Here is a 70,859-nt window from a genome sequence, read left to right on the forward strand (position 1 = left end):
CGTTGTTGGTCTCTTCGGCATTTCCTTTGAGTGTGTCAACTTGCTCCAAGACATGGTCCTCCAACGTCTTGAAGTCGTGCTGGACCCTCTCCAGCTTCTCGCCAAACTCTGCCACCATCGGTTCTATGGAAGTGCTCTCGCGGGCCTTACTTTGGTCCCTCTTCTTATTCTTGTTGTTGGGTGCAGCTTCTCTTCCACGTTCCTCAGCAACAGTTGACTCGTTCGAATTTCCGGCCATTCCTACAATACACGTGCACGATATTGACGCCTTTACTGGCTCTGATACCAACTGTCACGGACTTAATCGCTCAATAAGCCTCGTGCGGCCTTAGCTCCTTTTCGCCCCTTGCGATAGCTAAGTCAGCCTCACTCGAACTCGTGCTAGAGAAAGGATTGGCAAGGAAACAAAGAAGAAAGGAAAGAACTTAGAGAGAAAGCTTGTTGAATGCTTGAATGCTTACAACTCTTGGATGATTTACAAATGAGGATTCTACACCTATTTATAGCATCCCACCTCCTCAATGGATGGTGGAGATTGATTTGATCCTACGGTAGGGAGAGATTCTCTAGAATTCTCCATTATTTCCTACCTAACATGGAAGACTCTAGAATGCTTCTAGAATATATACAAGTCTTGAGTGTTCTAGAATAATCTACACTATTCTATCAACCTCCAAGACCAAATGTGGCCCAACATAGCCAAAATAGCCCAAAGTGTGGGGGAAAGGGCCCAATTTCGTGACAGATGGCTCTTTGCATTCCCATTAATTATCACTTTCTACAATCCTCCAACTTTAAAAAAGAAAAAACCTGAATTCTACAAGTTCGCTTCACTCTCTGCATTTTTTTCCTTCCAGGCTTTGAGGCAAATCCCAAGAAGGTTTGGGGTTTTAATATTCTAAAAGGTATGTCATCTCTGGGCTGATCACTTGAAAATGATTGGTTTTCTGGCTTGATTTTCTGGGTTAAAGAAGGGTTTAGACTTGATTTTCTTTTCCCTGGAAAATTTTGAAGGAAAATGACAAAGAAAAACACGATAAAGAAGGAAGATATAGCTGAAGATTACTGCTTTTTCTGCAAAGATGGTGGCTCGCTCAGGATTTGTGACTATAAGTGAGTTTGTTCACAAATCCCAACCCTTTTATCCAGCAGTTTACAAGTTTATCTGTGCAAAGAAACAAGATGAAAACCAATGGGTCATGGTTTATTCATTTATAAAGGTGGGTTGGGGAACTGGTACTGTGAGGAGTTAGGACCATTGTTGTCTCCTCACACTGCCCTAGACCATGCATGGCTATATATTAATGCTAGTATTTTGTTACATAATGTATAATGTAAAAGAGAAGTTGTAACTTTACTTTGATTTAGGATCGTAATAGGAATGAAAATAAACTGTTGAAATTATATATTTTTTTATCGGTGAATTTATTCTCATTTATTATTGTTATTCTTAACCTTCTATTTTCATAATTTTTTAGTTTTATGTTATGTAATTTGATTATGTCTCTCTCCGTATATATATGCATGGAATTACACACAATTTTATGTTAGGAGGTGGACTTATAAAATTTTAGGAGTGAACTAAAATTATCAATAGAAAATACAAATAGAAATTTTATGGAGGAATTACCCCATTCGCTCCCCTCGGTCCATCCCTGTTGCCACTGTGGTTGAATATTGTCGACATTAATGCTTTGTATTAGCTAAATATTATTCGGATTAGAGCAACCTTAATCTGTGTAAAACCAGGTAAGTGAACTTCTTTCATAAGAAAATTTTGTATAACGAAATGTATGGTGGCAGCATTTCTTTGAACAAACTAATTGTTGCAGCTTGGTTGTTTCAGGAATTGTCTCAAAAGTTTTCATCCTCAATGCGTCGGAAAGGACGATTCTCTGTTGGAATCCGATGACCGGTGGCATTGTTGTAAGTAACAAATTCCTTGTTCACTGGTGGTGGCCGAACATTACTTTGATCTGTGGCTGTTTGCACCTTTCTTCTTTTGTTGTTCATGCAAAATGCTAATGCCGAAATGTCTGAATCGAACCGAGGCTCAAAGTTGACCACATGTTTTTGTAATGGCGTTCTTCCTCTTATGTTACATTTAACAGTTTATGTAACTTGCCTTGATATGATAATTGGATATTGTATTCTAACATGGTTCACAATGTTTAATTTGTATGCATCCCTGCTAAATTTCGTCTGTCATTTCTTACTTTGACAAAATTTTCTCGTACTCAATGATGCATAATATGCATCTATGTTTCAGGTTGGCACTTTTGCATTCTTTGTGGTAAACCGGCAAAATTCCGTTGCTTTTGTTGTCCATCCGCCGTATGCGGGCGCTGTCTCTGTGATACCGAGTTTGCAGTAATCAAAGGGACAAAGGGTTTATGCAGTATGTGTTTAGAGCTTGCACTACTTATTGAAGACAGGAAGGATGTCAACTCCAATGGGGTACGGAGTCGTGTTAAATTTATTTAGAGCTTGCTCTTGAGATTCTGTTTCTTTCAGAATATATTTCTCATTAGGAGCGAATGCAGTGTTAAACGGACTTTCTCGACGAATTAACACTATGTTCTTTTCAGCCAATGATCGTTGGCATGTGTTCGTAAATGCTACTATATAATTCTTTCACTTTGACTATGTTCTGGTTGATTTGCAGGTGAAGGTAGACTTCAATGATACGGCAACATACGAGTACCTTTACAAATGCTATTGGGAGGTGTTGAAAGAAAAGGAAGGATTGACTTCACAGCAATTGCATTCCTCGGATCGAATGTTGAAGAACGGGAAAAATTATGATGCTCAAGCAAACTACAAATACAGGGAAGAATGCGCCAGGGACTTTGATGATGATAGTATATCCGAGGGTGATGATTGGATAGAAAATCAATTGCGATGTAGGAAAAAAAAGAGAGGAAAGCCCTCTCCGACTAAAAGAAAGGGAAAGCCAAAGACAAGGGAATACCTTGGATGGGCATCGAAACAACTTGTTGAGTTCCTGAAGTCCATCGGTAAAGATGCGACACAAGAATTGTCTCAGTACGATGTCGTAACCATAGTCACAGCATACTGCGTCGAGCACAGCTGTTTCACAATGGAAAAAAGAAAAAAATTATTTGTGATGAAAGGTTGCAGTCTCTTTTGGGAAGGAAATCAGTACACAAAAACGGTATCCATAAGCTACTGACAGTTCATTTTTCCGAGAACTTGGAGAAATCAGAAGATTCAGTCGGATTTAGTTCGGAGGAAGATGATAATGTCTTCGTGCCTTGTAAAAAGCAGCGGAAGTCTAGCCCCGACCGGAAGTTTGAGGAAAAGGAAATAGCTACCATTCCACGCCAAGGCTATTTGGCAGCAATAGTTTCTGGAAACATAAAACTTGTCTATCTGAAGAGGAGTTTGGTTCTGGAGCTAGCAAAACAACTCGATAAATTTAATGATAAAATCGTTGGAAGTTTCGTTAGAGTAAAATCAGACCCTAATGACTACTTTCAGAAGAATTCTCACATGCTAGTGCAAGTTAAAGGTAATTGTTTAATTTGTTTGCACTTTTACAACAGAGAAGTATCGAGAAAATCGTTTCGATCATGCATACAACTTGTGCCCATTGCTTGTCCAGCTCAATTTCATTATGTCTCAAATGTCCTTTTAAATGATACGGTTTAACCTCAGTGCTTCAACGGCTGATGTTCTTAAGGTGGGATGTGACTATCATGTATTTATATCTTGAATATATTCGAACTTAACCGATTTGGCCTCTGCTTCATATTACTTCTTTGTAGGTATAAAGGAAACTTCAATGAAGGAAGAGACGGCTTCTATGATTCTCCTGCAAGTTTCTAACAGGCTAAAAGAAATTCGTGTTTGCGAGCTATCAGATGACGACTTCACCAGGGTATTTTTGTGGTTGCCTTCTTCCATCTTACACCATTACGTATTGCCAAATTGACTTAACTGTTTAGTCCTGTTTACAGGAAGAAATCGAGGATTTAAATCGGAGGATGGGAACTCGCATGTTCGAAAGGCCAACTGTTGTAAGTTCTTAATTAAGTTATTTCAGGAACATTCAGCTGGTTTACAAGATCGCCTCTTGGAAATATGCTTTAATACAAGTATATTTTCTTTACATTTTTTTTATATACTATATGGTATACAATTATGTTACTCGGACTCGGCTGTGAGTATCTGATACGAGTATGTATCGGGCACGGGTATAGGCTAGATGTATCTATGTTTTTCCATGTATTTGGAGGATCCTTGGAGGCCATAGACTCGAGTGTTAGACACACAAATACTTGAAGAACAAAGAGAAAAATAGGACCACATACTTTGTATGGAGAAATCAATTATTGATCGGAACTAAAAATAAAAGAAAATGTTAACCTGAATGTGTTGTCGGACAGCTGCAGCTTGAGCAGAAAGCCAGAAGCCTGCACGAGGATATAACAAATCATGTACGTATTATGAACTCGGTATAAGAATTAGGACTCTTTTGAAATTTAGTTTATTTTCACTCTAATTTTGCTGTATCGTCTTGAACAAGATGCCAGTGGATTAAGAACGAGTTGGTTTTGTTGCAAAGCCAGATCGACAGGGCAAATGAGAAAGGATGGAGGAGAGAATATCCTTTGATATAGTTTCACGAGTTTATCGTACCGAGATCTATAGAAAACTGTTGATAATTAATCACTATTTCTGTATGTAACAATGCTGATGTATATCGAAAGTAGTATACATATCTTGAGAAAAAGGCAGTGAACCTTAACCTGTTTATACACTCTCGGAGTACATGCATAAACTGCAACTACTTCAGACACCTTCGGAAAAATCACGCCTACTTCATGAGGTTCCGGAAGTGGTTGCAGAGGCTGCAGTGCCTGAACCTGCCTTGAAGGACTCTTGGAAAGAACATAGAGAAGACCATAAAGCCTCGTTGGCATTGGCCCTGGGATCGATTTCTAGAATTCAAAATTGCATTTTGGAGCACAATGTGGTCTCTAGTTGCCTGAATGACGGAATGGATGCTGCAGGTATGATGGGCTTACAATTTGCGGTTGCTTATGGAACAAGCAAAGGTGAAATCTAATTTCTATTAGAATAAGAGCATTAATGAGGCTAGAAGTTTGATCTGATTTGTTATTTAGTTCTATCATTAGTGTCTCTAATCACGGTATTAATCGATTCCACCAGTGCAACCAAAACCTATCAGTCGGTTTAACCGTTTTGGAGTCTCGAAGAGATAGAACGATCCTGCTTTGCATGAAATAGATAGGAAAGACCCGAATTCCGAATTCTCATTTCTGGAGGCGAAACACTAATGAAATGTATTTGGTGCAGTCATTCCAGAAAGAAAGCAGCAAGACTTGAAGAAGGTATCTATTTCTACCGGAGTCGAAGGCAATGAAACGTCGAGGAATCAAAATCCTCAAGAAGTAACTCGACACTGTAACGAGACACCTGTTCCTCAGTTACAGGCACCAAAAGAAGAATCCGCAGACAGCAAAACTGGAAGTGTTTGTCCCGGAAAGCAACATAAACATGGCGATGCTGCTGGTGTTGGTGTTGGGGAAAAGCTACCTTGGCTTGTCGACATCAGAGAGCACTTAAAGTCGGAAAATCACCGATCTGAGGTGGTTAAATTAAGCATTGATGAAATACAAGTTGCAAGGACGCCTGTTCTTCCGTTACTTCCTCGAGAAGAATCTGCAGACAGACAAACGAAAACTTCTCATCAGATGAAGCAAAGTAAACACGGTGATGCTACTAGTGGTGGGGAAAAGCTAACCCGGCCTATCGACCCCGGTGTGCATGTAAAAGTGGAAAACCACCAGGTCGAGGTGATTGATTTAAGCGACGATGAAATAGACGATGCAGCTATTGCAACAAGCAACCAAACATCGGCGGATCATGATTCCTCCATATGGTATTGCATTAGTCCACAAGGTAACACAAAGGGCCCTTATTCGATGAAATTGCTTAAACAATGGAGCGCGTCGAGCTCGAGCCATTGTGAATTACACTTCAAAGTTTACAAGAGTGGCCAGAGACCGGAAGACGCACTCCTTCTCGTCGATGCTTTCCGGCAGAATTTCAACAGAAAGTGAAAGGAGGAATCACCATTTTTCAGTGTCAGTCACAGCAATTGCAGAAACTGTAGTGAAGATCTTTAACCTCCAAGTTTTTTTCTCCTTTTTGAATGCTTGATACTACAGCTTGGAAAAGGTCAAAATTTATGAATAGTTTAGGGTAAACTACATGTTTAGTACCTAAAGTATCACTTTTGTTCTGTTTTAGTACCTAAACTTTTAATTTTTCAGAATCATACCTAACGTTTACCTTTTGTTTTATTTTAGTACCCGGAGTTTACTTTTGTTTCATTTTAATACCCCATTGTTAACTTTTTGTTTCATTTTAGTACCTAAATTTTTAACAGCGAGTACTAAAATGAAACAAAAAGTAAACTTTAGGTATAATTTTGAAAAACTAAAAATTAGGTGCTAAAACGGAATACAAATGATACTTTAGGTACTATACATATAGTTTACCCATAGCTTTTTTCACCTTACTTGACTTATGAATTAGTCCCTCTACTTTCATTTCAGTAATTTCAATCCCACAAATTATTCGATATAGATTCAAATCCCACCAAACATAAAGCCCTTTTAACGCATTCGTACCATGTAATATCATATTATAATAGTGGATTGTTACATAAATACAAATACTTGTTACGTTAATGTTATAACTTGTTACATTAATACTATAACTTGTTACATTAATACTATAACGATCAACAACCATTTGTATCATCAATTGAAAATAGATAAAAATATTCTTTTAAGTTTAATAATAATGTAATATCCTTGTGCAAGTCTTGTTATTGGGAGATTCGATTCTTTCTTCTTAAAGTATATAATATAGGATAAATTATAAGTTTAGTACTTAAATTATCAATTTTGACTGTTTTAATACATAAACTTTTAATTTTTTTCAAAACCATACCTAAAGTTCAATTTTTGTTTCATTTTAATACCTGTCGTTGAAAACTTTAGTTTTTGTTTTATTTCTGTACATCGTTCAAAATTTAACTTTAAGTTTAAAAAAAATGAAAGTTTAGGTACTAAAATGTATCAAATCTGATAGTTTAGGTACTAAACGCATTAAATTTTTAACGATGGGTACTAAAATAAAATGAAAATTAAATATTATATATTATATATGATTTTGAAAAAATTAAAAGTTTAAGTAACGGATCAAAACTGATAATTTAGATACTAAATACATAATTTACCCTATAATATATAATAAGATAACAATATTTCTCATATTATAAGCTTAGCTGTTTAGGAGTATGATTGCAAATTTAAGGGATATCTAGTTGAGTTGAGGATCATGCTCTCCATGATTTTTTTTAATATTAATAAATAACATTAATAAATTTTTATATAATATTATTTTTTTAAAATCGTGAGATCAAATGTCACGGAAGGCATTTCATAATTCGAAGGTCTCTTATAAAAATTACTCTCAATCTGTATTGAGACAATCTACAATCTTACTCCCCTTATCCCATACATATAGGAAAAAGGAAGAGTCATTTGTGTGTTCCCTATACTCGAACTTACTCTATCGCACGTTCTTTATAGCAAACCCCGTGGAAAGCGGCGCGTGTCCGGAAAGTGGCGCGTGTCCCTATACACTCGCATTAATTTAAAAAACAAAACAACAACGGCCTGCTTCCGCCTCTCTCTGTTCTTCTACTACTCCAAAAACTTCGAGGAGTTCGACCTCTGCTTTGTCTCTACGACATCGTTTCCTTGTATTGCGGAAGTCGACTGCTTTAAGACTTCTTCTTTTTACCAAAGATTCTCCCTTTTTGTAGCAAAAAAGAAGACCTTTTTGTTTGTTTTTCTAGCTTGGGAGTCTCTCTATCGATCTGGGTTTTGAATTTTTCATGCAAAGATGAAGCCTTTCGATTGTGTAAGTTCTCTTCAAAACTCCCACTTTCATTCGTCTATGGGTTTGCAAAAGGTTCTTCCTTTCCTTTTTCCTTATTCTTCTGTTTAAATTTTGCTTTTCTTTCCTCTTCTTTTTTGTTATCAAGGTCCATTAGTACTTCATAGGGTCTTGTGGTTTCTGAAAATGGCAGTAATTTTGATGTATGTATGTATGTATGTATGTATGCATGCATGTATTTGGCTTTGCTTGTGATTATAGTTTAAGAGATTATAACTTTGTAAAGTGGGAAGGATTGGTTAATTGGTAGTTCCTGGATGGTGTCTACTATGAGAAGAAAGAGCTAGTAGAATTCACCACATGTTTTAATTGCATTGTTTTGAAAATGTATGGATGGATGGATGGAAGGATGGACCTGGCTGGTGTTTACTATAAGAAGACAGAGCTAGTAGAATTCACTTGTTTGAATTCCATTGTTTTGAAAATGTATGTATGGATGGATGGATGGATGGATGGATGGCTTAAGAGATTATAACTTAGTAAAGTGGGAAGGATTGGTTAATTCGTATTAAGTAATTTGTAGTTCCTGGTTGGTGTTTACTATGAGAAGAAAGAGCTAGTAGAATAGAATTCACATGTTTGAATTCAATTGTTTTGAAAATGGAAGTAATTTTGATATATATATATATTTGTGTATATATATACACACATACACACATACATACACGCATACATAGTTTTGGATGGCATTGTTTTGTTTTACAGCAATGATGCTCGATTGATTCGAACTTTTCAACTTGCCTGATTCTCAGTTGGTGTTCCCCTTGTCCCTTGTTTTATGTTTTTCATGTTTTGAACAATGGTGATCGATCGATGATTTCTTAGACAAATTTAGTTGATGCATAAACACTTTGGAGTGTATAATAAAACTCAGAAGCTACTCTTCTTAGGACCATCTTTCCGATTCTCCTCCGTAAGATTTGAAGTGTATCATGAAATGCAATTCTAAATTCTTCTGCTTGAATGTTCCACTACCTTGCAGGCTTATGTAGTTTCAGAACCAAAGAATAAGAGGTCATGGCTCTGCAATCTCTTCATCGTCGTGTCTTTCATTTGCAGTGCTTACTTCATTAGTAGTGCGTTTATCACTAAGGAATACAAAGATGTATGTATTTCTTCTTTTCGAATTTCTCGTTGAAGTTTGATCTTTTGTTATTCATGGATGCCTTTCATTCGAACATCTTTAAATCTGTGTACAGAGATTATCAAGTTGGGATGTGATAAATCTTCTTCAGAATTCAAAATCCGATACGTGCCAGGTCGGTTGTCTTTAGGGGAAAGAACTTTGCTTTTAGAAGAGCTCGTAAATCTTTTGAAATGTTCTCCGTCCCGAAATAGTTTCATTTCCCTTGTAGATTCAATGCAGGCCTCCGGGGAGTGAGGCGTTACCTCAAGGCATTGTGGTCAAAACAACAAACTTGCAAATGCAACCATTATGGCATGACAGTGTAAACAACGTACTATCGATATATAAAAAAATTCTAGAATTAGACGTGGTGTCGGCTGATCTTATTTGGTTGTCTTCTGTGCATTATACTGCGATTTCAGGCCATTCCCGAGCCATCTTCAAACTTGTTGGCCATTGCTGTCGGAATTAAGCAAAAGGAAATTGTGGATCAAATTGTTAAAAAGGTGCCTTGAGTTCCCCTATGCTTTTCTTTAGGCTCACAAATATCTTATTATATTTAAGCTTAATAAATATCATTCCCATGCAGTTTCCCGCGAGAGATTTTGTCGTGATGCTGTTTCACTACGACGGTATTGTGGATGAATGGCGAGATTTCAAATGGAGTGATCGGGCCATACATGTGTCTGCAGTGAATCAAACAAAATGGTAACATTGTTTTTACCGAGATGTTTATCTTTGCCAAATGCTTCTTATTAATGCTAATCGGCTTCTATCGTATTTTGCTGTAGGTGGTTTGCCAAACGTTTCTTGCATCCAGACATAGTCGCTCAATACAATTATATATTCCTCTGGGATGAGGACCTGGGAGTAGATAACTTCGATCCAATCCAGTACGTGTACATGTCACTGTAACAATGTCTGAATTCACAATCATGCAAACACATGTACCGCTGTTTCCGTTGATGATTCGTTTCAAACGGTGCTTCAATCATATTAAAAACCTTGTGTAGATATTTGTCTATCGTTAGAGATGAGGGACTTGAGATATCACAACCAGCACTTGATCCCGAGTTCATCATCAGATCACCGCACTCAAAAGGAATTCGAGAGTGCACAGGTGAGCGGGAAATTCAGAGCTAAAACTTCGTTATGACATGATGTAATTTTAATCTTGCTCGTTACAACACTTACGATCCATGTTTGAACAGAAGGATATACAAGTTTAAAGGCAGCGGAAGGTGTGATGGTCGCAGCACTGCTCCTCCGTGCATAGGGTAAACTACTACCAACTTCATGGCTCCTTTCATATAGCGACAACCTATTGCATCGGTTATTCTTAAGCGGTTAATTCGTTATGCTTTGCAGTTGGGTGGAAATGATGGCCCCCGTATTCTCTAGAGCCGCCTGGCGCTGTGTGTGGTATATGATCCAGGTGTGAAGTACTTTTCGTATTGCCTATTTGAATATCATTGCTTCATGTACACTACTTGTGTAGTTGTGTACCGAACTGCACCATTTTCGTTTTTACACGAACCATTTACTGATCTTCCATTGCCCTACAGAATGATTTGATCCATGCTTGGGGTCTCGATGTGCAGCTCGGTTATTGTGCGCAGGTAAAATTTCCAAACCAGATAGCATCCTTTTCCGATTCTTGTTGGCATTCCACTGATATTTGACCCTCATTCAGGGCGATCGTATGAAAAATGTCGGTGTCGTTGATGCTCAGTACGTAGTTCATTTCGGTCTTCCTACCCTCGGCGTCAAGGATGAAAACGAGGCAAGTATTTCATCGGAACCATTTGATTGGAAGGGTCTTATCTTAGGTCTAGCTGATATTACCCGACATATGCAAATCGGATTTCATTACTAATCTCCGTTCGTCTGTTATCTTCTTGACGATGCAGTTGAATTCCACGGAACTTAATATTACTCGGAGGGAGCACTTAACTAAATCGGAATCACCAGTCTGTTTACCAAACTTGAATTTGCTTGTCGTAAAAGTCTAACGATTTCTAAAACCATTAATCTTTGAATTTGCAGGCACCATCCGAATCCCGTAAAGTCGACAACAGACCCGAAGTAAGGCCACTTAAACATAGCTTTAGACATATCTATATATATATGCATTTATGTATGTATGTATGCACGTACGTAACGTACCGTATCGGTGTAAACTATACCATCCCAATGTTTGCAGGTAAGAAGACAATCCTTCGTCGAAATGCAAATGTTCCGAAAAAGATGGGAAAATGCTGCAGAGGAGGATAAATGTTGGGTTGATCCTTACCAACAATCAACTAACACAAGCACTCACTAATTTATTTATTTAGGTCTAATTACGGTTTTCGTCCCTCTACTAAGTTGAAATATGGGATTTATGCCAAATGGAAATACAGGGATTAAATATCAAGTTTGAGTATAGTAGAGGGACCAAAACCAAATTTGACCCTTGTTCATCTGGTCATTGAGTTTTTTTATTCATTTATTTTTGCTATGTATAATTGAGCATCTATGCTTGTCATTTTGGATGCTATTCATTATTCATTTAGCGTCAATAACATTATGTAAATGCAAAATTTTAAAAAGTTGCATTTTGGCCCCTATAAAGTTCAATGTTGACCCGAATTAGTAATACCAAAACAAATAATAATAGAGTAAACTACGCATTTAGTACCTAAATTATCAGTTTTGGTCCTTTTTAATACCTTAACTTTTATTTTTCTTAAATCATATCTAGCGTTTAGTTTTTAATTCCTTTTAGTATTCTGTCATTAAAAACTTAACATGTTTAGTATCTAAATTATTAATTTTGGTCCGTTTTAGTACCTGAATTTTGGCCTAGAGTGAAACGTTTGAAACACAATGGATAGTCAGGTCACAGCTAAACATTTTATAATTTTTAATAGTCAAAATACTTAAAAAAAACATCTTATAGTTGAGAGATCATTTTGTAACTTTTAATAATCGAAGGACTCAATAAAGCAACACCATATAGTCGGGATTATCTAAACCCTAAAATCTAACTGAATAATGTTTTACAATTTATATGAATGTACAAATATACAACTATAACATTAAAATAATAAAAACACAAAACAAATACATCATGATGGATATGCTTTTTTTTAAAGGTGATTGAGATTTGAGAGTAGCCGTTGAGAGGGTGCTTTCGTTCATTTGTTTTGGTTGCCAAAGTTGTATGATTATTTATTTTGAAAAATACAAGAGATGGGTCTCTAATTATGTCATTTTAGCATTTTAGGACAAAAATGGATTTTTACAACATTTTCAGTAGTTGTGGATAGAAGTAGGCATAATGTTAAAAATTAATCTCCAACATTTATCAAAAAGATTATTTTGCATGTTATTATACTTTTGAAGCATTTTAGCCCCCAACGTTTCATTCTATGGCAAAAATGCCCCTAACATTCGATAAAATAATCACTTTGTCTTTTTTTTGGGGGGGCATTTTAACCCTCAATATTTCGTTTTAGGTTAAAAAACTCATATTTTGGAACATTATTTGTGTGTTAACTAGTATTTCATCTATAGAGGGAACTTTTTGGCCTAGAGTGAAACGTTTGGGGTCAAAATGCTCCAAAAAAGAATAGGGACCAAAATGAATATTTTAATAAACGTCGTGGGGGTTATTTTTGATATTATGCCTTTCGAGTACTCAAAGATTCAAAATCTAGTTCTTTAAAAATGCAATATGTGTGTCCATCCGTGAATATCGAGTACTAGTTAGTCGATACATGCAAAAATTAGATACTCGCATTTTCAGATCACAAGTACACATATCTTTTGTGTGTTTTTTGTGGTGTTATTTTGTAAACGTTTTTACAAAATCCCGATTTTTTTTAATCGACACTTAAATTTTTAAAAGGAACGTCTCAACACTAAAAATAAATTAGAGAAATTTTTTGTCCGAGTCAACAAGTGAACGAGCTGAATATAACTAGTCATGTAATTTTGAACCCCCATAGTGATGGATCTTGGTAAAATAGTTTGAATAAACTTATTTGTTTTTTAAAATTAGAGTTTAATTAAAATTTTCAAAAATAATTGGTGTGTACTTCAAATTTTCAAAAGTTTGAAGGATTAATGAGAATTTTCAAAAGAAATTAGAGGGATTAATTAAAAAAATTTAAAATTTTAGTCAATGATAGTTTCTAAAAGCTTTTGAGAATCTAATTAAAATTTTCAAAAATCATAAGGAGTATAATGTAAATTTCCCAAATATTTTGGAGGGCCAAAGCCCTGGCCGTTATGATGGTCCACTTCTTTTGCTACTCCTACTGATAACGTACGAAAGATAATTAGAACACCACATGGGCACATAACATGAAATATATTTAATATATAGGGTAAAGTACACAAATGGTCTCATGACTATAGATTATTATTTTATTAAGTCCTTCGACTATTAAAAGTTACAAAATGATCCTCTGATTATAGTGTGTTATTTTGTTGAGTTCATCAATTATTAAAAGTTACAAAATGGTATTTTGAGCTAAACATTAATCTGCTAATTGTGATATAATAAAATCTAATCAAAGTCTCAAACATCATATTAACTTTCAGATTAGACAACTGCGAACTTTTAACGGAAAAAGATGAGTTTGAAGCATAATGAATAGTCGGGTAATCATTTTGTAACGTTTAATAGTCGAGAGACTTAATAAAGTAACATTCTATAATCAAAGAATAATTTGTAACTTTTAATAGTCGAATGACTTAATAAAGCAATACCCTATTGTTAAGATTTGTGTACTTTACCCTAATATATATTTAAGGTAAATATATATTTTGGTATTAGAATTTGGTTTTAAAGTTCAATTTGGTACCTAACTTTTTGTCCAATTGAGTACTTAAATTTGACATTTTGATTTAAATTGATAGCTGAACTTAACTTTTTAATTTAAATTGATTTTTATGATTTTTATTTAACTTGAACTAAAGAAGAAGAAAAAAAAATTCAAAATCCGGAATTTAAATCAATTAATTTATATAATAATCTAACAAGTTTAGAGTTCTCAACATTTACAATAATACTTTCTCTACCCCAAATTTATCTCTGCGTGCCATCACTGAAACCCGAATTTGATCGGAAGCGAATATTGTGATGATCATAGGTGTTGCCACCGTCGTCGGTGGCGGTTTTTAGCATAGCTTCGCGCTTCCTGTCTCGCTCTTGAACTGCCCTGAAAACGACCTCGTTGGTTTTCTCATGGCTCTGCTCATAGTAAGTACGCGGGGCAGATGATTGATAGCGATGCTGTTGCTGGAGGTGTTTCTGATGCTGCACATCGGCATCCCATCCGCTGTGGAAGACCTGGCTTTGACACAACTGATGGATCTTTTCTGCATCTTTGGACATGAAAGGATATGTCTTCCGTGGAGTGGGGGCTCGGGTATCAATCGGTGGGGGCTCGTCTTCATCCGGTATCACGTAGCTCTCTTGTGCAGGCCAATGTGTCGAATGCATCGGTTGTTGCGGTAGCGGGATCAGTGACTTCTTTCTAAAACCAGGGAATACTCCTCCCATGATTTCGAGAACTGAAACTCCGCCATTGAGAACAAGTTTCCGAACTTCTTGCCTCTCGTGTTCATCTTCGGTTGGAATTAAAGGTGGCCTGACGGATTTCACGGGCTCCTGATACGGAGTCGATACAGCAGCATTCCCTTCAACTGAATCCTGATCCATGGAATTAAACATTGCCATTTCAGTGGTGAATTATGCAATACGAACTAAGTTACTCGGAATCAAGTATGACTGTCGGATACCGGTATACGTAGCTATAGCACTCACATTTTGGGACGATATGATGGTGCCTACTCTACGTTGCAGCAGAGCTAGCATGTAACCGAAGAATCCAGCCGCAATAAGTACAGCGATTCCTGAAACGAAAGAAAATCAAGAGTGTAAAGCTCCGATACCGACAATAAATGAAGATCGACTCGAGGGGATTAATTTACCGAGAGGAAAACCACTTCCGTACTGATAGGCACAGTCGTCGAAGTGTAGTTGAATCTCTCTGATTGCTCGATTTCCTCTATCTATAACGAGAAGGGAGCAACTGCTTCCGACATAGACCACATCAAAATCATCAGAAAACTTTGCATCTTCACTTGGTCCATCTACATGACCCCCTCCCCGGCTCAATCTTCCACCAGCAATTGTAGTAACACCTGAAGATGATTCCGCTCGCATCAATAACATATGACGGCTGCTAATCTCACCGAAAGATTCTCGTTCATACTTTTAAAAAAAGAACATATGATACGGATAACTCGGTGTTTGCATAGCTAACCTGCATCACTTATCTTCCTTATTGCCATGTTCATAGTATCTGCAATATAAATGTTCCCTCTGTCATCTACGGCTAACCCTTTTGGATGCTTCATCCTCGCCTCTCGGGGCTTCCCATCTATGTGTCCGGGGTATCCTTGGGGAGATCCCGCGACCAGCCGTGGTCTAGTATCTGCAGTTCTCCCATGAAATAATCACAATAAAAGGTTTCTCTCATGGACAAAATCAAATCATAGCACAACTATAGAATTGCATCAGTGAATACTTATTACTTATGGTCGATCTTACCGGATGTTTTAAGCATGCACTAAGCCGATTAAGAGTATCACGGACCAACCGAAATTCGCTTAAGAATCACAGTGAATAGATAAAGCATCAAAACAACCTAATAAGAATAACATTGAGCAATAGCACAACAAGTTGAGCTTCCATTAACTCAGATCTGTTCGTTTCCATCTTATTTGCAGCAAAAGGCAAAACCTAAGTTGCTCCGACTCTTCGATTTTTTTCTCGAAACACCCATCTACGACACTTGCTTCCGATGCATATATCGACATGGATAATATAGAGATATGATCCTTCAAATACATATTGAACAAATCTATGTACAGGGCAATATAGTATTGACATAATACATAGTTCTTATAACTTCTAAGAATGCTGAAATTTAAGATTTAACCCCTATATCTTAATTTGCCATAATTTAGTCATTCTGCTTTTATAATGTTATTAGTAGATCCAAACCGATATCACTCGTAACCGCTACCGTTCAACCGATGACATTAAAATTTCTTAACTATCATTCAATCACACAAGTTCAACATATAATATAAATATATAATACAACCGAATTAGGATACATCAAAGTAGATCGATTAAATTCCGAATTTTAGCATAATAAAGAGACTATGATCGTAATTGGACCTATATAATCTCACAAAGAAAGAAGAAATCCACTTACATAAAGACAAAGAAGCAGAAATCCTATACAGGTTGCTATTAGCAGAGTCCAAAATCAGAAGCTCCCCATTAGGCAAAGCCTCAGCAGTGTGAGGCTCAATCCCAAGCTTACTGCCATCAAACACTGTCTCCACAGTGTATCCACTCTCGAACTTCACCATTGAACGCCCAGTAATTGCTGTAAACATATAAATCACATACAAATCACCATATCAGACACCAAAAACAAAAAGAAAATGCGGGTTCTAATATTAAAGAGATCTATATAAAAAAAACCTGTTTTGGTTGTAGTTTTGAGTGACCATAACCATTTCATGGAAGCAGACAAAGATTTAGAGAAAACTCCATTAAGGATCTCTGCAAGAACAATGTAAAATCAAAGGACTTAAGCTGTAAATTATGATCAGATCAGATCAAAGAAAAGAAAGCAAGCTTTTTTGGAAATTGCTTACTTGCAGGTGAAGAACTAGTCGGAGCTGAGCTGACATCCACACTTCCAAGAAGAAGCCAAAGAGCAACACCCAAAGCTAATACGTTTTTCCCCATTGAGAAAACAAAAGCCCCAAAATGAGAGCTCTTGGAAATGGAAGGAGGTTCAAGCTTTACACGTTGAAAAGTAAGCCAAGAACCCTACTTGAAATCTGGGTTTTTTCAATAAGAGTGGGAAAAAAAAAAAGAGATTCTTTATCTTAGCTTTTCACTTTTTTTTATCTTCTTTTTTCAAGGAGTAATGGCCAAGAGAAAAGCAAGGAGAAAGCACAAGGAGTCACATAGAGAGAGAATCAGTATGATGTGATTAGTGTACCTTAAAGCCTTCAATGCTGCAGTGTTTTTTGTTCTTATACCAGGTTTAACGACAAAGTTCATTTATTCCCCATCTAAATCCCCGGGGCTGTTTTTTTCTATTTTTAATGGGTTTTAATTAAAAAATATTATGAAAAAAATATAATAACAACATACGAAAATCATTTAAGAAAATAAATCATAATTTATAGCGTAAAGTCTTTAGTAAAGAGATTATCTATGTCACAAAGACTTGTTATTTGAGATGAGTTTTAGACTAAGGAAAGAGATTATATATTTATATATAAAAAAATTTAGAGATTTAGGAATATAGGAGATTGAGGCGATGATAAAGACGATAACCGGTTAGTAGGTGAATGGACAACGATGGATGATGATAATTTGACGACAAAACGACGATAATGAGGATGAAATTAGAGATTTAGTGATTTGAATTTTATGTTGTTGAGATTTAATTGACATTTTTAAAAATATAAACGCGATAGGTGTCATGTTTTGAGTGGTTGGAAATTTTTTTTACCGATCGTAATAGATCAAACGCTTAGAATGGTGTATAATTTAAACAATTGTTAAATTATATTTTTATTGTGTTTTAGTCACTTATTGTTTAAAAAATAAACAGAATTATTGTGTAATATTATCTTATGATGATACATCAGTATCACCGTTAAATTTTTAATAATGAGTGATTAAAATAAAATAAAAATATAAATTTAATGATAATTTTAAAAAGAATAATTTAATAACTAAAATAGAACTACGAGAACAATTGGTTGCCTAAATATATAGTTTACCTAAATAATTAAATAAGTAGATAAATCAATCAATAAAAATACAAAATTAAATAGCTTTGCAAGCTGAAAAGAGTGGGAAATAGGAGTATCCACGGAACAAATAAAGGGATGAAAAAAGCTACCGCCGCCCTTGGTGGTTATCAAGGCGGAGCCACAACATCGGCCGAGGAAATCTGATACAATGGGAGACGGCGATGATCAAGACAAAGAGGAATTTCGGGAAAACTTGACTGATGTTAAGCTGAAAGAGAAGATTAAGCGGCAGGAGCGGATTCTGGAATACCTTGCCTCTAAATTGCCGGATAAAGGCAAGAAGATTAGGGATCGACTTCAGCAACTTGAGGAGGGGAAAAAACGGAGAACATTTACGCGACAGAAGATGGTTTGTTTGTGTTTCTTCTTCTTCTTTTGACTAATTTGGCCTTACAGTGAAACGATTTAGGAATGTTGCATGAGAGGTTTATTTTTTGGAAAATAAGCTAATTATTTTTGTACTAATTTAACCAACTATTGATTTTGGGTTTAAATTTTCTAAATTTAGGTTAATTAGACTGATTGTGTTTTTACAGTGAACCACCCCCCCACCCTTTATCTTTTTCCTATTCATAGTTCAATTATTAGTTATTAACATAAAAGAAAGCATTCCTTTTCCGCAGTTATGAAAATGGAGTTGTTGATTTTTTTTTTCCACATTTCAGAATGAGTTGACCTTTTTACTAGGTAAAATATTGATTGTTTGCAGTATCATTTGTTGGACAGCTTGCTGATGAATGTGAGAAACTCTCGCAACCTCCAAGCTCACATAAGGTTGGTAAGGTTTCAAGAAAATTGGGATTGTTTTTTAGCCCTGTGTGGGAATCTTTAGTTAACTTAGGTTTCCAAGCATCCAGGAAATTATGTTGATCCTGGGGTTCTACTGTAGTAGTGTCGTTTATCCTTAACACGGGTTTAATGATATATTATGAAATTCAACTTGAAATGGTTCATTTGTTGTTCCTTAAGTAATGATGAACGTAGTCTTCGTGGGAGTAGTCTGAATTTGAGCTGATGGCATTTGACACAAAAGGGAGTAGTCTAAGATAATGTGGCATAATGGCGAAAGCTTTGCTGCTCTAGTTGGTGTGGGGAAAATGTACTTTGATTAAATATCATGTTGATCAAGCTGGATAGTATATGTTGTATAATTCCATCTTTGACATGAATCCATCAAAGCTAGTCCTTGGAAGATCTTTGGTGAGAATATCAACAAGTTATAGTTGAGTAGGGACATAACAAAGTTTGATAGTCTCATTATTGACCTTTTCTAAGGTAAAATGTCTATCAATCCCCACATGCTTGGTTCTAACGTGGTTTAACCAGATTCTTTGCAATGCTTATGGTAGATTTTTTATCGCTTTGAATCTTGAACTGGTTTTTCGAGTATCCCAAATGAAGTCAACAATTGTCAATTGTTGACTTCATTTCGGTTAACTCCCTAGCTTAGCTTGCATCAGTATAGATTACAATCTCTCATTTTCACTTCTTTTGAAAATTAAACCATGACCTACTATCATTTTGAGATATCTAAGGATTTGGTTTACCGCCTCTAAGTGTTTTTCCAGAACATTCATACTCTAGCTAACAATGCTTATTGAGAATGCAATATTGGATCTTGTATGAGATAGATAAATTAACTTTCCAACTAACCATTGTTAGTGTTCTTTATCAACTGGAATTCCTTCATCCTTCTTTAGCTTCAAGTTAGGATCCATAGGTTTTTCGACGGTTTATACCCTTAAGATGGTCCTTGGTGAGATCTATCAATTTTTACATCAACCTTAAAGATAGCTTCAACCTCTGATTTTTACTTCATCTCTTTTATTGGAGTAAAATGACTGTTCATCATTATGTCCTAAACTCTTAGATCATTAGTTTAAATAAAGAGTTTTGTCTTATTATTTCATTTAGCATTGTTGGTTTAAGATTTAGGGTTTATAATTTAGAGTTAAGCAGTTTCAAGATCATTCATTTTATAATAAGAAAGTTCGATGCCATAAGAGGGATATCGTGGGCAGTTCTCTTGTTGCCACCACTTCCTCTAGAGGTTCTCTAATGATTTTATTTGATATTAAGGCTTTCTTATGTAATAGATCGATTTTTTGAATTTCAAACCTAGTGAGAGAAGCTCCCGCTTCTCTCTTGGTTGAAGGTGATTTTATTTTACATCCATCATTTCATCTTTACCATCGCCGTCCGCCAACGTTAATCATCACCGTCCGTCGACCGCCGACCGCCGCCTGTCGTCCGCCGCCACACTCCGTCATCCGTTCGCTGTCGTTTTGCCACAGGATGTTCGTTTCCTCACTCTGATTCCATTTTCGAGGTTAATTTTTAGAGAAAGTCAGCCTATCGGCGTAGATCTAAACGTTGGTTTTCACCGATTTTCGCCGCCGTCCGTCGCCAGTTCTCCGGTTTACCACTGGGCTCTCCGTACACGTGAATAAACCCCTTCTATACGAACGTCCAGACCCGTGGCCAATCTCTGTGAATAAGTCTTCGATCGTTTTGTCAAAACAGAACAAGTCATGAGTCTGTCAAGTTGTTCTCTCGATCTAATCCATTTCTGAGGGTTTGGTTGAAAGACAACTACGTAGTTTCATCTTTCCTCAGGTTCAAGTTTCTACCTGTTGGACTCTTTTCATCATCTCCACCCTTCTCTTCTTTGCCGGTAGTCACTACATTCATCACCGCCGGGCGTGCGCCATGAACTATGTCATGTACCGAGTTGGTTAAAGCATGGCTGTTTTGATGTGTTTAACCTCGACTCTCATTCTGGTTTAAGGAAAATTCAGACCTAAGTTTTTCCGGAAGTTCAAGGACCGTCCCATTCAAGAATTGAAACATTCGAAATTCCAGTTGCCTAAGAGATTTTTCAGAAGGTGCAGAAAAAACAGTTTATATTCTCATGCCGGGTGCTGAACTTTTTCTCCAGCAGAGACCTTCGGTCCAAGCTCTTCTGCCCTTTGCAGCTGCGCCTTCTCCGTCATCTCACCCTCCTCATCATGACGTGGTTCGTACGATCTTCATTATGGGTCTGCCTGAAGATGTCAAAGAGAGAGAGCTGTAGAATCTATTGAGATGGCTTCCAGGTTTTGAAGCTTCGCAAGTGAGCTACAAGGGAGAAAAGCCTAAGGGTTTCGCTCTATTTTCAAATGCAGAATTTGCAGTTGCTGCTAAGGATGCCCTTCAGAAAATGGTTTTTGATGCTAAGTTGAAGTCTTTTCTGCACATTGAAATGGCAAGGAAGAATCTTGTTGTTAAAAGTGGATTAGTTACAACATATGGATGGTTTAGACAAGTATGGATGTGATCCTGTTCCTCCATTACTGTCAATGCCAAATTCAGCTTCTGTAACATCTCCTAGTTTTCATGTGTCTGGTAAAAATGGGTGTTGCAATGGAAAATCTGCAGTAGATGGTGTCCTCGAGGGAACCAAGGAGTCCATCACAAAGGGCTTCAGTAATGACAAGTATGGATGCTACACGTTATTTGTTGAAAATTTACCAGAAAAGATCCATTGGAAGAGGTTTGGGTTCCTGAAGAAGACGAATCCCAATAGATCTCGTCTCTTCAATTGTGGTTTGATTTAGTTTATATGTTTGTAGGTGTTGCTTCTCTTTTTATTATGTTCTCTTGCGTTGTTTTAATCCTATTGATGGAGGTGTAATTAGAAATAGGTGATTCAACTGTGCTTTTGGAAGAGGTTATATGAGGTTAAGGTATTTTGTTGTAATGGTGTATATCACCATAAGAGGATAATCCGGTGTTATCTTTTGTATTGGGTATTATTATTAATAAACTTTGAGGTACTCTTTTCTTCCTTCCAATGTTCGTTAACATACTTTTTAGTATGTGAACGAATACGAAGAGAGTTTTTAATGAGACTTCCAACTTCTAAAAAAAAAGTTTAGCAGTTTCAACTTAATGCAAAGGCCAACCCTCTATTTACTTTTGACATTTATATGGAGCAGAAAAGGAAAGGACATCAGAAAGATTATGTTTAAGCAAGTCGATTGCAAACACAAATGCAAGGAAACTGAAGTGTCAAAGAGATGGATTAAAGAAGCTGTCTCTTTCATGTAATATATCAGCTGAATCCGGTTCAAACCCCAATGCTGCGGTCAGGTCTTCAATCGTCTGGCATAAAGATGCAATGAAAGATGTCAACTTCAGTTATGACAAGCATCAAGCTCTTTTATCTACGAAACAAATGGAATACCCAGAGTAGCAACTGGCACTAAAACTTTCCATCATTCAGGTCATGAATAACAGCCATAAAGTGATATTTTCCATCTCTTACTTCTCTCTGCAAAATCCAATTGTGCAAACACTAACATAACATGCAGAGGAATGGAAACCAGCCTATAATCTAAAGGATTTAACTGAACCTTAGAGTCCTGATTGACCATGCCAATGTACCCATGCTAAAGATCACATGCAATTATGGAAAGATACCAGGAATAAGTTTTCCTTTGGCAGCAACGACAGTATAGTAATGAACTTGTAAAAGACCCTCACCTCAATAAATTTTCTTAAGGTAGCCTGAGCCCGGCCTCTCCTCCTCCAAGCCTCAACAGCCGATGGTTTTGATTGAATTGTCTAAAACAAAATTTAATCATATGAAGCACAGAAAAACAATTCACTTTGTTTAGACAGCTGAATCACGAAGGTAAATGTACCTTGGTAAAATCAGCAATAGCAGCTTCAGGCTCTCGTTGCAATGCATATGCAGTCCCTCTTAATATTAGTGACCCAGGATTGGTTGGATCCTCTTTTAGCATCTGCAACATTTAAAAATAAATTATATGACAAAAGAGACAGGGAAAAAGACCAAGAGGGCCAGCATGACATAGAAGAAACCTACTATGACAAGAAAAAAATACCTGGTCAAAAGTAGATATGGCACAAGCATAATTTCCTTCATCAACATGCAAAAAAGGAAGGAAAAAATTGCATGTCAAGTATAATTATGACATGTTTTAAGTGAAATTGATAACTGCACCAAGTTTAAAACCACAAAATGTGTTAAAAATTAAAACATACCTGTGCAATACCCCTTGATAAGAGAAAATCTACACTGGTTTCATCATTTGTGTCAGACGTGCTGTCTGATTTCTCCTTAGACCAGCACCTGAACCAGAAGCATAACTTGGTGTGTCAAAATTATTATAAGTTCCATTTTTCAGGCAACAAGGCTTCTGATTCATACTGGTTAGATCACTTGATCCTAAATAACAATTATAATGGAAAATGCTGTTTTTATCAGAAGCATCAGCGGATTCCATATTTAACTTGGATCCAGCACTCAAGACAATGTGATTTTTGAAAGTTTCAAATGTTTTGCCATTGGTGTCAGGTAGTAACTCAGATAAAGACGATGATGACTTACTCCTCTCTTCATCCCTATGCTCTCTAGAGATATTGCATTCATTTTGGTACTTGAGAGTTTCATTTAACTTCCCATCAACATGAGGTCTAGATAAGGATACAGGGGTCGATAACATCTTGTCAGTCACAGGGTTGTCACTGGCTCTCAAAAGCTCTTCCAGTTCCAGCAATTGCTTCAGATCAGAAGACTGCCATAAATCGTGTCCTTTCCCTTGGTCCCAAACTGTAATAGCATCATGTTTTTTTCCCAATGCAGAAAGTGCACGGCCTATATGAGGAAAACAAAAATATTGAGTTTGAGCAGCCTGCCCAAAACACAAGACAGTACAACTTGCTGTCTACAGTCAATTAAACAGTGATGGTTCGGGAAGAAAGATTAATCTAAGATTCAATGAACAAACAAATTGATTCAAATGCATCAAGATAAAAGACTCTACAGATATATCGCATACCACTCAACTGCTGGCAGAGGATATATTACTATGTATATTCTGGTCTATGACTCCAATAGCAGACTTAATTTCAAGAAGTCAAACGTACCAATTTGCTATGATGTTCATCAAAATGTGCGCTACGTGACTCGCAAGAAATCTTAACCCTAAATTAATAGAACAGAATTTCTCTGAATTACAGCAAAACCAACAGTTCGGAAGGATTTTGTTCAACATCATAAAATCGCAACCCTAAAACTTGAATATCTGACCGAAAAGGTATGCAAGAATCAGGAAAGCATAAAGATTCAATCATGACGTAAATAAAAACAGAACACTAAGATATAGGAGGACGGAAGAAAATAAAAAGATGTCTTAAGGACAATGCAAATTCTGTAGTTATTTTAGTTTATATATATATATATATATATATAGAATATTCTAGAATAATATAGAAATTATAGATGTGTAGAAGTATCCATATAAAAAATCTAGATATTTGTAATATTTAATATTATATATAGAATTACTTATTAGAAGAATCTATATATTAATATTAAATGGCTAAGATTTTGATGTGTCAACAATCTAATGGTGTCAAAAAGTGTTAGCTAGAGAAAGAGAGATTTAGAGGCATAGAATAGTAAAGTAGTGGGGTAAGTGGGTAATATTGTAATTGTATTTTGTATCAATAAAAGTTTTCTCTTCTCTTAAGTTTTCCCGTTAAGCATTAGTTGTTTCTAAGTTCTTAGTGCACTTGTGTTAGTTTTATTATATAGTTGGCCCTACCGCCTGATTGATATATGGTCGGTTATACCGCCTGATTGATATATGGTCGATCCTGCCACTTGAATGATATATGGTCGGCCCTGCTACCTAAGTACTATTGTGCACTAAGAATTTATAAGAAAAAATGCTAAGCAACGTCAAAAGTGTTTGTGTAATGTGAGTGATATATCCTAGGTTTTTTATAGTGGGTGTGGTAAGCTCGTCGAAGTTTCCAACAAACAATATAAGCTTAAAGATGCATATCGTCAAGCACAAGAGCCTTCTTACAGTCTTAAACCACATCCTTATTATGTTGTAATTGACTATGATAGAAGGCTATATTGCTGTAACAAACAGAATCAATCAGCAAAATAAAGAATGTAACTCATATTGCATTGGACCAGTCGCAAGAGTGGTAGAGTTCGAAGAGTTCAAATTGCTCTGGGATAGTCGAGTTCATGGTGAACTACAGGAGAGCGAGTTGGGGAATCAGAAATGGTGAGCAGCGAGGGAAGTAAGAGGTATCGGTTGTGAAGAAATTATAATAAGAGTGATGAGCTGAAGATTCAGTGGCAGTTATTTTTATCAAAATGATAGTTATGTCCCTACTTTTCTCGTTTCGAAACGGTGAGGGATATTAAAGTGGTTGACCTCTATTTAAGTGGGGCTTAGTCGTTGGTTGACTTCTAAATTGGAATTAAATATTTGGGCCTATTATATTGACCACTAGCCCACATGATTTATTAGTAAAATATATGACCCAATCGGCCTAATCAACAAAACAAATTTGAAACCCATGTTTTTCATGCAAATATCAATACGAAAATTTTATTGTGTAGTTTCGGTGATTAAAGAGAATGGTGTTTTCTTTACGGTTTTGAATTCAAATAGTTGTGTATGTATGAGTGTGTAAATGTTGTCAATAATTAAAAAAAATTAAAAACAAATACTCCCTTATAATTAGGCGTTTCTACCGAAAAATCACCCTTTGACCCAATAATTATCTGTCAGACACCCTCTCCCCTAATATTACCTAGCACCCTTTCTAACACGGTGGCAATAACGCGCGGATCGTCAGTCGTGCCTTCGCAGGGTTCTGTCCGAGCTGGCGTCATGTAAGAAAATGCACGGATGGCCATCTGCACCTTCACTGAACTTTTGACACTTACGGATCCGTGCCTTCCATTATGCACGTTGAATTATTCGTTACTCCATTATTATCCGAGCCTGAAAACTCAACTTTTTAACAACACCCTCCCCTATAAATAACCCCTCTGAATGCAAGCATCACCACACCAAAATTACTTGCGTATTCTCACTTCTATCAATTTCTTCTATCAAGCTAAGTAGATTTTGTTATTTTTGAAATAAGGTAAGACTATTTTTCATTATATTATATTTATTTTATATTTTATTATTCGAACAAATTTTATTATACTAATTATTTTGTATTATTTTTTGCGATTGTAAAATTAGAAGGCGTGATCATACCTCGAGACATTTTACCGATACGATAACAATATGAAATTGTGTTATTTAAATTATTTTGATTTTTTAAAATTTTTATATTATTTTATATTTTAATTCGTATACTATTTATTTAATTAGACGTATTTCAGTTATTATTTTTGTAGATATAAGACTCTCAATATTTTAAACTCTCTAAATGACGCTTATGTCAACTATTGTTTACTATGATAGAGAAATTCGAGAAGGTGAAACCGACATTGTCTTCGCATCAAATCATTCTGTCAGAATATCCTTCAAGAGAAACATCACTCTTAAGGAACTGATCACTAAAATTTTAGGGAAGGTTCATGTTGGAAGTATTAGAAGACTATCCTCACTTCAGTACAGATTTCCAACCGTAATATTTCTGTTAACTTATACAACGTTCGAACTCTCCAACGACGACGATGTTACTATGATGGTTGATTCTCAGAATCAATATTCAGACATTGATACACAGATGTATACGACATTTGTTGAAGTGTCTGCGGTTCGTGGTATGTCATTATGCTTCCACTATGGGCTGGCTCAACAAGCTGATCAAGTTAACAACTCAACTCAAATAATGTGTAATGATTTTAACTCGTTAATGGGAAATCCACATCATGGTGTCATCTCATGTTCAATGGGGAGACATTCATCAGAAACTTGTTACGATCTATACTGAGATGGCTCCATAAACAATATGTATGGTAACATATCTTCTAGATTAAGGGAAAGACATTCATCTGCCAATTTCTTTGACCTGAATATAGAGATACCCTCGACACAACAATCTGTGCAGTACCCATTTGACATGATACCTTCAAGTTCTAGGGGAGACATTCAACTGCAAGCTTCTTCGAACTCAATGTTGAGATGCCCTCAAGTTCAAGGGAAGACATTTAACTAACAGCTTGTTCGAACTAATGTCAACATCGTGGAAGAACCCTAATCTCTACTAAAAGAACATCTTCGTGAGCCAGGTGCGGATGGTGTTATGACTAGATTATTCGTTTAGCCAGAATCACCACAATTCAACATGGATTCCGATGATGATGATGTAGATGAATTTCTCACAAATACGGTACACATCGAACCTCCAACACATATGTATGAAGCTGACTATGGTGCAATGTACGAGCCATATTTTACTGATATGTCTAATGTTTGTGACTAAGGATTTAACTCTTCAGTCAATGATGGTGAGTTATATAAAGGAATGAAGATTTCATCCAAGAATAAGCGATGATGACAATTAAGAATTACAACATTCGTAATTCTATTTAGTCTAGAGTTAACCGTTCCACCACCGAAAAGTATGTATGCCACTATGACCAACGTGATCACGGATGCAACTGGATGGTTCATGTATCAAAGAGGAAGAGGAAAAACAATATATGGGAACTAACAATATACAACAGTCCTGACACATGTTGTATTGGAGGGATCAACCAAGATCATCCCAACTTGGACTCTGACATTATCTACAAAGCCATCATGCCCATAGTTAAAGAAAGCTCCCATATAGCTATTGAGGTGTTGATTTCAACTATACAGTTGTAATATGGGTACACCATCTCATACAAGAAAGCATGGAAGACAAAGCAGAATGCCATTAAAAAACTTCACGGCGAGTGGGATGCATCTTACAACAAACTACCAAGTTGGTTTAGGGTAGTGCGTAAATTGAATCCTGGGACAATTGTCAACTTTGAAACTTGTCATGCATGCCACAATGATCGAGTGCTTCACAAACGATGCTAATTTTACTAGCTTTTTTGGACTTACCCATAGTGCATTAATGTTGTGAAATACTGTAAGCATGTGGTCCAAATTGATGGGACATTCTTGTATGGAAAATATAAGCAAGTTTTACTATTGAAAATTGTCCAAGATGGTAATCGCAACATTTATCCAGTTGTTTTTTCCCTTGTTGAAAGAGAATATACATATTTTTGGGCTTTTTCCTCAGAAACTTACGCTTACATATTGTCACGAGGGAAAAAATTATGTCATTTCATATCGCGAAGCTGAGATCAAAGCATCAATGGATTTTTGGGGTCTAATGTGTCAACCACCCTATGTCCAACATCGGTACTATATCATACACATTGTTGCTAACTATCATGGAAAGTTCAAGAAGAATGATGAACGCCAATTACTTGTACATGGGTATGTCAAAATGCTAAATTTTATTTCTCAATCATTTTCATTTTTTATGGAAACTTAACAGTAAGTTCTACATTTGACGCTCAGGTTACGAACTATTACCTGAAATATTTGAGTTCACACTTCAAGATTTACGAGTAAAGAACGAGCAAGGATACAATTACATCAACCTCATCAACAAATAAATATTGACAAATGAATATGATGATGATATCGATATAGACACATGACGACCAACTTGATTGGGGCTATTAATTCAACCTTAAAGGGAGCACTCCATTTACCAGTAACAACTTTGGTTAAAACGACATAGTTTTGTTTGGGAGCACTTTTTGCCAAGTTCGGGGGACAAGGTCAAAGTTGGATGCAAAATGGTCATGTCTATCACTCAAGATTAGTTGCAGATCTACAAAAAGAATTGTTGCATCAAATGGAATGTCTGTAATAATCTTCTCTATAACCCTTGAATTACTTCGTGTCATAGAGATACTGCGACCTCTTCAAGGGATTCAAACTATCTCGTTCAAAGTTAATCTACGAGATAGGTGGTGTGACTATGGGTTTTTTCAAGCTCTGAAGTATACATGCTCCCATGTCACAGTAGCTTGCTCTCATACCCTTCAAGACTATAACCGTTTTGTGAATCCCATATACCGAATTTCAGAAGTATTTAGGTATATGAATTTGAGTTCCCCTCATAGGTAATGAGAAAGACCCTGATGAGGTTTAAAATTGACTTCTAATTGTACCAGATCCATCCTTATTAAGGGAGTGTGATCGTCCAAAATTCTCTCGAATTCATTGTGATAAGGATAATCGGGAGACATCCAGAGAAAACAAAAGATGTGGGCATTGTAGAAACCTAGGACACAATGGGGGGGAAATGTTTATATCTTTTGTCATCAAGTAACCGTTGATGTTGTGACGATGTAATTATTGCTTATGAAATCTAAGTTTGTGTTTTATAATTTCCATTTATTTTCAAGTAATGTCATTTGAGCATCACCAAGTAATGGGCTACTAAAGTGAAAATTAAATAAAAATATTACAAACTAAATACAAGAAAATGATACAATTCAAACAATAAAAACAACTAAATAAAAACATTAAATATAGACGATACAATTTGAACAATTAAATAATAAAAATATTAGAAAACAAAATAAATAAAAAGTACACAATTAAATAAAAAATTTACAATTGCTGGTAAACAAAAAAATTAAAAAAACATTACATACTAAACAATTCTATCAATGTCTGCGTCTTGAATGTGCTTTGCAGGGCGGTGGCTATCTGTGCCGATGAGGAATTATTCGTATAACTTGTTCTTTCTCCTCACTTTATCATCATCATCATCATAATCAAGAGCAACTACATTTTGTTAATGAGAGACGGATGACGATGTAGCACCTCCATAGAATAAGGACCCTAGAGGTGTATAGTTGATTATCACACCGCTCATAAAAAACTGTGAAAACTGCAAAAACACTGACATCGATGAGTGCAAAAACTACGCCAGAGGTGTCTGTGTATCCGATGAACCTTCACCTACCAAATAAGCAACATATGAATCCAATGTTAGATCTACAAGCATGGAAGAATATTTTCCGCCAGGAGGGGTCATAAAACCGTTCGGTAGTGGCATCTGACCCGGTTGCGGTGGCATATGATATGGAAGCAGTGACGTCTAACCCGAATGTGGCATCTGAAATGCCTGTAGTGCCATCTAAAACGGCTGTAAAATATACACCGATGTAGACGGTGGCTACTATGATGGTTTCGATGCCGTAGTTGAGGACAAGTCGGAAGTGCATGCTCTCCGTCCATGAGTCGGGGGATGATGATGCTATGACGGTGGACGTATTTGTCGACATCAATGAATGCTCCCACCTCATTCTTCCTCAGAAAGTAGGAACGATTTTCAATTCGTGTTGAACCACTCATAATATTTATCCACAACCGAATAATGATCTACATAAATGGGTTCCGTACGGGGACAATTCTTTTAACCATTGAGATAAATTGATCCGTACTGTTTTTTTAAAATGTACAGAAACTGTACACATTGTCGTGTGTGTGTATATATATATTTATGAAAATAGAATAAAAAATTTATGTGGTAATCCGAAACAAGAGGAGAAAGAATTTCAGAAAACATAAAGAGCAGCTGTAAGATACAACTAATAACTATAATTATCACATCTCACAATATATTTTCCTTAATTTCCTACATTTTCTCCTGTTGGCGTATCTTTATTTAACCCTTTTTCTTTCATCTTCGAATGTTTTTGCAACCATCTCTACCCTAATTTGTATTTTTAATAGTATTTAAAAAAATATTTTCCCTTTTTCTTTGTTGATATGCTTAATGTTTTCATGCAACAAAATTCCCAATAATTTGATGTGAGAAAATAGAGTTAACATAGTTTTGTTTTCTACATTAGACCGGCATTAGTTTGATCATAGAATATTGTTTTACTTTTGTTTATTTTTCTTTTGTTTATTATTGGTGGAAGAACATATGTTGTGGAATTGGAATATAAAGACGATGAAGAAGAATAATGGAATTATAGAGTAGAGGAAGAGAGGAGAAATGTTGAAGTCGGAGGGGTCGTTGAAGCTTGAAAATGATACGTCAAGCTCTTCTCCTCCGCAATCAGATGATACAAAATCCGAATCGAAAGAAAATAATTCGTCACCACCACCACCACCGCTAAATTCAAATTCTGATTCAGATTCGAGTTCGAATTCATCACCTTCCACCGATGATTCTTCAAATAGAAATCCATCTCCGTCTCCTGATCAATCACCACCGTCACCTTCACCACCACCACCGCCATCGAATAAGAGTTTACCTCCGACCGAGTCACCATTAGAATTGCCACCATCTTCGCCACCACCTCCTCCTAAGAAACAATCACCACCACCTCCGAGCCCTTCCAAGAAGGAACCACCATTGTCACCGTCACCACCTCCTCCTCAAGAGGAATCACCGCCAACATCACCACCACCTTCTCCTAAGCAACAATCAACACCACCACCACCTTCCGACAGCTCTTCTCCTCCCCTGCCCTCTTCTCCGTCTTCGACACCTACTCCGCCACCTCCGACATCTTCCAAAACCCTGAAATCACGGACAATTTCACCTCCATCAAAAAATACATCCACTAAATCATCACCGGGATCTTCTCCTCCTGCGCTAGTGCCGAGCACGCAACAGAGCTCCTCTAATGTAAGTCGTGCATCTTCACCTTCAGGAGGAGGCTCTATGACTGAAACACAAGCCAATAAGACGGTGACGAACTCTGTGTATGGAGTTATGATCAATGTGGCGGTGGCTGGGGCGTTATTCGCCGCCGTCTTCATCGCCTTGTTTTTTTTCCTGAAGAGGAGAAGAAAGAGGAAACAACAAGCTCTCACTGGGAATTATACGCCGCCACCCGGTAATATTGAAGTGAAATCAGGTAATAAAAATGTAGTCCCCTATTTTTTTTTCTTTGTCTTAATTACATCAATTTGAATTAAACTTCAAAAAGTTCTATTTCAGTCAAAAAAATTTACATTACATATATTAGGTCTTTTCTTAAGCCTAACGTAGATCAAATTTTAAAACATTTGTATACCTATTGCATGGATAATTTGTTATTTCTTTCTTTTTAGTACATTGAATTCAAATTGTCCATTTAATATGTTTAATGTTTGGTCCACATGTTTTATATATGTCTTACGTCAGGGACGAAAAACATATGTTTTACGTCATGAATGAAGTTAGGATCAAACATTGGGAGGAGCTAATTTGCTTTATACTAAAAGAGTTTATTAGGTATTTAAATCTAAAATTAGGAGAGAGAGAAAATTTATTTGAAAAATATTTAAACCTAAAGGATCTAAAATACTATTATACAAAAAATTTGACCTTTCTAAAAATTAATTTGATCCATTTAAAATAAATTTATAGCTTTGGTACCTCAAAATTTTATAATTTTGTCCTGACCCCTACATAAAATTTCTGACTTTTGTCATGGACATTGAGAATTCAATTAGTTTTTTTTTGTTCAAAGATTAATTTCAAATCTAATAATTACTTTAGGGATGCTTGACGAAATTAATCCTTTTCTTATTCTTTTACTTCAATTGTTTCTGTTTAATTTAACAATTATCTTAGCTATGCAGATTCGCCTGGCAAAGGATCACCTATGGTGTACTATAGTCCGGAGTCGGGTATTAGAGCCGGTTCGAAGACACATTTCAGGTACGAAGAGTTGATGGAAATGACTGACGGGTTCACTCATGACAACATCATCGGAGAAGGCGGGTTCGGGTGGGTTTACAAGGGTCGATTGCCCGACGGCAACCTCGTGGCCGTCAAGCGACTAAAAGTCGGCAGCGGGCAAGGCGATCAAGAGTTCAAGGCCGAAGTCGAGATCATAAGCCGTATTCATCATAGGCATTTGGTGTCTTTGGTAGGGTATTGCATTGCCGAGAATCAAAGGCTGCTCATCTATGACTTCGTTGGGAATAAGACTCTTGAGCATCATTTGCATGGTAATATAATGGTTTATTTCGCCAAAGCACCTCCTCGAAATGAAAACTTTACGATTTAATCGTAATGTCCGGAAATCATTATGCAACAGGTAAAGATATGCCGGTTCTTGAATGGTCCAAAAGAGTCAAGATTGCTATCGGAGCTGCCAAGGGTTTGGCATATTTACATGAAGATTGTATGCATTCTTTTGATGTTAAATTACAACTTTAATCCCTCTATTAAGCTTAAGTTCAATATTTAATCCCTATACTTTATTGTGATCTATTTTCAGGTCAACCAAGAATTATCCACAGGGACATTAAGTCGGCCAACATTCTGTTGGAATATGATTTTGAAGCACGTGTGGCAGATTTTGGACTTGCAAGACTTAACGACACTAGTCAAACCCATGTTTCAACTCGAGTTATGGGAACATTCGGGTATGAAATAGTTTTTTTTTGGAAGGGGTCAAAATAAAATTAAATCATGCTGAAAATGAACTAAATTACAAACGTGACATTAAATTTGTTCGTAAATTATTGATTAATTGAGTGATTCTTTTATAACTTTTTACAACTAAGTGACTCGTTTTCTTACTAATAATTGAGTGATTTGTACCATTATTTTATACATATTTCATATTATATGAATTACTTATTTCATTTGTCTTTCAGGTATTTAGCACCGGAATATGCATCAAGCGGAAAGTTGACGGATAGGTCCGATGTATTCTCTTTCGGGGTTGTGCTTTTAGAACTTATAACCGGCCTCAAACCCGTTGATCCGGCTCGACCTTTGGGAGATGAAAGTTTGGTCGAATGGGTATGTATTTCTTTAAAATTTTATGAGTTGATCTTAAACATAAAATTTTGTGTCCGTCGTGATTGTAAGTAGTACTTGAACAGATAAATATTGTGTCATAATTTTGACAGGCGAGGCCTCGACTTCTCCAAACCCTTGAAAATGGCGATTACAGTGAACTAATTGATCCTCGACTTGAAAAGCGTTACGTAGAGAGTGAAGTATTAACAATGATCGAGGCAGCTGCCGCTTGTGTGCGGCATGCCGCTGCAAAGCGGCCTCGCATGTCACTGGTAATGTTATCGAACTCTTTTGTCTTTCTTTTATCTTATTGCCACTTGCTCCTATTCTCCAATTAATATATTGATCGATTAATCCATATCGAATATTGTAGAGACTAGGGTGACCCTCCTAACCCAATTTATTTCGTAAACATTAAGATTTGAACCTCTGACCTTACTTAAGGAATCTAATATCTCATCTCACTAGACCAACTGATTGTTAGTTAACTGAGTTGTATTTGAAACAACATGAATCCAAAATAATCGATCTCCGGACAAGAAACCACGTAAAGTCGAAATTAGCCTAAAAAATTTAAAATCGAGTTAACCCGATCTAGATTGTTTGAATCTAAAATCAAGTGATTTGTTTGAGTTTAGATATAACACTCTAACTACACTCAGAAACATCTTAAATATTTGGGTAAAGTACACAAATGGTCCCCCGATTATAGAATATTGTTTTATTGAGCCAATTGACTATTAAAAGTTATAAAATGATTCTTCCACCATAGGGAGTTGCTTTGTTGAGTCCATCGACTATTAAAAGTTACAAAATGGTCACTCGATTATTCATTATATTCCAAACTCATCATTTTCCGTTAAAAAATAACGGACATCTGAGTTGTACGTTAAAATGTTGACTGAGACATGATAGTCGTTTGAGTTTATGAGATTAGATTTTATCATATCTCAGTCAGTAGATTAACACACAACTCAAATTGCCGTCAAATTTTTAACTGAAAATGACAAGTTTGGAACACAATGAATAGTCGAGTGACCAATTTTATAACTTTTAATAGTTGGAGACTTAATAAAACAATATCCTATAGTCAGAGGACCATTTATATACTTTATATATTTATATCTAACACTCGCAAACATCATACAGGTGGTAAGAGCATTGGATTTTGAGGGGACCGATTTGTCGAACGGGGTGAAAGTGGGTCAAAGCACCACTTATGATTCCAGCAAATACAGTGACGAAATTTCAATATTCAGGAGGACCGCATTCGGCAGCGACTATGGCTCCGAATTTGACAATTTTAGTGAAGATTTCAGTTCCAGGGAGCTGTCATATGGGCATACTTCATGGAAATCCGAGTACAGCTCGGGTGAGTTCATGAGCGGCGAGTCAGAAGTTCAACCCTTTAGAAAGAGCGGTGCGTTTAGTGACGGTGTCAGATCGGGGAACTACGGCGGCGGCCGCTTCAAATGATGGCCGATTGATCTTTCAGTTAAAAGTTACGAGTTAGCTTTTATTTTGTAAGTGTAGATGTATGTCTAAAGGTTAAAACGTGCAGAAAGCATACAAATCTTATCAAACATTAAGAAAGTAATGCACCGGAAGCAAGTTTGAGTCTCAAATGAGAAAACTCTCTCTCTTATACAAATGGTGTCCCGAATATAAGGCGCTGCTTTGTTAAGTCAACGACTATTAAGAGTTAGAAAATCGTCCCTGGACTAGGTTATTGTTTTGTAGAGTCCCCAACTTTTAAAAGTTATAAAATAATCACACGACGATTCATATATTCCAAACTAGTTGTTTTCTGTTAAAAAAATTAACGACTATTTGAGATTTACGTTAATATACTAATTGAGATACAATAAAATATGATCCTAGAATCTCAAACGATTATCATATATCGGTCAACATGTTAACGCTCAGCTCAGACGATCGTCAATTTTTAATGAAATAGGCCGAGCTTGAAACATATGAATAGTTGAGCGGTCATTTTGTAACTTTTAATAGTCGAGGGACAACAATACAATGTCTTATGGTCAAAGGATTTGTAACTTTTAATAGTTTGAGGATTCAATAAAATAGTGTCCTATAGTCGGGACTTTACCCTTGATTTAACTATTTTAATAATTACTTTGATTAGTCATTTTTAAGCTGCACCAATTTACTTTGCAACCATAAAAAGGAAGTCCCCCACCAAGGATGCTTGCCTTCAAATAATACCTTGAAATTTGTTAATCATCACTATTATAAGACCGCATGCAACCAACCGTGGACCAACTACAAGCTCAAACATAGAACAATACGAAAGAGATATTTCACCAAAATTTTCCAACGAAAAGTTGTTAAAGATTAGATTTATCCGATTTTATAAACATGAGAGAAAATTTAATGATTATTTTATAATAATTTAATAAAGTTAGTAGTTAAAGAATTTATTATTATCTCTTGAGATCTCGGGTCTGAGCGCTACGTATATTGAGGGTATTAAAATGAAATAAAAACTAAATTTTAAGTGTTATCTTAAAAAATTGAAAGTTTAGGTCTAAAAAGAAAAAATCTGATAGTTTAGGTACTAATATAGTAATTTACCTAAACAATAAATACAAAAAAAAAAAATCAAATTCGCAACTAGAAATACACCAAACCACCAACTACCTCCCAAGCTGCTCTCTAGTTTGGACAACCATCCGCTTCGCTTGTTATTCAACGGCACTTTCTCCATTTTTCTTTCCTTTTCTCCCTACATTTTCGTTACATTTTGTTTACATCTAAATTGATTTGATTTCAAAGTTTTTGATTAGGTTCAGATTTTTCAAGAGGAAAAGAAAAAACGCGAAATGGCACGCAAGAAGATCAGAGAGTTCGATTCCAAGAGATTGTTGAAAGAACATTTCAAGAGGCTTTCCGGGAAAGATTTGCCAATCAAATTCGCTCAAGTCAGTTCAAATTTCTCCTTCTAGATCTCGCTATTCATTTTAAAGTTCATCGATATTTCGATTTTTATTTAGCTCTATTCGTATAAGTGTATTAGCGTTTCTTAGTTGATTAATTTGAATTGATTTTTAGTTCAATTTCTCATTCGTTCTAGATCTCTCTATTCATTTCGAAGTTTATCAGCAGTTCCTTTATTTTTAGTTTGATTTGTATTATTGTTTCTTATTATTTTAAGGCAAATCCTAGAAAAATATTGTTCGCCTTTTGAATTTCCGGATCTAGGATAAAGCTAGGAAGATTCGGTTGCTTTAATTACTCTTAGTTTTGGGAAAATAAAATTCTTCCTAGATCAGGTAGTTTTGAAATTTGAATATGAATTTAGGATGTTTATCTATCTTCCTGGATTCCTTGATTTATTATTATTGTATGAAATTGAAGAGTGATTTATCTGGTTGTGCTGCTGGTTTTACGAATTTAAGATGTTGATCTTCCTTGATTCATTCAACTTTGTGTAATTTGTTTGGTTGTGCCTGTTGATTTTAGATTACGGAATCAACCGATTTCAACCAGCTAATAGAGAAGGAGCCATGGCTTTCGTCGCAGAAACTGGTTGTTAAACCTGATATGCTGTTTGGAAAGCGTGGGAAGAGTGGTTTGGTTGGCTTAAATCTGGATTTTACTCAAGTTATTGCTTTTGTGAAAGAGCGCCTCGGAAAAGAGGTTCACCCTCTGTTTTTTGGTTTTTAGCCTTTAATTTATCATTATTAAGGTTGAGGGTTGGACTTCATGTCAACTGCACGTGACTTACAGGTAGAAATGGGTGGATGCAAGGGGCCTGTTACAACATTCATTGTTGAACCTTTCATCCCTCACAATGAAGAGTTCTACCTTAACATTGTCTCTGAGCGACTTGGTTGCAGCGTTAGCTTTTCAGAGTGTGGAGGGATTGAAATTGAAGAGAATTGGGATAAGGCACTTTGAAATTATCTGAAACCATTTCTCTGTTTACATTTTGTTTTTCTTCTTGTGTTTTTCCCTTGATAGTTTCTTAGCTAAGATTGTTTATCCTTCATACAGGTTAAGACCATCTTTGTCCCAACTGGGTCACCTTTCACATCAGAAGCTTGTGCTCCACTTGTTGCAACCCTTCCCTTGGAGGTGATTTTCCTAATAATCAATGATTTTCTGAGCTGTCTTTGCTTCTTGATTGTACTTCCACTAGTTCTCTATTCCCTGTAGTTCTGCTTTAAATTTTCCTTTGCTTAACTTGAGCATATTCCTTCGCCTTTCAATGGAAAACGTCGTTGGATAGATTTTCCAATGTATGCATTCTGCGAAATGCTCTGTGAATTTTAAACTAAATATATGTACTTTTATTATAGATCAAAGGAGAAATTGAAGAGTTCATCAAAGTGATTTTTACTCTGTTTCAAGGTATGATATATATCTTGCTTTCATCTAAAACTATTCAAACTAACATTTGGAAGTTGTAATTGACTTTTTCAACTCTGAAAATGTCAGATCTGGACTTCACTTTCCTTGAGATGAATCCTTTCACGCTGGTTGTTGGAAAGCCTTATCCTTTGGACATGAGAGGCGAACTGGATGACACTGCTGCTTTCAAGAACTTCAAGAAGTATATCCCCTTTTATCAGTAGTTTTCTCTATTTATTGTTTAAATGCAGCGTGGAATAGGGGATAAAATTGAACTGATGCAATTTCATTTCTTTGTAGGTGGGGTAATATTGAATTTCCACTGCCTTTTGGAAGAGTTATGAGTGCAACTGAAAGCTATATTCATGGGCTAGATGAGAAGGTAAATTGGATTTAATAGATAGTTGGCCTTGTATGCAAATTCTTGTTTTACTTGTTAATCACCCAGTTGGAGTCAAAACTTGGGCTGTATATGAATTTACTGTCCAGTTATTCCGATAAAAGTGGTCTAATATACGTTGCAGTTGTCTAATTGTTTCACCCAGAAGTATGGAATTGATTAAAAAATATATTTATATTGCAGACAAGTGCGTCTTTAAAATTTACGGTGTTGAACCCTAAGGGACGCATTTGGACAATGGTAGCTGGAGGAGGTGCAAGTGTCATCTACGCCGATACAGTTGGTTATCTTCGTTTTTTTTCTCTCCGGTTTTAGGGATAGGATTAAACCCTGTAATTTTAGAGTATCAGTCATGCATTTAATTTACCCATGTAATTCATTGTTTAATCAGGTCGGAGATCTTGGTTTTGCTTCTGAGCTCGGAAACTATGCAGAATACGGTGGAGCACCAAACGAAGAGGAAGTATTGCAATATGCCAGAGTAGTAATTGATGTAAGGACTCTGGCCCTTAATTTATATTATAAATTTATAATGTTGCTGAAGTAGAAACCTAGATCTTTTACTTGACAGACTAACGCTGTCTCGAACATTTTCGAAGACACCATGAAATATTTTTCAAGTAATTACAGATATAAAGCTTACTATGCAGTCATAAGCATCATGGGCATTTTTTTTGTGTTGTACAAATAATTTCATTGTTCCTCGATAGTGTGCAACCGCAGACCCTGATGGTCGAAAAAGAGCCCTTGTAATTGGTGGAGGAATAGCTAACTTCACTGACGTGGGTGCTACATTTAACGGCATAATCCGAGCCTTGAAGGAGAAGGTGAACTTTACTATAGTGGTGTATTGCTTCACTTGTTGTCCATCTTTATATGTTAATACTAACTGGATATGCAAATTTATATAGGAATCAAAGCTCAAAGCCGCGCGGATGCAGATATATGTGAGGAGAGGAGGTCCCAATTACCAGAGGGGCCTTGCGAAAATGCGGGAACTCGGAGTGGAAATCGGAATCCCTATTGAGGTATTCCTATGATTTATAACTTATAAACCACAAGACGCAAATGATTATCGGTCTAAATCATTTTCCAAACTAAAAACACCTGCTGATTTGTTTATTCGGTGATGCTCTCGTAGGTTTACGGTCCGGAAGCGATGATGACCGGTATTTGCCAGCAGGCAATCGAATACATCACTGCAGCTGCCTAAGTTGTTGGTTGGTGTGCTGTCTCGGTTTTTTCGTTTTCAGTAGATTTCCTTTGCCATCGAACTAGAAATCTCACGAAGTGATGTTTAGTCCATATTTACTGAAACATTTGGAATTGTTTGTTGAGAATGAACACGAATGGCATTTGTCAGCAATAAAAGATCTTTGAAATTTTCTACTACTTTGTCTCCCATCATTATTTTCTTAATGCCACTGATAAACTTCATCTTTACTATTGTCCGATATTGTGCACGATACCTGTACCGAACACATACTTGTATAAGTCGGATACTAACCGTTGGTGGGTTCTCCTGATTGCACAGTCGGTACTGTCGTGGAATGCTCGGGATTTTATCTCCCTACCTTATGACGGGTCTCGGGGAGAACCTTGTAGGGAAGGGCATGGTCCGACGATCATGTAAGGTGTAGACATCTTAATCGGGTCATTGCGCAACACCTCAGTACCGGGAGGTAAGTCATGGTAAGCGCTCTACGCCCGACACGATCTTCAAACCATTCCCTCCCTTCTGAGGTGCTTTTCGGAACCTACTAGAGTAACGAGACAAAATCTTAGACAGTATATGATAGTACAATCATATGTGCGTTTGAACATATGTAAACATATAACCTTCAAAGTATTATGATAACAATGATGATAATTGAACTAAGACTCAATTAGTAATACTATATTTTATTAAAAAATACAAAAATATTATATTGGTCTTATCCCAACCTTTAAATCGCTTCGGATTTGGCACTAACCTTTGGTTTTGGGTTTAATGTAAGCATTAGGTCACTAAATCATCAGCGGTGTGACAATGTTGTTGTTCTTTCACGTGAACTTTAGTTTTTTATATCAATTTTGTTACAAAACTTTAAGATATTTCATTTTTAGGCATTGAACTCTAGTTTGTGTATCATTTTAGACTCTGAGGACAATCGTCAATTCCTTCGATTGTCATTGTTGCTCAATCAACATTAGTTGCTTATCGTCATTCCTTGAACTGACTTTCTAATTTGTGTATCAAAATATTTGTATTTCATTCATCTTCTCCTCGAACTGGCTTTTTAAGAAACTCACTCAAAAATCAACGAAAATCCATCTAGAATTTCAACGTTTTAATACTCTAATCTCCTCCAATCGTCTGATGAGACTAATTTTGATGTATATTGTCAGTCTTCTTGGCATATACTTCTCATTGTTCAGATTTTCGAACAAACACCAAAATCCCTCAAACTCGATAAAACTCCTAAACCCTAAAAATGGTGGATTTGTGATTAATCACATGAGTTTTAAAAAGTTTTTCGAAAAAATCTAAACCGGTAAACTAATAGAAGATGATGAGACGAGTTTACCATAGTTTAAGGTGATAGCAAAAGACATCAAGGAATGACAATTTTCATAAACAATTGAAAATGGACGGAAAAAACCATAACTTTGATCAAGAAGAAGATGGTTTGAAATAAAAAAAAAAATTAAACGTTTGCCTTTCGTATCAGCACACAATAGAATTAAACTATCATGTGATCCGACTATTAATGGGTTAACATCCCAATGCTTATATTGAAGCTAAAATCAAAGTTAAGTGCTACAAGCGAAACGTTTTAAAGTTTAATGATAAAATCAATACAAGTCGTAAATATTAGTTTTTATTCAGAGTAATTTGCCCTAATAACAATTTTTTTTAAAAAAAAAAAATCAAAACATACAATAACACTCTTTTCTCATACTTGATATGGGCCGCTGATATATACACACAGTTGGCTTCAAATTGAAAGAGATATATACATCAAAGTCATAGGTGGTAAACTTTTTTTACTTAAATATAGACATTGGTCCCTACTCCCTATGGAATTATTATTAATTAATAGGCACATGTTTCGTATGAATTCTCAGATTTTGGACCACCACCTTGACTATAAAAAGGAGTATTGGGTAACACCATGGATTCATATCTACTCTACGCTACAAGAACTAAACTAGTCGTAAGAAATGGAGTGCAGGAAGTTTGCTTTGCTTTCGCTTGCAGTGGCAATGGTGCTATTGGCTGCAATGGCTCCGACGGTGATGGCCGCTCGTTACAGGGTTACGCCCTTCTCCGCCATCACCGGAGCCAACATCCGGAACCCTTTCGCCGATATTTTCTCGGTGATGAAATCAGCTGAAAACTGTGCACCCTTGGGGGAAGACTGCTCTCCCACTATTGAATGCTGCAGTGGCATGTGTGTTAATACTCTGACTTATCCTCCTAAGTATATCTGCGTCAGTAAGGCCATGAAATGATGTTGAGTAACCGGACCAACCGAGCCAGCTAAATAGATGGTTTATTCGTGTACTTGTTGGCTTTTTTTACTTCCTTTTGTTGCAAAATAATGCACCTTCTTATGTGGGAAAGGGGTTATGTATTGTAGTAATATCGTGTTACTATTCTAAATAAAATATCTATTTAGCTGCGTTTTGAAAATCTACGAATTTTCCTAGGGTGAATTACGAATTTAATACATAAATTATTAATTTTGGTCCGTTTTAATATCTAAACTTCCATTTTAAAAAAAATCTAACGTTAAATTTTGAAAGGGTGTTAAAATGAAACAAATAACAAACTTTAAGTATGGTTTTGAAAAAATTGAAGTTTGGGTACAAAAGCATACCTAAACTAATAGTTTAAGTACAAAATGCGCTATATTTTTTATGGTAGATACTAAAATGAAACAAAAATTAAATATTAGAAATGGTTTTGAAAATTTTAAAACTTTAAGTACTAAAATGGATTAAAATTAATAGTTTAGGAACTAAATACGTAGTTTACCCTTGTTTCTATTTCCACAAATAATCTGTTTGAGCTTTTGACGTGAATTCCGTCTCGATTTTTTACAATAAAAAAAATGATTTGGGAATACTAAGCAATATTATTTATTTCATGTTCAATATATTGGAACTGTTCAACAGGGAACTTGTACATACCTGTATCAGATTACTGGGGGTTTAATACCTTCATTTGCCACTATAAAAGAAAACTCTCACTTTAGCCTCTATTTATCAAAGTGATAACAAAATAAAATTGAATTTGAGTTGAAATTTCAAAGTATTAGATCGGATTATATTCGGACTTAGGATGAAAAATATTCGATATGTGTAGACATTATATTTTGTCCGAGTCTCAAAATTTTTATTTTATTTTTAATTTTAATTTTATTTACTTTCGCTTTTGCTAAGACAGGATGAAACATATTCGATATGTGTAGACATTGTATTTTTACATTAATTTATCCTTCTTCTTTCATTTGTTAATTACCAGTGGGAATGTAAGATTACCAGAGAATAGGATTACTGGAATGTTGTGTTTTGTGTTTGGTTGGTTTAACATGAATGTAAGATTATCGTGTTTGATTAAAGGAATAAAAGATTATTGGAATATATATTTGACCAAATTGTCCTTATTATATATTTGTTTTTTAAAAAGTTGCAAAATATTTTTATATTTTCTTTAAAAAATTAAATTCATAAAATTTATATTTTTTTTACAAAATTGAAAATATAAAAAGGTTTAATGAAATGGTAAAATTTTATTTTAATCCCTAAACTTTATATAAAATTTTAATTATAGACTTTTTTTTGTAAATCTAAAATAGTTTAAGGATAAATTTGTAATTTAACCTTCGTAGAATTTTTATTATTCAATGAAAGAAGAAGGATATTTTTGAAGAAAAAAAAATTTAAGGATATTTTAGTCCAAAACGCCGGTAATCCAACAATACCTAAGGAAAGGGAGGTAATGACATTCCCGATAATATACCCCAAAAAATCCACTATTGGTAATTTTACATTACCGGGAATGAGATTCTCAGGCTAACCAAACGGGGGAATGTGGATTCCATTCCCATGGGAATCCCACATCCCCCCACCCAAATGCCTCTTAAATTATAAACCCTAAGTCAGGGGTTAGAGTTTATGGGTTATAGCTTGGTGTTTAGGGTTTTAAGTTAAGGGTAGGGTGTAGAATGATACAACTAAACAACTTCGAATGGTTAAATTGATGCGAAAATACGATAGGGACGAATGTGATGAATTAGATATGCTATGATGGCAAAAGTTGCCCTTTTATCTTTATATTTAATGGTGTTTTTTTTTCGTTTATGAATTAGATATGCTATGATGGCAAAAGTTGCCCTTTTATCTTTATATTTAATGGTGTTTTTATTTTTCGTTTTCTTAGTTCATTATGTATATAATAATTAAACATTTGTATTAGGTGTTAATATTATATATTATTTGTTTGGAAAGTTAATTATATATATATATATATATATATATATATATTATGATTATATTGAAATATGTACATAATATAAAATTAAGAGTAAACTTCCACAACAAAATTTTAAGGGGAGGGAATACTCCAAAGTAATTTATAGGGTAAATTATACTATTGACCATTTAACTATTTAGTCCTTTTATTTTTACCACCAATATTTCAATTTGTCAATCAGACCACTTAACTATTTAATTGTATTCAATCAAGCCTTATCAAGAAGGCCTTCAGAGCTCCAGATACTTCTCCATATTAGTGAAGGGTTTGAGTCGAGGGAAGATTTGAGGAATGTTATGCTTCGAAAGTACTTAGAACGAAGCAACCTGCGCTAACCCGGAGGGCAATGTTGAATTTGCCAAAGTCTCTAAAGCCCATTCCTCCTTCTTTCAGTTTACAGAGCTCGTTCCAAGTGCACGAGTGAATTCCCTTTCTGGTAGTCGAATGTTGCCACCAATACTTTGCCACAATAGCTTCAAGATCCCTACAGAAACTCATCGGTAAAAAAAAAGCACGAACATTACATAGTGAATAGTTGAGTGATTATTTTGTAATTTTTAATAGTTGAGTGACTAAAAAAATAACATACTATAATCGAAAGACCATTTGTAACTTTTGATAGTCAAGGGACTCAACACCCTATAGTCGGGGATCGTTTGTATATTTTACCCTAAAATTTAAATATAACTTATGATAATATTAGAATCTCCTTTGTGAAGAGAAAAAGTTCATCCCTAATGCATAAAGTAATTTACTTTTAAGTTTATTAGAGGTATTGATGATTCGTAAGTGAAGATTTATTTTTACGATTATATTTTAGTTCCGTCTCTGGATCTAATTATTCTGAAATTAAAATAAATTAAGATTAAATGAAAAAAAATTCTTTTAACTTCTATTTTCTAGTTTTAAAAAAATAAGAATAGAAAACACGGAATTTCTTACGTTTTAATGCAACATACTCATAACGTAACGAGTTGTAAAAAAAATTAAGATTGTGATCCAAAATTTTAATATTTTTAAAAAATATTAGGTATGCAAAAAAAAATTTCCATTTTCCTTAAGATATTAAACTAAATTTCATATTTTTTTTCTAAATAATGGAACACACTTGACCGTTAGGGGGCGTAGTGCATCCGCCCCTGAACTTAACCATATTAACTCACGAATGGTTTGTTCCTACTCAATTGCATGCAAATATTTATTAACACTTAAATCTTTATCTTATGAATTAATATTTTCAAAATGATAAAGTAAATAGTTTGATTTCTTTTAATAATTTGATGGTGAATATAAGGTAATAACAATACACATGCGATACAGACATAATTGTTCAAATTCGAGACTTCTAGGGAAAATAACATTCTCTTTCATTACTGAAATCGCTTGGTTGGAAAAGATGGAAAACTATGATGGATACACAATTTATCATTTGTTTTTAATATTTTTAATTTAGGATATTTTACGTAAAATTTGTATATATTTTATTTATGTTCTCGTTTTATTTAATCATTATTGTAATTATACATATCATCTTTCGTTTTTGGTTCATTATCGAAAAAGCTTAGTAGTTGTGGGAAAGAGCACAGAAATTATAGCTTTCGTATTCGATTAACAAGTTTCCTGCCTGCTGCATAAATAATGTGAAACTTAGAGCAGAAGCAACCAAAATCTTGATACTAAATAATTCTTAATCGATTAATTCGAATCAAATATTAATTTTAAAGACAAACATATATGCTATTATAGTTTTAATCCAACTACTACAATATTCAATTTTATTATAATAATGATTGATTCCGTTATCAATTGTTATTTTTTTTATCTAATTACAGTTAACCTCGCTGTTATTTTTAACGTATATGCTACTGACTGAACCGATTGATGTTATGTTGTTTCATTGTAACCAAATCCTTTAGCTCTCCCATTTCATCTTCACCTACATATTTGTGTGTGTATGCGTCCGTACTCCATTCCACAAAGGCATGAACCCTAAACTTGTTTTGTTTCCTTTCAAAAAGAGATAAAAATCTCCTCGTAACTCGAGCAAGTCGGAGCTTAATCTCTTTTGGCGGAAGCTAAGATGGTGTTTGGTGTTGAAACGGCGGTTCCAACAAAAGAATCGGAAGTGTCCACCGCCACAAGGACACTATTACTCTCTCCTCGGACGCTGTCGTCGACCTTGCTCGGTAAGTCCAACGCCTTGACTGATTCCGTTTACAACATTGCATGCATTTTTCTTTTTTTACTTTATCAAGTGTTTGATTCTTTGCTTCTTTTTTTTTTTGGATTGATGCCTCATCTAGGTTGGTCAAAATATTATAATAATAAAGTTTAGTGGATGTTTTTAATGAGACTCATATCTTAGGTTTTATTAATAAATTTGATTCTGCAGAGCAAAAAAAATCCACCATATGTATATATCAATTGCAAAAATTATTTGTATCGGGTTAAATCGAGTTCTTACCTCAAAATCCAAGACATGTTTTAGACGGATAAAATATCATTAAATACCTAAATGAATCGGGTCGAATAGAAACTTCTAATTTTTGGATTGGATCACGACGGCAAAAAAAATCAAACTGCTCTCCCTCATGTTCGACCCTGTTGAAAACATTTAGATGTTTCGATATAACAAATTAAGTTAAATGAATTTTAAGATTTTTCAAATGATTTTCTAAGTATATTCGATTTAATTACTCGAATATCAAAATATTACTCCAAGTCTTTCAAGATCAATTTCAATCTTTACTAATATGTAAAATTGTGTTTTATACTTAAAATATTTTTGAAAAAAATTTCACAAAGTATTTTGAACAAAAAACGAGCCTAAAATCAATTTTTCAGGTAAGTGTACCGATGCATAAATCAATGCATCGATGCACCCTTGTTTTAATTGAACATCAAATAGCTTTTGTGTACCGATGCACATACCATGCATCGATGCACTCCATGTATTATTAAAACATCGAATTGATTTTATGCACTGATGCACAAGCCATGCATCGATGTACCCAGGCTTTTTCAAAACATCGAAGCATATTTATGCATTGATGCACCCTCAGTGTATCGATGCACTAAATCTTCCAACGGTCGAAATATTTGAATTTTACACATAGTGTACCAATGCACTAGCCCTATGCATCGATGCACCAGATGCTCCCACTGTTTTATTAATTGTTTTCACACTTAAACGGCTCTATTAACTCTACTAATGATCCCAACGTTCATAAATGATCCAAGGAGTATTTAAACAATCTTAGAAGCCATTGATCAAGAACAAGAAACACAATCAACAAGAATCAAGAGAGAATCAAAGATAAAGCATCAAACTCATTGTTTTAGCACTTCAAGCCTATTTTTCATTCAATATTCATTTTGGTTTCAAGAACACTACTTGTACTCAATTGTATTCATTCTTGAGTGTTCTTTCTTTGTTCTAGAATTGTGCAAACAATCTACCTTGTGAGGTTTTCCTTGAAAGTTTGCAAATTTGTGTATTTCTCTTTGAAAAAGAGTGTGCTCAAGAATTTGGGGTATAATTCTTGAGGGAGTTGTAAGGTTACTCTTTATCCTCAAAAGAAAGAACAAATTAGTGAATTTGTTGGAAAATCCTTAGTGTGGATAGCTAAGGTAGTGGATGTAGACTTTGGTTAAGAAAGTCAAACCACTCTAAATCGTTGTGCAAATTACTTTCAATTTTCTGCAAACTCCGACTTCATTCTCGATTCAATGCCCGTCAACAAGCCTTCTTTCTTCAATGGAGCTAACTATGCTTATTGGAAGAATAGAATGATGTATTTCATTCAAACAAGTGACATGGGAGCATGGAATGTCATAGAAGATTGATACATCAAACCCTCCACTCACCCAAGATTATGGAGTGAAGGAGAGACAATAATGTTCCAGCTCAACTCCAAAGCTATCCACATTATCTTTTGTGCTCTTGGACCAGATGAATATGGGAGAGTTTCATCTTGTACAACCGCCAATGAGATATGGGACAAACTACAAGTCACTCATGAAGGCATAAACGAGGGAAAAGAATCTAAAATTAGTCTTCTAACTCATAGCTATAAAAATTTCAGGATGAAACCGGATGAAGATGTCAAAGCTATGACGGATAGATTCTCCACGATTGTCAATAGTCTCAAATCATATGGAGAAATTATTCCAAATGTCAAGCTTGTAAGAAAGTTAGTTTACTCTCTTCCAAAAGCTTGGCAATCAAAGAAAATGACAATCATCGAGGCTAAAAACTTAAAATCTTTGACCCTCGATGAGCTTATTGGCTCTCTCCTCACACATGAAATGATGCTTAAAGAAGAGGAAGATCTTGAGAAAAGAAACGAGTCAAAGAAGGAGACGAAAAAGAAGAAGAACGTGGGAGTTGCTCTCAAATCAACAAAAGATGAGAGTGATTCGGATGAAGATGAAAATGACGAGGAGATGGAATTGTTTGCCAAACGGTTTAGAAAAATGATGAGGCCAAACCGAGGAAGAAAATTCAAACGAAATGAAGACTTCAAAAATGAACCAAAAGAGAAAGACCAGATCATTTTCTATGAATGCACAAAACCGGGGCATGTCAAATATGATTGCCCACAATTGAAGAGAAATGGTCAATCAAAGAATAAGCACAAGGCTCACGTGGCTACATGGAGTGATGAAGAAGGTTCCGATGAAGAGGAACAAGAAGTAGCAAACTTGTGCTTGATGGCATTCGGGGAAGATTCTAAGGTAACATCTAACTCATTTGATTTAGATGATTTATCTTATAATGAGTTATTAGAGGAATATAATGGGTTGGCTTCGGATTATGAGAAATTATTTTTAAAATATAAAAATGATATTTCGAAATTGAAAATTGAAAATAATCTCATATCCAAGACCAACAATGATCTTGAAAGTAAAATAAAAAATTTGCAAATCAAACTAGAAGAGTTTGAAAAGAAAAATTTTGATTTGCATAATTTACTTTCAAAGGTCAATGATGATCATCAAAAGAAAATTGATGATCTTAAAGCTTCTTTTGATAAAGTTGGATCAAGACGTTTTGAAAAAGGAGAAAATTCAAAAACCAACTTTGTTAGAAAAAGTTTTAGAAACTACAATCATTAAGGTCCTCAACGAACCTTAAACCTAAAGAACTCATTACTACTAAAGATAAGGATATCATACACAAGTGGATACCTAAGGGGACTAGGATTTTGGAAACTAATGAATATGGACCCAAAAGAATTTAGATACCAAAAATTAGAAATTAATCTATGTTTGTAGGAAAAGGAGCATTGCTACAAGTCACGGGAAACAAATTCAAACTCATGGTACATTGATAGTGGATGCTCAAGACACATGATCGGAGACAAAAGCCGGTTCATAGAGCTTAATGCCAAAAATGGAGGAGAAGTGACTTTTGGTGATAATTCAAAATGTCACATTGAAGGTATAGGTACAATAGGTAATACATCTTCCATACAAATTAAAAATGTTTTATATGTGAATGGATTAAAGCATAATCTTTTGATTATTAGTTAATTATGCAATAAGGGATTCAATGTCATGTTTGAAACTAATGGTTGTAAAGTCATTGACATTGCATCTAATCGGATTATGCTTGTTGGTCATAGAATAAGAAACATATACATAGTGCATTTAGACTCTATAGATATGACTAATTTATGCCTAATTGCTAAGGATGGCCATGATAGTTGGTTATGGCATAAGAGACTAGGACATGCTAGTATGAGTGTTTTGCAATGATTGATTCAAGGAGATTTAGTTTGAGGGTTGCCTAAACTGAAATTTGATAATGATAAAATTTGTGATTCTTGTGCTAAAGGAAAACAAAAGCAAATTTCTTTTAAATACATTAATGACGTATCCACTAGTAGAGTATTACAATTGATCCATATAGATATTTTTGGGCAATCTAAAACTACTAGCTTGGGTGGAAAACAATATGCATTTGTCTTGGTAGATGACTATTCTAGATATACTTGGGTTCTATTATTAAGTACTAAAGATTAAGCATTAGAAAAATTCGTCACATTTTCAAAAGTTATTCAAAACGAAAAAGGTTACTTTATAACTAGTGTTAGGAGTGATCATGGAACTGAATTTGAAAATCTTGGATTTACTGAGTTTTGTAATTCTAATGGTATTAGCCATAATATTTCTGCACCTAGAACTCCTCAACAAAATGGAGTTGTTGAAAGGAAAAATCGAACTTTAGAAGAAATAGCTAGAACTATGCTTTGTGAAAATAATTTGCCAAAATATTTTTGGGCGAAAGCCACAAATACCGCTTGTTATGTTATTAATCGAGTAATGATTAGGCCTATTTTGAAGAAAACTCCATGTGAACTTTTTAAAAATAAAAAGCCTAGCATTAGTTATTTTCATTCTTTTGGATGTAAATGTTTTGTTTTAAACAACGGTAAAGACGATCTTGGAAAATTTGATGCTAAAAGTGATGAAGGAATTTTTCTGGGTTATTCCTTAAATTCTAAAGCTTATCGAATATTTAATAAAAGAACCTTAGTTGTAGAAGAGTCTATACATGTTGTTTTCGATGATAATCCCTTTCCGATGAAGGATTCTTGTATGAATGATGATGTAGGTATTATAAACATAAATGATGTTGGACATGACGTTGGAGAACCATCATCAAAGGAAGAAACGAAAGATATGGAAACTCAAGATCCTCTCGAGAATCCAACCATTGAAGAAAGGGAAGTCTCTTACCCAAGGGAATACAACTATGTCAAGGATGGTGAAATAATAGGTGATCCATCCAAAGGGGTAACAACTCGATCTTCTCTTAGAAATATTTGTAACTATGTTGCACTTATCTCATGCATAGAGCCTAAGAATATTAAAGAAGCATTAAATGATGAACACTGGATTATGGCTATGCAAGAAGAGTTAAATCAATTTGAGAGAAGTAAAGTATGGACATTAGTTGAAAGGCCTAGTAATAAGTCTACTGTAGGTACTAGATGGGTATTTAGGAATAAGCTTGATGAAAGTGGTAATATATTGAGAAACAAGGCTAGACTTGTTGCTCAAGAGTAGACTCAATAAGAGGGCATAGAATGATGAAACATACGCTCCCATAGCTAGAATGGAAGCAATTAGAATGTTATTAGCATTTACATGTTTTCATGAATTTAAATTATATCAAATGGATGTTAAAAGTGCATTTTAAATGATTTTATAAAATAAGAAGTGTATGTGGAACAACCTCCTAGTTTTAAAGATTCAAAATTTCCAGACCATGTTCTTAAATTGACAAAAGCGTTTATGGTTTAAAACAAGCTCCAAGAATTTGGTATGAAAGGTTGTCAAATTTTTTAATTAAAAAGGTTTTTCAAAAGGGAATGTTGACACTACATTATTTTTAAAGCATAAAGGTAAAAATTTATTAATAGTTCAAATTTATGTTGAAGATATAATATTTGGTTATACTAATGATGTTCTTTGCCAAGAATTTTCTAAGCTAATGCAAAGTGAATTCGAGATGAACATGATGGGGGAGCTCTCTTTTTTCTTGGGACTCCAAATCAAGCAAAGAAAAGATGGCATCTTCATCAATCAAGCTAAGTACGTCAAAGACATGCTCAAGAAGTTTAGACTGGAAAATGGGAAACCTCATGACACTCCAATGAGCTCATCAACAAAGCTTGACAAAGATGAATGAGGTAAATGTGTGGATGTTAAATTATATATGTCAATGATTAGCTCTTTGCTTTATCTAACTGTAAGTAGACCGAACATTATTTTTAGTGTTTGCTTATGTGCTAGATTTCAATCATGCCCTAAGGAATCACATTTACTAGCTGTTAAGAGAATCTTTAGATACCTTAAAGATACTCCTAGTTTAGGACTTTGGTATCCTAGAGACTCTAGCTTTAGCTTGCATGCCTTTTCTGATGCGGATTATGGAGGATGCAAATTAGATAGGAAAAGCACCTCCGGTACTTGCCAATTCCTTGGAAATATGTTGATTTCTTGGTTTTCAAAGAAACAAAATTGTGTTGCATTATCTACCACTGAAGCGAAATACATTTCAGTCGGTAGTTGTTGTGCACAAGTTTTATGGATGAAACAACAACTTTTTGATTATGGAACTGAAGTAGGTACCATTCCTATCAAGTGTGATAATACTAGTGTTATTTGTCTCACTAAAAAACCCATCCAACACTCTTGAACTAAGCACATTGAAATTAGACATTACTTCATTAGAGACCATGTCGCTAAGGAATATATAGTTCTAGAATTTGTTGATACTTTGCACCAATTAGCGGATATCTTTACAAAACCCTTAGACAAAGAAAGATTTTGGAAACTTAGGAGAGAATTAGGTTTAACTGGCCTATTTTCACTTAGTGTTTAAAATAATTTTAGCATTTTTAATTTTAATTTGAAAATGCTTATAAAATAACATTTTTGAATGCATTCCATGCTAATAGTTAGGTGGAGTTTATGATCTTTGGTGAGAATTAATTATATGTTCAAATGAAGTTTAAAGATAAAATTGATTGTTTGAACATGATTAATTTTCAATATATTAGTTGCCAATACTACTAGAGCTAAATTATTTAGCATTTTAACTGTTTAAAACGGATTTTTGACATTTTTGTGCATAATGCATCGATACACTATGAAAGTGCATCGATGCATCCCTTTGAATGTGTATCGATACATCATGAAGATACATCGCTGCACTCCTTGAATGTGCATCGATGCACAAGGTCATGCATTGATGCATCTATCGGGTTTTTGGTTAAAAACCCTATTTCTTCTTCATTTGCTCAAACACTCTTAAAAACTCCCCTTACCGCTGTTCGTCCCTCTCTCTCCTTATACTCTCCATTTGCTCAAAATCAACGAAAAATAGTCAGAATTTTCGAGCATTACATCTCGAAATCCTGATAATATCATTAAATAGTGCAAAACATCATCACATTCCTCTCAATCCAAGATTTTTCAAAGTATTTTTCTAAAAACTCCTATTTTATCAAATTTTGATTTTAGAACTAGTTTAGATTAGTTCTAGGATGAACATTATATCGGACATTGACTGTTTAGTGTTTAGAAACAATATTTTATAATCAATTTCATCAAAAACACTAAAATTTTCAAGATTTTTCAAGAATTTCGAAATAAAAAAATCAAAAATCTTAATTTAATTTTGAATTTGATGTTTTTGTTTTAATTTGAAAATTATACATTGATTTTTCAAACGTTGTTTTCAAAAATTTTCAAAAACTTTGTCCATTAGGATTCGGTTTAGAGAACCTTGAATTATTACGGACTCAATTGAGTTTTGGGATTGATTATATTGCATACATGTTTTTAAATTTGCAGGTTACCCATCCAATTCTGATTCTTAAACCATGTCCAACCCTAAACGCCCTAGGACTTCTTCGAGTCGTTCTAATCGACCTCCTAATCCTATTCATCCTCAACCTCCAAATCCAAACGATCCCAATATGACCATTCTAAACTCCTGTTTTAATATGCCTGACTGTCATAGAGAAGAACTCTATCATAGGTACATGAATTCTTTCCGAACATACAAAATTCGGGAATAACGTATTCCCTCTGTTCAAGCCATGATAGATATCAACTTTGAAAACCTACCGACTCTCAAATCCTAGAAGTTTGATAAACTGTTTCACCTTAAACCAATTGTGTATCATTAGTTGGTCCGCATTTTATACTCTAATACGGTATGTATCCAAAACGAGCGTCAAATTGGGCCTATAGGAATCAGATCCTACCTTTTAGGACAATATATTCATATTGACTATGAGACTATAGCTAAACAATTTGGGCTAGATGACGATGGTTTACATAATGAGAAAGAAAGTGTGGCATATCCCTATCTTCCTAATGCTAGTGTTAGTACTCTACGATCTCATCACGATCGATTTCTTCATTTGATGATCTTTTAGTGGTTTAGACCATCCGGAGGTAGGTACTCCACTCTTCGTGTCAGAGATTTATAGTGGATACATTGTATCCAGTATAATAACAAGATAAATTTGCCATAAATCATTTTTAGTGAACTAGTAGATACCATAAATGTTGTTCCTTCTAAACATATCGAAACTTTAGTTTATGGGTGTCTACTTAGTAATCTTTTTATTAAACTCGGTCTTAGAGTTTCTCTTGAGAATCCCATCCTCTTCAAAACCAAATCAATCTCACCTCCTTGAAGAAAGCTGATTGGAAACAGGATGAAGAAACTGGTCAATGGGTCTTTCGACCCAATAAGCAAACTCTGAGAGCCAGTTCTTCATGAGCTCCTTCTGCTCCTAGCTCTTCTCATGCTCCACCTTCTCCGGCACCGGCTGCAAACGATGATCTCGAACTTGAGCAGCTCATGCAAGATATTTATGAGGAAGTTCCTGACGACGATCCTCTAGCACCGGAATCGGTACAATATGAGGAAAAATGCCTCCATATTATAGATCATTCATGGAGACATTTGATCTGCGTTTTGCTTCCATAGAGTCTCAACTTACTGAATTTCAAAGGGAAATGTGTGATCGTATGGATGCTCTCACTCTTGAGATGCGAGCACACTTTCCTCCTCCTCCCGATCCTCCAATGGAGTAGACTCTACCTTACTTTGATTTTGTTTGGATTGAATTTAGAACTCATCGTTAAAACATTTTGAATGTTGTTGGATTGTTTTACTTTGGTTGTTGGATGTTTGAATTTGTTTAATGTTTTTATGGATGTTTGAACTTGTATATTTTATGTGAACTTTCATTTTGAACTTAAATGTTTATTACTTTTGCATCTTAGTTGCATTATGACCAAATTTTACCATTTCACATTTTTTATATGAATATTGATGAAACTAATGGCTAATCTTTCTCTTGATTGTGATCTTAGCAGCTTAAACTATAAATATCAACTGGCTATATTTCAAAACTTTTTCTTTCCAATACTTTTAATCGAGTCTTTTTGATTCAACGAAAAGGGGGGAGAAGATGTATTATCATAGTAAGGGGGAGTAATTTCAAATTTGATTTCAAAAATGATTTTCTTAAAAATCTTAAAATTACTCAAATGTTTTGTTATGTCAAAAAAGGGGGAGATTGTTGAAAACATTTTGATGTTTCGATATAACAAATTAAGTTAAATGAATTTTAAGATTTTACAAATGATTTTCTAAGTATATTCGATTTAATTACTCGAATATCAAAATATTACTCCAAGTCTTTCAAGATCAATTTCAATCCTTACTAATGTGTAAAATTGTGTTTTATACTTAAAATATTTTTGAAACAATTTTCACAAAGTATTTCGAACCAAAAACGAGCCTAAAATCAATTTTTCAGGTAAGTGTACCGATGCATAAATCAATGCATTGATGCACCCTTGTTTTAATTGAACATTAAATAGCTTTTGTGTATTGATGAACATACCATGCATCGATGCACTCCATGTATTATTAAAACATCGAATTGATTTTATGCACCGATGCACAAGCCATGCATCGATGCACACAGGCTTTTTCAAAACATCAAAGCATATTTATGCATCGATGCACCCTCAGTGTACCGATGCACTAAATCTTTCAACGGTCGAAATATTTGAATTTTACACATAGTGTATCGATGCACTAGCCCTATGCATCGATGCACCAGACGCTCCCACTATTTTATTAATTGTTTTCACACTTAAATGACCCTATTAACTCCACTAATGATCCCCCAACGTTCAGAAATTATCCAAAGAATATTTAAACAAGCTTAGAAGCCATTAATCAAGAACAAGAAACACAATCAACAAGAATCAAGAGAGAATCAAAGAGAAAGCATCAAACTCATTGTTTGAGCACTTCAAGCCTATTTTTCATTCAATATTCATTTTGGTTTCAAGAACACTACTTGTACTCAATTGTATTCATTCTTGAGTGTTCTTTCTTTGTTCTAGAATTGTGCAAACAATCTACCTTGTGAGGTTTTCCTTGTAAGTTTGCAAATTTGTGTATTTCTCTTTAAAAAGAGTGTGCTCAAGAATTTGGGGTATAATTCTTGAGGGAGTTGTAAGGTTACTCTTTGTCCTTAAAGAAAGAACAAATTAGTGAATTTGTTGGAGAATCCTTAGTGTGGATAGCTAAGGTAGTAGACTTAGACTTTGGTTGAGAAAGTCGAGCCACTCTAAATCGTTGTGCAAATTACTTTCAATTTTCTGTAAAAGCTTCCACCAAAATTTTTATTGCCAATTCACCCCCTCTTGGCCAATTTCATCGATCGATTAACTCAACATACCCTTAAAAAGAAGTTTGAGATTCGAATTATGATATTTACTAATTGTGTCCACCTTTATGCATGCGTATAAATGTCATGTAAGACATCCTTCATACAAATAGAATGATTAATAATTAAAGTGTTATGGTTCAATAGGATGATTAATAATTAAAGTGTTATGTTTTTTTTAAAGAGGGTTCTTTGTATTAATAAATGCAAAGTACACCACCTCAAGGCCCTCATTAAAAAACCTCTCTAATCCTAGTTGGAGGAAAAAGAGTGAACCCAGAGGTGGAAGAGAAACAATACAAGGATGCCACAGTGCCACAAACATTACATACCCCAACCCACAACAGAACTCACACCAACATCCATACATACCAAATAGCAGGATGAATTATAAATAGAAACTCCATCAGAAACAAAAATCAGGTGAACACAGTAAGGACAATCAGAAAACAGAGGCTGGAAACATAATCGCCAAAAACTGTTGATCACTGCAAAACACCATGACTTCCTCAATCATCAACCCAACACGCATTAAAACATAAACAATCTTTTAGGAGCCATAGATCCTAAATTCAGTGAAAAATCTCCTAGAACACAACCTTAATCTTTGCGCAATCCCCAATAATCACACGCCAAACTTTGACTTAATGACAATAATGCTCCTTAGCAATAAAGAAAGCCACCTTCTCTTAAAATCCGAATCTGATAGAGATCTACCAAATGGTTAAGAGGAATTTAGATAAGATTTCAGCAAGTTAAATCTCTTCAACGCATGATCTCTTTTTTAATTTCTCAGCTTTCGACAATACTTTGTCCTTAATATCCAATAATGAACCAAATTTCTGTTGCTTCCTATTCATCTTATTGGTCAGCACCTTTTCATTAGAAAGAACATAAATATTCATTACAGGAGACTTGGACAAAGACCCCTCTTCCACTGTTTTAAAAAATAACAACTTTGAACTCGAACAATCCAAAGGCCTAATACCGTTGGAAGATGGCTTAGGCTGACAATGATTGGCATCTCTATTAGAAACTGAAACCCCAATGCTCTCTTCAATGTCTTTTACCGAAAGTCTAACACTAGGCACAATGGGTAATTCGAACACATTGCTTTGTAAAGCCACACGCCAATCCAACTTTGTACCCATGAGCTCCCCATTATCTATCTCTAATGCATTATAATAATAACCACTCCATTAACAAATAACTGCATGCTCCACTACACCATAACGTGATGTTTGTGAAACAAAATCCAAGCTGTCCATACTAGCTTCAACGCCTTTTTTCGATAACCCATCAAAAGTCACACTCTGTTGTGCAACATGCTCCTTAATATTATTCCTATTCATAGGCGTAATTGGACCATCAACCGAATTATCCTTAAGACCAGCTTCCAATTCCACTACAGGACCCACTTTCTTCATATTAAAAACCTCCACCGCATTGGCATTGCCACTTCTCTGACATAAATTAGCATGCACAACCTTGTTCATAATCACATCCTTGTTCTTAATTCTATCAGAAGGCGCACTTGGACGCTCAACCGCATTAACATCGAGACCAGCTTCTAATTCCACTACATGACCCACTTGCGGCTTATTAAAAACCTCTACCGCATTAGAATTGCCACTCCTCTAACATAATCATCAAACGCAACCTTGTTCTTAGGCGACATCGCCACCTCTACCGCTTTACCATCGACACCAGCACACAATTCCACTAAAGCATACACGTGAGCCAAAGTAGCTTCCTCCAAAGCAAAAGAAGTGCTACTCTTCTGATTCAAATCAACAAGCACAACTGCCCCATTATGAGCTACCTGGGAATCTGATTCATTCGCCCATTCCTCTTCAAAACAAGGACCTACATTTGCTTTCACATGAGAAGTCAATCCGCCACAACCCTCCAGCTCGTGAAGTTTTTCTGATGAGATATAATCGATCTCCCCCACCAAGGGATCCGGGTAAGCAACTTCCTCTTCTAACATCAATGAATCTTCCTAGACAGATTCTGGGTTGAAACAAGGTTCAAATTCTGAAACATATACAGTAAAAGACCTATCCCCGACTATCAATTCAACATTATCTTCCACTCGAGCTTGATTGTTCGTAATAACCTGAAACAAAGCCCTATCAAACGAACCAGGATTTAAAGTACCTTCCTCAATAGAGATGAGCTCACCCCATTTTCCTGCAATGTTTCTGAAAGTTGAAAGACTCCATACAAATGGTGGGATCCCTCTACACAATAACCATGCCCGTCGGCTTCTGCATTGAAAATTTTCCGACCACACTTCCACTTTGTCAAAGAAGGAATGCAACGCCTCAATCTGATTATTAAGGGTAAAATTCATACTCTCTTCATCTTAAAAAATGATTGAAATTGCTAATCTGCTTAATCTCATAATTCTCAGACTTAAAATGCCTTCCTTGTGCATGATATCAGCCAACTCCTTCATTTTGATAAATTTCTTGTACTAACCAACCAAACTATCTCTAAGAGTTAATAGCTTATCCTCGTCAATAACACCAACAATGGGCACCTAATAAAGATTAACATCCTCCACTTTACTCTTGGCCACAGTTGGTTTTGAAGTAGAAAACTTCTTTCTCCAGAAAGCTTCACGAGGTTGAAATCTCGCCATAAAAACTCTAACTTTGTTGCCATAAATCCTAGATCTGTCAGCACAGAAGATAGCCTTCCTCGCATCCTCCAATCCAGAAAAACGAACAAAACCAAACTTGCTTCCTCCCTTGCTTCTTTTGTTAGGGATAAAGGAATCAACCACCTCGTCATACTTATCAAAAATTAGCCAAAAGCCCTAATGATGAAGAAACTCTGAAATGTTAAAGATGATAACCGTGACGTAATTTTTTCGATCAGAGCCTCTAGCCTTACTCGTCATATCTTTAATAATACAAGTGTTATGGTTCAACAGAATTTTCTTTTTCGAACAGCGGTGATCCTACGTTGTACAAGCCATACAGGAAGAAGATGGGTGATAGGTCTAAAATGTTGATTTCAGGAGATGAATTGATGAGCTACTTCAACAATTCAGTAAATTTGTGTTTGTTTTCGATGCCAGAGCTCGACCGTGCCATTCGGAGGTTGCACCATGTCGTCGGGAATGCCGAAGTCGATGATGATCGATTCATCATCGTCGAAAATGGCTCAACACATATATTCCATGCTGTGCTCTACGCCCTCTCGTCCCCTGATCGGCCCAAACCAATTAGCGTGGTCGCTGTCGCTGTCGCCCCTTTCTACTTAATGAGCCTCTCAAGAGATAGTGGTTTCCTAAATTTTCAAAATCTCGTATAATATGAGACTGAGAGCATAATGACCTTTTATTGCAGTCGTATCCAATGGAGACAGAGTTCCTCCGATCAAGGCTATATAAATGGTCGGGAGACGCGAATCGCTTTGATGAAGACGAAGCTTACATCGAGGTGGTGACTTCGCCGAACAACCCCGACGGCTCAATTCGAGGAACCATGGTGAACCGTGAAGGTGGTAAATCTATTCATGACCTAGCCTACTATTGGCCTTAGTACACGCCCATAACACGTAAAGCTGATCATGATGTTATGCTTTTCACTTTCTCCAAAGACACCGGCCATGCCGGTTCTCGGATTGTGTAAAAAATTTCTGCCATGAATCACATTGGACCTACTTTAGTTAAGTCTAAGTCGAAATTTTCTTCATTTACAATACTCAAACTCGAACTCGAAACCTTATTTATGTAGTTGGGCTATCGTTAAGGATAAAGCAATCGCCTCCAAGATGGTGACATTCATAGAGGTGAGCAGCATTGGTGTATCTAAAGAATCCCAGCTTCGTGCCGCCACTATTCTCGGAGTCATCGCTGATGACTGCCAGAACCTTGAGCTTGAAGAAGTAAACTTCTTTGAACACGGGAGGCGCCTCATGTCCGACAGATGGGAAAGGCTCCGAGAAGTGGTGATAAAAAGCAACGGAGCTAAAGTCATGTGATCCGACTATTAGTGGGTTCACATCCCAATGCTTATATTGAAGTTAAAGTCAAAGTTAAGTGCTACAATCGAAACGTTTTAAAGTTCAATGATGAAATCAATACATGTCCTAAATATTAGTTTTTATTCAGAGTAATTTGCCCTAATAACAATTTTTTTTTAAAAATCAAATCATACAATAACACTCTTTTATCATGCTTGATATGGGCAGCGGATATATGCACACAGCTGGCTTCAAATTGAAAGAGATATATACATCAAAGCCAGAGGTGTCCAAATTAGTTTAAACTAAACTTTAAAATTGAGAGGGCAATAAAAAAGAAAGAAAGAGTAATATCCTACATTTAGGTGTGGTGGTAATTTTTTTTACTTAAATATAGACATGTTTTAATTAAACGAGTGGATGTAATTTCTAGATTCTCTGTCCCATTTAGTACATTGGTCCCTACTCCCTATGGACTTATTATTAATTAAAAGGCACATGTTTCGTATGAACTCTCATATTTTGGACCACCACCTTGACTATAAAAAGGAGTATTAGGTAACACCATGGATTCATATCTACTCTACGCTACAAGAACTGAACTAGTCATAGGAAATGGAGTGCAGGAAGTTTGCTTTGCTTTCGCTTGCAGTGGCAATGGTGCTATTGGCTGCAATGGCTCCGACGGTGACGGCCGCTCGTTACAGGGTTACGCCTTTCTCCGCCATAGCCGGAGCCAACATCCGGAACCCTTTCGCCGGTATTTTCTCGATGAAGAAATCAGCTGAAAAATGTGTGCCCTCGGGGAAGACTGCTCTCCCACTATTGAATGCTGCAGTGGCCTATGTGTTAATCTTCAGATTTATCCTCCTAGGTATATCTGCGTCGGTGAGGCCATGAAATGATGTTGAGTAACCGGACCAACCGAGCCAGCTAAATAGATGGTTTATTCGTGTACTTGTTGGCATTTTTTACTTCCTTTTGTTGCAAAATAATGCACCCTCTTACGTGGGAAAGGGGTTATGTATTGTAGTAATATCGTGTTACTATTCTAAATAAAATGTCTATTTAGCGGCGTTGGGAAAATCTACGAATTTGTTCCTAGGGTGAATTACGAGTTTAATATCTAAACTATTAATTTTAGTCTGTCTTAGTGTCTAAACTTTCATTTTTTTTTAAAAATCTAACGTTAAATTTTGAATGGGTGTTAAAATGAAACAAAAAGTAAATTTCATATATGGTTTTAAAAAAAATAAAAGTTTAGGTACTAAAACAGACCAAAACTAATAGTTTTGGTACAAAATGCACTATGTTTTTAATGGTGAATACTAAAATGAAAAAAAAACTAAATATTAGATATGGTTTTGAAAATTTTGAAAATGTGAGTACTAAAATGGATCAAAATTAATAATTAAGAATTAAATACATAGTTTACCTTGTTTCTACTTCCATAAATAATCTGTTTGAGCTTTTGATGTGAATTCCGTCTCGATTTTTTACAATAAAATAATCATGCTTTGGGAATATTAAGCATTATTATTTATTTCATGTTCAAGATATTGGAACTGTTCAACAGGGAACTTTACATATGATCTGTATCAGATTACTGGGGGGTTTAATACCTTCATTTGCCACTATAAAAGAAAACTCTCACTTTAGCCTCTATTTATCAAAGTGATAACAAAATAAAATTGAATTTGAGTTGAATTTTCAAAGTATTAGATCGGATTATATTCGGACTTAGGATAAAAAATATTCGATATGTGTAGACATTATATTTTGTTCGAGTCTCAAATTTTTTATTTTATTTTTAATTTTAATTTTATTTACTTTCTTCGTTGCTAATTATTTATATTAAGCTTAAGGGTCACATTTGCTCTCGTAATAGACTCAATTTATCATTTTCGCCCATGTCGTATTTTTGCATCAATTTAGCCCTCAAAGTTGTTTAATTTCATCATTATATATCTATCCCTAACTTAAACCCTAAGTCAATGTTTAGAGTTTATGATTTATGATTTATAGGTTTATGGGTTATGGCTTGGGGTTTAGAGTTTTAAGTTAGGAGCAGGGTGTAGAATGATGCAATTGAGTAACTTCGAAGGGTTAAATTGACGCGAAAATACGATAGAGATGAAAGAGATTAATTAGATACGCTACGAGGGCAAAAGTTGCCATTTTGTCTTTATATTTACTGATGTTTTTATTTTTCGTTTTATTAGTTCATTATGTATATAATAATTAAATATTTGTATTAGGTGTTAATAGTATATATTATTTGTTTGGAAAGTTAATTATTATATATATATATATATATATATATATATTAATTATGATTATATTGAAATATGTACATAATATAAAATTAAGAGTGAACTTCCACAACAAAATTTTAAGGGGGAGGGAATACTCCAAAGAAATTTATATGGTAAACTATATCATTGACCACCTAGTTATTTAGTCCTTTTATTTTTACCATCAATCTTTTAATTTTGTCAATCAACCCACTTAACCATTTAATTGTATTCAATCAAGCCTTATCAAGAAGGCCTTCATACCTCCAGATACTTCTCCATATCAGTGAAGGGTTTTAGTCAAGGGGAGATTTGAGGAATGCTATTCTTCAAAAGTACTTAGAACAAAGCAACCTACGCTAGCCCGGAGGGCAATGTTGAATTTGATTAAGTCTCTAAAGCCCATTCCTCCTCCTTTTTTCAGTTTATAGAGCTCGTTCCAAGTGCCAAGTAAAATTTAGGATATTTTGTAGAGCGCAAGGCTCTTAACCTTGTGGTCGTGAGATCGAGTCCCACTGAGGGCAATTCATAACAGAAGCCTTCCACGGAAGCTGCCATCAACCTGGCGTTGAGGGCAGCCTACTATCCTACCTTCCCCTTATCTCATTACATGTGGGAATAGGGTCAGCTAATTATTTTAATTTAGGATATTTTAGGTAAAATTTGTATATATTTTATTTATGTTCTCGTTTTATTTAATCATTATTGTAATTATATCGGGTAAACCACTCCCAATCATTTAATTTTGTCAACCAGACCACTTAATTATTTAATTGTATTTAATCAAGCCTTATCAAAAAGGTCTTCAGAGCTCCAGATACTTCTCCATATCAGTGAAGGGTATGAGTCGAGGGGAGATTTGAGGAATGTTATGCTTCGAAAGTACTTAGAACGAAGCAACCTGCGCCAGCCCGGAGGGCAATGTTGAATTTGCCGAAGTCTCTAAAGCCCATTCCTCCTTCTTTCAGTTTACAGAGCTCGTTCCAAGTGCATGAGTAAAATTTGGGATATTTTTAATTTAGGATATTTTAGGTAAAATTTGTATATATTTTATTTATGTTTTCGTTTTATTTAATCATTATTGTAATTATATGTATATATATATTTCGTTTTTGGTTCATTATCACATAATGTGAAACTTCGAGCAGAAGCAACCAAAATGTTGATACTAAATAATAGAAATTAAAGAGAGTAAATAAAGAAGTAAAAAGTTTACTCTTATTTTATTTTATAACAATGAGTATATAATTTTTAATCGATTAATTCGAATCAAATATTAATTTTAAATACAAACATATTTGCTATTATTGTACAATATTCAGTTTTATTATAATAATTGATTCCGTTATCAAATGTTATTTTTTTATCTAATTACAGTTAACCTCGCTGTTATTTTTAACGTACTGACCGAACCGATTGATGTTATGTTGTTTCATTGTAACCAAATCCTTTAGCTCTCCCATTTCATCTTCACCTACATATTTGTGTGTGTATGCGTCCATACTCCATTCCACAAAGGCACAAACCCTAAACTTGTTTTTTTCAGAAAGAGATTAAAAATTTCCTTGTAACTCGAGCAAGTCGGAGCTTAATCAAGACAGCGAAAGATCCTAAAGTTATTTGCATAAAAAATTGAGTTTTAATCTCTTTTGGCGGAAGCTAAGATGGTGTTCGGTGTTGAAACGGCGGTTCCGACAAAAGAATCAGAAGTGTCCACAGCCACAAGGACACCTATTACTCTCTCCTCGGACGCTGTCGTGCTCGGTAAGCCCAACGCCTCTACTAATTCCGTTTATAACATTGCATGCATTTTTCTTTTTTCTCCTCAGACCCATGTTCGACCCTTAAAAAGAAGTTTGAGATTCGAATTATGATATTTGCAAATTGTGTCGACCTTTATGCATGCATATAAATGCCATGTAAGACATCCTTCATACAAATAGGATGATTAATAATTAAAGTGTTATGGTTCATACAAATATGATGATTAATAATTAAAGTGTTATGGTTCAATAGAATTTTCTTTTTTCAAACAGCGGTGATCCTAAGTTGTACGAGCCATACTGGAAGAAGATGGGTGATAGGTCTAAAATGGTGATTTCAGGAGATGAATTGACGAGCTACTTCAGCAATTCAGTAAATTTGTGTTGGTTTTCGATGCCGGAGCTCGACCGTGCCATTCAGAGGCTGCACCATGTCATCGGGAACGCCGTAGTCGATGATGATCGATTCATCATCGTCGGAAATGGCTCGACACAGATCTTCCATGCAGTGCTCTATGCCCTCTCGTCCCCTGATCGGCCCGAACCGATTAGCGTGGTCGCTGGCACCCCTTTCTACTCGGTGAGCCTCTCACACGATAGCGGTTTCCTAAATTTTCAAATTCTCGTATAATTGGAGAATGAGAACATAATTACCTTCTATTGCAGTCGTATCCAATGGAGACGGAGTTCCTCCGATCGAGGCTATGTAAATGGTCGGGAGACGCGAACCGCTTCGATGAAGACGAAGCTTACATCGAGGTGGTGACTTCGCCGAACAACCCAGACGGATCGATTCGAGGAACCGTTGTGAACCGTGAAGGTGGTAAATCTATTCATGACCTAGCCTACTATTGGCCTCAGTACACGCCAATAACACGTAAAGCTGATCACGATGTTATGCTTTTCACTTTCTCCAAAGCCACCGGACATGCCGTTTCTCGCATTGGGTAAAACTTTTCTGCCATGAATCAAATTGGACCTACTTTAATTAAGTCTAAGTCGAGATTTTCTTCGTTTACAAGACTCAAACTCGAACTGGAAACCGTATTTCTGTAGTTGGGCTATCGTTAAGGATAAAGCAATCGCCTCCAAGATGGTGACATTCATAGAGGTGAGCAGCATCGGTGTATCCAAAGAATCCCAGCTTCGTGCCGCCACTATTCTCGGAGTCGTCGCCGACGACTGCCAGAACCCCGAGCTTGAAGAAGTAAACTTCTTCGAACACGGGCGGCGCCTCATGTCCGACCGATGGGAAAGGCTCCGGGAAGTGGTGATGAAAAACAACGGAGCTAAAGTCATGTGATCCGACTATTAATGGGTTAACATCCCAATGCTTATATTGAAGCTAAAGTCAAAGTTAAGTGCTACAAGCGAAATGTTTTAAAGTTCAATGATGAAATCAATACAGGTCCTAAATATTAGTTTTATTCAGAGTAATTTGCCCTAATAACAATTTTTTTAAAAATAAAAACATACAATAACACTCTTTTCTCGTGCTTGATATGGGCGGCGGATATATACACACAGCTGGCTTCAAATTGAAAGAGATATATACATCAAAGTCATAGGTGGTAATTTTTTTTTACTTAAATATAGACTGTAGACACGTTTTAATTAAACGAGTGGATGTAATTTCTAGATTCTCTGTCCCATTTAGAACATTGGTTCCTACTCCCTATGGAATTATTATTAATTAAAAGGCACGTATTTCATATGAATTCTCATATTTTGGACCACCACCTTAACTATAAAAAGGAGTATTGGGTAACACCATGGATTCATATCTACTCTACTCTACAAGAACTGAACTAGTCATAAGAAATGGAGTGTAGGAAGTTTGCTTTGCTTTCGCTTGCAGTGGCAATGGTGCTATCGGCTGCAATGGCTCCGACGGTGACGGCCACTCGTAACAGGGTTACGCCCTTCTCCTCCATCGCCGGCGCCAACATCTGGAACCCTTTCGACGATATTTTCTCGGTGAAGAAATCAGCTGAAAAGTGTGTGCCCTCAGGGAAGACTGCTCTCCCACTATTGAATGCTGCAGTGGCCTATGTATTAATCTTCTGATTTATCCTCCTAGGTTTATCTGCGTCGACAGGGCCATGAAATGATGTTGAGTGACCGGACCAACCGAGCCAGCTAAATAGATGGTTTATTCGTGTACTTGTTGGCTTTTTATTACTTCCTTTTGTTGCAAAATAATGCACCCTCTTACGTGGGAGAGGGGTTATGTATTGTAGTAATATGGTGTTACTATTCTAAATAAAATGTCTATTTAGCTGCGTTGGAAAAATCTACAAATTTGTTTCTAGGGTGAATTACGAGTTTAATACATAAACTATCAATTTTGGTCTGTTATAGTGTCTAAACTTTCATTTTAAAAAAAATCTAATATTAAATTTTGAACGGATGCTAAAATGAAATAAAAAGTAAATTTTAGGTATGATTTTGAAAAAATAAATGTTTAGGTACAAAAATAGACTAAAACTAATAATTTAGGTATAAATGCGCTATATTTTTAATGGTGGATACTAAAATGAAACAAAAACTAAATATTAAATATGATTTTAAAATTTTTAAAAGTTTAAATACTAAAATAGATCAAAATTAATAGTTTAGAAGCTAAACACGTAGTTTACCCTTGTTTCTATTTCCACAAATAATCTGTTTGAGCTTTTGACGTGAATTCGTCTCGATTTTTACAATAAAATAAACATGCTTGGGAATACTAAGCATTATTATTTATTTCATGTTCAAGATATTGGAACTGTTCAACAGGGCACTTTTAACTATCTGTTAATCTGTATCAGATTACTGGGGGTTTAATACCTACTTTTGCCACTATTAAAGAAAACTCTCACTTTAGCCACTATTTATCAAAGTGATAACAAAATTAAAATTGAATTTGAGTTGAATATTTGAAGAATTAGATCGGATTAGATTCCGACTTAGGATGAAAAATATTCGATATGTGTAGACATTATATTTGTCCGAGTCTCAAAATTTTTATTTTATTTTTATTTTTAATTTTATTTACTTTCGCCATTGCTAATTATTTATATTAGGCTTAACAGTCATCTTTGCTCCTGTAGTAGACTCAATTTATCATTTTCGTCCCTATCGTATTTTTGCATCAATTTAACTCTCAAAGTTGTTTAATTGTATCATTATATATCTTACCCCTAACTTAAACCCTTAATTATAAACCCTAAGTTAAGATTTAGAGTTTATAGTTTAGAGGTTATGGCTTGGGGTTTAGGGTTTTAAGTTAGGGGTAGAGTGTAGAATGATGCAACTGAACAACTTCAAAGGGTTAAATTGATGCGAAAATACGATATAGACGAATGTGATGAATTAGATACGCTAGAGGGAAAAAGTTGCCCTTTTGTCTTTATATTTAATGGTGTTTTTATTTTTCGTTTTCTTAGTTCATTATGTATATAATAATTAAATATTTGTATTAGGTGTTAATAGTATATATTATTTGTTTGGAAAGTTAACTATTATAAATATATATATATATATATTAAATATGATTATATTGAAATATGTAAATAATATAAAATTAAGAGTGAACTTCCACAACAAAATTTCAAGGGGAGGGAATACTCCAAAGTAATTTATATGGTAAACTATATCATTGACCACCTAGTTATTTAGTTCTTTTATTTTTACCATCAATCTTTCAATTTTATCAATCAGACCACTTAACTATTTAATTGTATTCAATCAAGCCTTATCAAGAAGGCCTTCATAGCTCCAGATACATCTCCATATCAGTGAAGAGTTTTAGTCGAGGGGAGATTTGAGGAATGTTATTCTTCAAAAGTACTTAGAACGAAGCAACCTACGCTAGCCCGGAGGGCAATGTTGAATTTGATTAAGTCTCTAAAGCCCATTCCTCCTCCTTCTTTCGGTTTAAAGAGCTCGTTCCAAGTGCATGAGTAAAATTTAGGATATTTAGAGCGCAATGCTCTTAACCTTGTGGTCATGAGATCGAGTCCCACTGAGGGCAATTCATAACGAAAGTCTTTCACGGAAGCTGTCCTCAACGAGGGCAGCCTACTATCCTACCTCCCATTACCTCATTACATATGGGAATAGGGTCAGCTAATTATTTTAATTTAGGATATTTTAGGTAAAAATTGTATATATTTTATTTATGTTCTCGTTTTATTTAATCATTATTGTAATTATATCGGGTAAAACACTCCCAAGCAGTGTTACTACGAAGTGTTGGTAGTTGGACATTGGGTTAATCTAATCTTCGCTCATTGTACTTGTGCTTACAGGCGACGGCACCAGCCCTTATGGCTGGTTGCTGGCCGCCAATCCCTTTCTTTCTTTTAATTTTTAGTTTTTTTTAAGTATGTCTTTATGCAAGAGGATCCATGTTTTGTCTCTTAAGGAAATGTTTCAAGTCTATGGTGTTGTTTTGGATGTGTTCATTGCGTTTAAGAGTTTGAAAAGAAAAGCCGTGGGATCTTCTTTTGCATTCGTATGGCTCAGAAATTGATTTGGAGCAACTTGGCGGATAGGAGAGCTGATGGTAGGGTGTTGGACGTTTTAAAGACCAGTGTTTTCCATGTCAAAAATACTGTAAGGCTAAGCAAGATGGTTGATGTGGATAGTAGTCTTAAAAAGGTTTGGAAGCTAGCTTTAAAGGGTGATAGGTAGCTTAAAGAGGTTGAGGGTGGTGTGTTGGCAGATGGTGGGATGCCAGTTCAGAAGTCTGTTTGGCCAGCAGGTGGGAACCATTGTGGTTCGTTCGTAGTTGTCCATGTATTGGTTGCTGTTGACAGCGATGCAAGCTATTCTTCCAACTCTTTTGTGGATAGCAGGAGTTTTCTAACCTCAAAGGGGGAGCTTTCATGGGAGGTATGTAGTTCGGTCGGCTTAGTAAAGAATAGGTTTTCGTTTTTATTTTTCTTTCATCTTTCAGAGCTGAAGGTCCGATTGTGTTGGGGTAGGTTATTCCCCATTGAAGTTCATTCCGAAGTGCAGGAAGGGCCTAGTGATTCTGTCGTTGGAATCATGGTTGGTGGTGGAGCGTGGTGTGTGGTTGCCGATAAAGGATCATACTCTCCTTTCTTCGAGGTTGATGGTGTTGCTAGAGGTGGCCTCGAGGTGGGAATGTCGTGCAGGAACAAGGTGAGGTGGTGTGTCAGAGGCGTGATACTGTTAATGGCTTTATGGAAGGTGGGTGGGTGCATGCTGTTGTTTTAGAGGTAGTGGTGTTTCTGTAGCAGGGCACACGATGTTCCTTCCTCCTTTTTTATTGGGCCATGTGAGCAGTCTGTGTTAGGCGAAAGTGTTTTATTAGGGATCTGGTTATAGTTTGTAAGTCCCATTCCATTTCCAACAGCTCAAGGCTCTTTGATGTGCCTTTTGTCGAGGGTTCTTCTCTACAAGTGTTGGATGAGGTTCCTTTGGCTGCTTATGGTGAAATCAGTTCTGGGAAGTAAACTTCTTCGAACACGGGCGGCGCCTCATGTCCGACAGATAGGAAAGGCTCCGGGAAGTGGTGATAAAAAGCAACGGAGCTAAAGTCATGTGATCCGACTATTAATGGGTTAACATCCCAATGCTTATATTGAAGCTAAAGTCAAAGTTAAGTGCTACAAGCGAAATGTTTTAAAGTTCAATGATGAAATCAATACATGTCCTAAATATTAGTTTTATTCAGAGTAATTTGCCCTAATAACAATTTTTTTAAAAAATAAAAACATACAATAACACTCTTTTCTCGTGCTTGATATGGGCGGCGGATATATACACACAGCTGGCTTCAAATTGAAAGAGATATATACATCAAAGTCATAGGTGGTAATTTTTTTTTACTTAAATATAGACTGTAGACATGTTTTAATTAAACGAGTGGATGTAATTTCTAGATTCTCTGTCCCATTTAGTACATTGGTTCCTACTCCCTATGGAATTATTATTAATTAAAAGGCACGTGTTTCATATGAATTCTCATATTTTGGATCACCACCTTGACTATAAAAAGGAGTATTGGGTAACACCAGGGATTCATATCTACTCTACGCTACAAGAACTGAACTAGTCATAAGAAATGGAGTGCAGGAAGTTTGCTTTGCTTTCGCTTGCAGTGGCGATGGTGCTATTGACTGCAATGGCTCCGACGGTGACGGCCGCTCGTAACAGTGTTACGCCCTTCTCTACCATCGCCGGAGCCAACATCCGGAACCCTTTCGCCGATATTTTCTCCGTGAAGAAATCAGCTGAAAAGTGTGTGCCCTCGGGGGAGGACTGCTCTCCCACTATTGAATGCTGCAGTGGCCTATGTGTTAATATTCTGATTTATCCTCCTAAGTATATCTGCGTCGGTGTGGCCATGAAATGATGTTGAGTAACCGGACCAACCGAGCCAGCTAAATAGATGGTTTATTCGTGTACTTGTTGGCTTTTTTACTTCCTTTTGTTGCAAAATAATGCACCCTCTTACGTGGGAAAGGGGTTATGTATTGTAGTAATATCGTGTTACTATTCTAAATAAAATGTCTATTTAGCTGCGTTGGGAAAATCTACGAATTTGTTCCTAGGGTGAATTATGAATTTAATACCTAAAT

General features: G+C 35.5%; 7 protein-coding genes and 2 pseudogenes across 9 annotated transcripts; 7 read left to right on the forward strand and 2 right to left on the reverse strand.

Annotated features, from left to right (window-relative positions):
* Window positions 1–799: 799 nt before the first annotated feature.
* LOC120183199 lies at window positions 800–6,168 on the forward strand (annotated as a pseudogene).
* A 1,580-nt stretch (window positions 6,169–7,748) lies between these two features.
* On the forward strand, window positions 7,749–11,677 carry LOC120183201 (annotated as a pseudogene).
* Window positions 11,678–14,131: 2,454 nt separating this feature from the next.
* Window positions 14,132–17,107, reverse strand: LOC120183200. The gene is made up of 7 exons (XM_039187939.1): window positions 16,880–17,107; window positions 16,704–16,784; window positions 16,429–16,605; window positions 15,469–15,639; window positions 15,134–15,346; window positions 14,967–15,055; window positions 14,132–14,852 (listed from the first exon to the last, which is right to left on the reverse strand). The coding sequence occupies exons 1-7, from the start codon at window positions 16,971–16,973 to the stop codon at window positions 14,226–14,228; spliced, it is 1,452 nt and encodes a 483-aa protein (XP_039043870.1). The 5' UTR covers window positions 16,974–17,107; the 3' UTR covers window positions 14,132–14,225.
* A 978-nt stretch (window positions 17,108–18,085) lies between these two features.
* Window positions 18,086–19,235, forward strand: LOC120183203. Of its 2 annotated transcripts, none has more exons than XM_039187943.1 (2): window positions 18,086–18,407; window positions 18,768–19,235. In XM_039187943.1, exons 1-2 carry the CDS (start codon window positions 18,207–18,209, stop codon window positions 18,888–18,890), a joined length of 324 nt encoding a protein of 107 aa, XP_039043874.1. In that variant the 5' UTR covers window positions 18,086–18,206; the 3' UTR covers window positions 18,891–19,235. The 2 variants fall into 2 exon arrangements, with proteins under 2 accessions (XP_039043874.1, XP_039043873.1); XM_039187942.1 differs by having other exon boundaries at window positions 18,785–19,232.
* Window positions 19,236–22,071: 2,836 nt separating this feature from the next.
* On the reverse strand, window positions 22,072–23,166 carry LOC120183232 (suppressor of RPS4-RLD 1-like). 2 transcript variants are annotated; one of them, XM_039187966.1, is made up of 5 exons: window positions 23,108–23,166; window positions 22,948–22,982; window positions 22,744–22,845; window positions 22,583–22,663; window positions 22,072–22,201 (listed from the first exon to the last, which is right to left on the reverse strand). In XM_039187966.1, exons 3-5 carry the CDS (start codon window positions 22,843–22,845, stop codon window positions 22,109–22,111), a joined length of 276 nt encoding a protein of 91 aa, XP_039043897.1. In that variant the 5' UTR covers window positions 22,948–22,982; window positions 23,108–23,166; the 3' UTR covers window positions 22,072–22,108. The 2 variants fall into 2 exon arrangements, with proteins under 2 accessions (XP_039043897.1, XP_039043896.1); XM_039187965.1 differs by lacking the exons at window positions 22,948–22,982; window positions 23,108–23,166 and having other exon boundaries at window positions 22,744–22,938.
* A 7,738-nt stretch (window positions 23,167–30,904) lies between these two features.
* On the forward strand, window positions 30,905–35,134 carry LOC120183224 (proline-rich receptor-like protein kinase PERK13). The gene is made up of 7 exons (XM_039187960.1): window positions 30,905–31,775; window positions 32,485–32,856; window positions 32,946–33,032; window positions 33,129–33,276; window positions 33,511–33,658; window positions 33,769–33,930; window positions 34,808–35,134. Exons 1-7 carry the CDS (start codon window positions 30,905–30,907, stop codon window positions 35,132–35,134), a joined length of 2,115 nt encoding a protein of 704 aa, XP_039043891.1.
* Window positions 35,135–36,286: 1,152 nt separating this feature from the next.
* Window positions 36,287–39,855, forward strand: LOC120183231 (ATP-citrate synthase alpha chain protein 1-like). Its single transcript, XM_039187964.1, has 13 exons — window positions 36,287–36,370; window positions 36,485–36,597; window positions 37,139–37,315; window positions 37,406–37,567; window positions 37,673–37,753; window positions 37,978–38,029; window positions 38,117–38,231; window positions 38,330–38,411; window positions 38,613–38,708; window positions 38,821–38,922; window positions 39,140–39,256; window positions 39,341–39,457; window positions 39,571–39,855. Exons 2-13 carry the CDS (start codon window positions 36,499–36,501, stop codon window positions 39,640–39,642), a joined length of 1,272 nt encoding a protein of 423 aa, XP_039043895.1. The 5' UTR covers window positions 36,287–36,370; window positions 36,485–36,498; the 3' UTR covers window positions 39,643–39,855.
* A 19,373-nt stretch (window positions 39,856–59,228) lies between these two features.
* On the forward strand, window positions 59,229–60,227 carry LOC120183225 (L-tryptophan--pyruvate aminotransferase 1-like). The gene is made up of 4 exons (XM_039187961.1): window positions 59,229–59,474; window positions 59,591–59,747; window positions 59,844–59,871; window positions 59,981–60,227. Exons 1-4 carry the CDS (start codon window positions 59,229–59,231, stop codon window positions 60,225–60,227), a joined length of 678 nt encoding a protein of 225 aa, XP_039043892.1.
* Window positions 60,228–64,941: 4,714 nt separating this feature from the next.
* LOC120183227 (L-tryptophan--pyruvate aminotransferase 1-like) lies at window positions 64,942–65,569 on the forward strand. Its single transcript, XM_039187962.1, has 2 exons — window positions 64,942–65,213; window positions 65,323–65,569. Exons 1-2 carry the CDS (start codon window positions 64,942–64,944, stop codon window positions 65,567–65,569), a joined length of 519 nt encoding a protein of 172 aa, XP_039043893.1.
* Window positions 65,570–70,859: the final 5,290 nt, after the last annotated feature.

The sequence above is a fragment of the Hibiscus syriacus genome, unplaced genomic scaffold, assembly GCF_006381635.1.
Source record: "Hibiscus syriacus cultivar Baekdansim isolate YM2019G1 unplaced genomic scaffold, ASM638163v2 tig00112740_pilon, whole genome shotgun sequence".
NCBI lineage: Eukaryota > Viridiplantae > Streptophyta > Magnoliopsida > Malvales > Malvaceae > Hibiscus > Hibiscus syriacus.

Bases quoted from the DNA above. Each gene is read 5' to 3' on its own strand.
- LOC120183200 (XM_039187939.1), bottom strand. From the start codon at position 16,973: ATGGGGAAAAACGTATTAGCTTTGGGTGTTGCTCTTTGGCTTCTTCTT. The intron at 15,640-16,428 runs GTAAGTGGATTT...GGAGAACTGCAG, and splicing joins TTCTGCTTCTTTGTCTTTAT to ATACTAGACCACGGCTGGTC. The intron at 14,853-14,966 runs GTGAGTGCTATA...TCCATGGATCAG, and splicing joins CCATCATATCGTCCCAAAAT to GATTCAGTTGAAGGGAATGC.
- LOC120183203 (XM_039187942.1), top strand. From the start codon at position 18,207: ATGGGAGACGGCGATGATCAAGACAAAGAGGAATTTCGGGAAAACTTG. The intron at 18,408-18,784 runs GTTTGTTTGTGT...TTTGTTGGACAG, and splicing joins CATTTACGCGACAGAAGATG to CTTGCTGATGAATGTGAGAA.
- LOC120183232 (XM_039187965.1), bottom strand. From the start codon at position 22,854: ATGTTGCAGATGCTAAAAGAGGATCCAACCAATCCTGGGTCACTAATA. The intron at 22,664-22,743 runs GTACATTTACCT...ATTTTGTTTTAG, and splicing joins CTATTGCTGATTTTACCAAG to ACAATTCAATCAAAACCATC. The intron at 22,202-22,582 runs GTGAGGGTCTTT...TCTTTATGCCAG, and splicing joins CCTTAAGAAAATTTATTGAG to ACGATTGAAGACCTGACCGC.
- LOC120183224 (XM_039187960.1), top strand. From the start codon at position 30,905: ATGTTGAAGTCGGAGGGGTCGTTGAAGCTTGAAAATGATACGTCAAGC. The intron at 32,857-32,945 runs GTAATATAATGG...ATTATGCAACAG, and splicing joins TCTTGAGCATCATTTGCATG to GTAAAGATATGCCGGTTCTT. The intron at 33,033-33,128 runs GTATGCATTCTT...ATCTATTTTCAG, and splicing joins GGCATATTTACATGAAGATT to GTCAACCAAGAATTATCCAC.
- LOC120183231 (XM_039187964.1), top strand. From the start codon at position 36,499: ATGGCACGCAAGAAGATCAGAGAGTTCGATTCCAAGAGATTGTTGAAA. The intron at 37,754-37,977 runs GTGATTTTCCTA...CTTTTATTATAG, and splicing joins TTGCAACCCTTCCCTTGGAG to ATCAAAGGAGAAATTGAAGA. The intron at 39,458-39,570 runs GTATTCCTATGA...ATGCTCTCGTAG, and splicing joins AAATCGGAATCCCTATTGAG to GTTTACGGTCCGGAAGCGAT.
- LOC120183225 (XM_039187961.1), top strand. From the start codon at position 59,229: ATGGGTGATAGGTCTAAAATGTTGATTTCAGGAGATGAATTGATGAGC. The intron at 59,475-59,590 runs GTCGCTGTCGCT...CTTTTATTGCAG, and splicing joins GGCCCAAACCAATTAGCGTG to TCGTATCCAATGGAGACAGA. The intron at 59,872-59,980 runs GTAAAAAATTTC...TTATTTATGTAG, and splicing joins CATGCCGGTTCTCGGATTGT to TTGGGCTATCGTTAAGGATA.
- LOC120183227 (XM_039187962.1), top strand. From the start codon at position 64,942: ATGGAGACGGAGTTCCTCCGATCGAGGCTATGTAAATGGTCGGGAGAC. The intron at 65,214-65,322 runs GTAAAACTTTTC...GTATTTCTGTAG, and splicing joins CATGCCGTTTCTCGCATTGG to TTGGGCTATCGTTAAGGATA.